Source organism: Jatropha curcas, chromosome 7 (assembly GCF_041381405.1).
Source record: "Jatropha curcas cultivar XTBG-Jc1 chromosome 7, XTBG_Jcur_1.0, whole genome shotgun sequence".
Lineage (NCBI taxonomy): Eukaryota > Viridiplantae > Streptophyta > Magnoliopsida > Malpighiales > Euphorbiaceae > Jatropha > Jatropha curcas.
The window spans coordinates 2,516,387-2,588,475 of record NC_143157.1 but is presented as its reverse complement, the minus strand read 5'-3'; the positions used below and the strand labels follow the sequence as shown (position 1 = coordinate 2,588,475).

The 72,089-nt window shown below is 32.2% G+C and overlaps 5 protein-coding genes and 1 long non-coding RNA gene across 6 annotated transcripts; 3 read left to right on the top strand and 3 right to left on the bottom strand.

Annotated features, from left to right (window-relative positions):
• Window positions 1-7,636: 7,636 nt before the first annotated feature.
• On the bottom strand, window positions 7,637-9,584 carry LOC149494568 (uncharacterized). Its single transcript, XM_089724219.1, has 2 exons — window positions 8,272-9,584; window positions 7,637-7,960 (listed from the first exon to the last, which is right to left on the bottom strand). Exons 1-2 carry the CDS (start codon window positions 9,272-9,274, stop codon window positions 7,923-7,925), a joined length of 1,041 nt encoding a protein of 346 aa, XP_089580345.1. The 5' UTR covers window positions 9,275-9,584; the 3' UTR covers window positions 7,637-7,922.
• A 7,132-nt stretch (window positions 9,585-16,716) lies between these two features.
• LOC149494567 (uncharacterized) lies at window positions 16,717-17,187 on the top strand. The gene has a single exon (XM_089724037.1). The coding sequence runs from the start codon at window positions 16,717-16,719 to the stop codon at window positions 17,185-17,187; it is 471 nt and encodes a 156-aa protein (XP_089580163.1).
• An 8,449-nt stretch (window positions 17,188-25,636) lies between these two features.
• On the bottom strand, window positions 25,637-26,538 carry LOC105650972 (major allergen Pru ar 1). Its single transcript, XM_012237944.4, has 2 exons — window positions 26,261-26,538; window positions 25,637-26,160 (listed from the first exon to the last, which is right to left on the bottom strand). Exons 1-2 carry the CDS (start codon window positions 26,439-26,441, stop codon window positions 25,865-25,867), a joined length of 477 nt encoding a protein of 158 aa, XP_012093334.3. The 5' UTR covers window positions 26,442-26,538; the 3' UTR covers window positions 25,637-25,864.
• Window positions 26,539-27,628: 1,090 nt separating this feature from the next.
• On the bottom strand, window positions 27,629-34,385 carry LOC105650973 (RNA-binding KH domain-containing protein). The gene is made up of 9 exons (XM_012237945.3): window positions 34,231-34,385; window positions 32,475-32,809; window positions 32,018-32,143; window positions 31,875-31,914; window positions 31,227-31,309; window positions 30,669-30,746; window positions 30,501-30,554; window positions 29,781-29,918; window positions 27,629-29,557 (listed from the first exon to the last, which is right to left on the bottom strand). The coding sequence occupies exons 2-9, from the start codon at window positions 32,730-32,732 to the stop codon at window positions 27,926-27,928; spliced, it is 2,409 nt and encodes an 802-aa protein (XP_012093335.1). The 5' UTR covers window positions 32,733-32,809; window positions 34,231-34,385; the 3' UTR covers window positions 27,629-27,925.
• Window positions 34,386-51,110: 16,725 nt separating this feature from the next.
• On the top strand, window positions 51,111-53,288 carry LOC105650974 (non-specific lipid transfer protein GPI-anchored 6). Its single transcript, XM_012237947.4, has 3 exons — window positions 51,111-51,520; window positions 52,461-52,553; window positions 53,069-53,288. Exons 1-3 carry the CDS (start codon window positions 51,199-51,201, stop codon window positions 53,197-53,199), a joined length of 546 nt encoding a protein of 181 aa, XP_012093337.1. The 5' UTR covers window positions 51,111-51,198; the 3' UTR covers window positions 53,200-53,288.
• A 537-nt stretch (window positions 53,289-53,825) lies between these two features.
• Window positions 53,826-57,288, top strand: LOC149494566 (uncharacterized). Its single transcript, XR_016321565.1, has 2 exons — window positions 53,826-54,326; window positions 56,998-57,288. It is a non-coding gene; the product is annotated as an uncharacterized LOC149494566 (long non-coding RNA).
• Window positions 57,289-72,089: the final 14,801 nt, after the last annotated feature.

Below are 72,089 nucleotides of genomic sequence, written 5' to 3'. Positions count from 1 at the left end.
AGTGCTTATTAATTATATTACGGGTGACATGCCATGTCTTACAGTAGGGTAAGGTGTGACATGTTTATTTTGGTATCAGAGCTGACCCTCGTTCCTCTGGCCGGTGGTGGGGCAAACCTCAGCGAGGACGCTGAGTCCCCAAGGGGGGGGTGTATGTGGCAAGGCCAGCACACCTTAGGCAAATCCCACATCGGTTAAGTACGAGGGGGTGGTCCTGTACATAAGAGGGGTGGTTCCAGAACATGGTTGAGGCCTTTTGGGCGGGTTGCAAAGCCTGCCTGAAAACAAAACCGTGAGGGGGTACTCGTACGGGCTGGAGCCCCAAAGCGGACAATATTGACCATGGGCTGGGCTATGACATATATGAGACTATTAGGGTGTCCCATTATAACCCTAACAGAATGTACAATTCTAACCCACGTTTGGATTTAACCACAGCTAACCCAAACATATTTAAGTGGCCCATCAATACTTTAATGATCACTGATGTATAATGAGCTTTAAATTAGACCTTTGGGATTATAAGGCTTAACCCAAATAGTTTATAAAATCAAATAATACACAATCAATAAGCCCAAATAAATCAATTTCTAACATTCCCTCCCTTCAAAATTTATTCCCTTCCTCCTTTATATGGATCTCAGTGAACCTTGTACCGATAAAATTACTTTTATTTATTGAAACTTGCATAATATAAATAATAATTGCTAAAATAATCAAGAATTAATTTTACATAAAATTTCAATGACTCATTATCAAAATATGACCAGGAAGTAGTCTTTTTTTTTTTTTTTTTTTTTTTTTTGAGAATAAGAGAATTATTATTATTAGTGATTAAAATCTAAAACAATCAAATCATAAAGATTAGTTGGAATTGAGTTCCAAACTGTTAGACCAGCCTGTAAATAAGATACACTAGCAACAAAGTGTGTATCCTTTTTTGCTAATCTACTAATAATCCAAGTTAAAGACACAATACTAACTTCCCTTAAAAACTGCTTACAATCATATGCTTACAATTATATGCTATAAGCCCATACTCAGTCCAATCTCTAGTTGCTAAATTGGTAGCTAGAGCAGCTACCTGAGCATCTACCTCAACACAAATAGCTCTCAAATCTTGTTCTTTTATCCGTGATAGTACCTCCCTTATGGCCAGAATCTCCATGAACTTTGGAAAAGAAATACCATAAAGGGGACTAGAGATAGCCACTAGAAACTGACCTTGCCAATCCCTGATCACAACACCAAACCCAGAAGCTGCACCCTCCTCCCATACGAAGCATCCACGTTACACTTGAGGACCCTTTTACGGACGGTTGCCAATTGATAGTCCCAATCCTTGTAATGCCTCTCTTAGCACCACCTTTCTACAGTTGTGCCACTCTCCAATCTTGCAAAAACTCAGCAACTTTACGGACCATTTCAGTTTCATTCATATCAGTCCTATTCCAAATTCTAGAGTTGCGATGATACCAAATGAACCAAAAAAGAACAACTGTTTCCTGCACTTTTGCTACATCACACACAAGGGTTAAATCATTAAACCAGGCAGCAAAACTAAAGTCCAACAGATCATGCAAAGGAATATTCGGCTTCATGAGATATAAAGTTGTTTTAATGCAATAAACCAACACATGCAACAAGCTCTCCTCCACCCCACAAACATCACAACTAGTAAAAATATGAAAGCCCCTACTTTTCAGCCTCTATTTTATTGGAAGAATATGCCTACAGGCTCGCCATAAAAAATCCCAGACTTTAAAAGGAATATCCATCGCCCAGACCTTCTTCCATAGCAATGGGTTACCGACATAGTGCCCTTCCCATGTGATATGCACTCTTGACCTCATACATACCCTGGTTAGAGTAGTGCCACACCAACACATCCTCCATCCGTTGATAACTTAGAGGCAACTGAAGAATTAAATCTGCTTCTTGAGGAAGAAATAGACCACGAACCAGGTCACCGTTCCATGACACATTACCGGAATTTATTAAATAAACCATGCACAGCTCACTAAACCCATCCATAATAGGAGAAGAAACATAGAATGAGTGTTTCGACACTAGCCATGGATCCTTCCAAATATTAATTCGACTTCCATTGCCAACACGCCATCTAACCCCCTTCCTTAGCAATCTTTAGGCTCGAAGATGCTTCTCCATAAAAAAATGGGATTATTCCCTAAAGATGCTCCCATAATCCCCGGATGGGTAGTATTTAGCTTTGTAAACACTCGCAAGAAGAGAGCATGTGTAGGACATAAGTCGCTAACCTTGTTTACTAAGAAGAGCTAAGTTGAAGCTATACAAATGACCGAATCCCATGCCTTTCTGACATTTTGGAACACATAACCTCTCCCAACTAAGCCAATGCAAACCTATCCCATCCATCGTTTTTGATCCCCATAAAAAAACATTCATCATTTTTTGTAGCTTGTCGCACATGGAGATAGGTGGTAGAAAGACACCCATTGAAAACACAGGAATGGCTTGGGCAATCGAATTTAGCAAGACCTCCTTCCCTGCCTTGGAAAAGAACTGCCTCTTCCATCCTTGAGTAACCTTCCATAGACGATCTTGAATGTAAGCAAAGATCTCCCTTTTCTTTCTACCAATTAATGAAGGTAAACTTAGATATCAGTTATGACTCAAAGACTTATGGACCTCGAGAGAAGCACAAATATGATCCTGCAATTCTTGTTTAACATTAGTACTAAACAGAATACTTGATTTTTGAAAATTCACCGTCTGGCCTAATGCATACTCATACAGAGGAAGAATGTTTTTTTTATCACAACTTTCCTGAGGAGAAGCCCTAAAAAATAAAAAATCGTAATCTGCAAATAATAGATGTGAAATATTAGGTGCCGCTCTTGTGACTTTACACGCATGCAACTCCCCCCTCACCTTCACTTTTCGTAATAGAGCCAAAAGACCCTCTACACAAAATAAATAAATATGGCGACAAGGGGTCCCCTTACCCAAGTCCTCTCTCAGTAACGATAAGACCAATTTTTGACCCATTGAAAAACACAGTATACTGCACAGAAGAAATACACATCATAATCCTATCCACCCATTTAGTATGAAATCCAAATTTTCCCATGATCTCCCTCAAATAGCCCCAATGTACCCTATCATACGCTTGCTAATGTTTATCTTTAAAGCCACCATCCTGTCTTTCCATTTATATTTCCATTTCACGGTATGAATTACTTCAAAGGCAATTATAATATTATCAGTTATCAACCGCACATGCACAAACATAGATTACGAATTAGAAATAGTTTTATCTAACACCAGTTTCGACTTATTTGCCAAAACTTTAGATATGATTTTATAAACCACAATATAAAGTAATTAGACTAAAGTCCCTAACAGATTGCGGATTTGCTTTTTTAGGAATTAACACAATATTTGTATTATTAAGATTTAAAGGCAACTCACCAATGAAGCCATTCTTTATATGCTGCTATGATACCCTTGCCAACAATCGGCCAAGCTTTTTGAAAAAACAATGGATTCATTCCATCGGCCTTGGAGCCTTGTCTGAATTCATCTGGAAAAGAGCATCACAAAACTCAACATCCTCAAATGGTACAGTTAAAAACTCATTATCCGCATCCAAAATAACTGGCTCTATCACATTCAACAGCGTATCCGCTTCTACTTGCGTTCCCGGAAATAGCTCATAGAAATAATTTCTAACTAGATTAGCCATTACATCATCGTCGTCCTACCAGTTGCCATCATAATCGCACAAATGCTGAATTCGGTTAGAATGAGCTCTACTTAACATTGAAGCAAGGAAAAACTTACTATTAGAGTCGCCATATTGTAACCAATGCACTTTTGCTCTTTGTTTCCAAAAAGCTTCCTCTTAGACCAATATTGTATCTAATTCCTCACTACACCTGGCAAATTTCTTCACAGCCTCTTCACTCCCATCATGTCGCGACCTATCCATTTCCCTTGTTAGCCTCCTAGTCTCCTTCCTAAAATGCTTAAGTAATTCACCTCCCCATTCTGACAGCTTGCTTCCCAGCTTGTTAATTTTGCTTAATAACTCAGCTTCACCATACACAACCCATGAGTTACCTACAGTTTCCACAAAGTCTGGCTCCTATACCCATGCATTCTCAAATCAAAATCTATGAGAAAATCGTCAATCCTCCTTATCTTGCAAGCACAGTAACAAAGGCGAATGGTCAGATACAGGGGCCACCAAGTTTATCAGAAATTACCCGGAAACCTGTCAATCCAAGCTTGCATTATTAACGCTCTATCAAGCTGTTCTTCAACTTGATTTATCCCTCTTTCCCCTCTTCCCCGCGCCCATGTATATGGATATCCATACATTGGCAAATCTAATAAATCATAATCATCCATAACTTCTTTAAATCCCCGAAATAATGATGTCGGATGATCAACCGCACCTTTTTTATCGCTTATGCATAATAAATTGTTATAATCGCTGATGCAAACTCACGGTAATGACGACATACCAACAAGAGTACACAGCAGGTCCCACAACTCAGGGCTTTGACTACGTTGGGGAAAACCATAAAAGGCCGTCAAATCTCCAAAACACCCCCATCCCCCTACACACTTGTGTCAATATAGTTAGAAGAGTAGCTAACTATATTAACAGTAACCTGAGTTTAAATCAAGATCAGAATAATCAAATTATATTCTAATCTTATATTACTAAAAATGTATGTTTACAAGAATATATATAGGAGATACATAGGAGAATCGTTATAAGTTAATTTTTAACTTGTGATCCTACAATCAAGGACACTAATTATGCTTGACTATTGACTATTGATACAAACTCATTATTGACTATTGACCCTATAATCATGGACACCTAATTATGCTTGACTAGTGACCCTATAATCATGGACACCTAATTATGCTGAAAATATCTCTACACTCCCCCTCAAGTTGGTGCATAGATGTCACATATGCCCAACTTGCTTACACACCTTAAGAACACTTGACTAGAAACTGCTTTAGTAAGTACATCAGCCAATTGATCCTCCGATCGAATCCTTGGTAACTCCAATATCCTTTCATCCAATTTCTCCTTGATGAAGAATCTGTCTACTTCTACATGCTTGGTACGATCATGTTGAACAGGATTATAAGCAATATCACACGCAGCCTTATTGTCACAATATAATTGAATCGGTTGCTTAGGTGGATAGCCCAAATCTATTAAGAGAAATTTTAGCCATAATGCCTCACATATTCCAAGTGCCATTCCTCTTAATTCAGCCTCTGCACTTGAGCGTGCAACAACATTTTGTTTCTTGCTTCTCCATGTAATAAGATTTCCTCCCACAAATGTGAAATAACCTGAAGTAGATCGTCTGTCATCTATAGCTCCAGCCCAATCAGCATCTGTATAAACATTTATGTTCTGAGGATCTGCAGATTTTGTAAACAATATTCCCTTCGCCGGACCCGATTTCAAATATCTCAAGATGCGCATAACTGCCTTCATATGTTGTTCTCCAGGATTATGCATAAATTGACTAACAACACTCAAGGCATAAGCAAGATCTGGTCTTGTATGTGCTAGATACATCAGTCTTCCCACAAGTCTCTGGTATCTTCCTTTATCAACTGGAACTTGATTAGGTTCAATGCCTAACTTCAAACCTTCTTCAACAGGTGTATCAGCTGGTTGACAAGCTGTCATGCCAGTCTCCTTTAACAAATCTAAAGTATATTTTCTTTGAGACAAGAAAATTCCTTTAGTTGATCTGTACACTTCAATCCCAAGAAAATACTTTAGTGGACCAAGATCTTTCATTTCAAATTCCTTGGATAAATAGTCTTGAAGAGCTTTCCTTTCTTCCGAGTCATTTCCTGTCACCACCATGTCATCTACATATACAATAAGAGCAATGATTTTGTCTTGATGTCTCTTCAAGAATAAAGTGTGATCTGTGTTGCTTTGACTATAGCCAAACGACTTCATAGATTTCGTGAACTTTCCAAACCACGCTCGTGGAGATTGTTTTAGCCCATACAATGATTTTTTTAATTTACACACTTTATGATCATTTACTTTCTGTATTATACACCCTGGAGGGAGATCCATATAGACTTCTTCAGATAACTCACCGTGTAAGAATGCATTCTTCACATCAAATTGTTGTAATGGCCAATCCAAGTTTGCAGCTAAAGATAATAAGACTCAAACCGTATTAATCTTTGCAACTGGTGCAAATGTCTCTGTATAATCAATTCCATAGGTTTGACTATATCCTTTAGCTACCAATCTCGCTTTAAAGCGCTCTATCGTGCCATCTGCTTTGTACTTGACTGTATATACCCAACGACATCCAACTGGTTTCTTTCCTGATGGACAATCAACAAGTTCCCATGTATTATTTCTTCGTAAGGATTCAATCTCCTCATTCATAGCTGCTTTCCATCTCGGGTCTGCTAAGGCTTCCTGCACATTGTTAGGAATAGATACAGAGGATAATTGATTTACAAATGATTGATTTGATTCTGACAGACGATGATTAGAGATGTAATGACTCATTGGATATCTAGCTTTACTAGAAATTTCAGGTTCATAGCTGGGTTTAGGAATACCTCTATTATGGCGTGGTGGTAGTCTTGGCTCAAATACTGGTTTAGGATCATCCTCAGTCGACGACGATTGGTTTGATACGTCTGTTGCTTGAGTTGTAGAGAGCTCGGTTTCTTGATTATTGACAGCACCCAAATCTAATTCTATTATATCTCCCATCTCCTGATGTCCATCATTACAAATAATTGATTCATCTATTATATCATTACTAGGTGTTGACAGCCTCACTTCCTCATAATCTAGAGGGGTTGACAATCTCACTTCCTCATAATCTAGAGACAAAACTTCCTTCTGGTCCTCCTCCTGAAGTGTTGGCTCAGAGGAAAAATACATAGAATCCTCATGAAAAACAACATCCATTGTAATAAATATTTGCTGAGTAGGAGGGTGAAAACATCTATACCCCTTTTGAAGAACAGCATATCCCAAGAATACACACCGCAATGCACGAGGAGCTAGTTTATCGCGCTGGTGTTTGTGAAGATGTACATATGCCACACAGCCAAAAACATAAGGAGTTAAATTTGGGACAGTTGGAGCAACAATCGCCTCAGCAAGAGCTTGGGATGGTGTTGTAAAATTAATTGTTCTAGAAGGTACTCGATTGATCAAATATGTTGCACATGTAAGAGCTTCTCCCCAGTAAGACAATGGCATATGAGCCTCTATCAATAAAGCACGAACAACTTCTAACAAATGCCGATTTTTTCTCTCGGCTACACCATTCTGTTGGGGCATATAAGAGCAAGTGGTTTGATGAATAATTCCTCGTGCTTTCAAATATTGTTGGAGTTCATGGCTCAAATACTCTCCTCCATTATCACTGCGCAAAACTTTAACTTTGGCATTATATTGAGTGCAAATCATTTTATGAAACTTTTGAAACAACATATTCACTTCACTTTTGAATTTCATCAAACACACCCAAGTCATTCTGGTACAATCATCTATAAAAGTAACAGACCAACGTGCTCCTCCTAACGTGTTTACCTTGGATGGACCCCAAACATCAGAATGTATAACCATAAAAGGAATTGAACTTTTATTTGTACTAGGTGAAAAAGATACACGATGACTTTTTGCAAGCTCACAAACATCACACCTGAAACTAGAATCATCAATTTTTGAAAACAAGCTAGGAAATAATCTCTTAAGATAGCCAAAAGAAGCATGTCCAAGTCGTCTATGCCATAGCCAAATGTCAGACTTCCTTATTTTACCCTCAAAACTGTCCACCGATAACGCTTGTTGTAGCTGATTTGAACTTTGTGAATCCAAGTTCAAGTAATACAACTTTCCACGTCTAGTACCATAACCAATCGTCTGCCTCGTTTGGATGTCCTTAAAAACACAACAATGGGGCCAGAAAATCACAACACAATGTAAAGAGATGGTAATTTGAGAAACAGATAAAAGGTTATAATCCAAAGATGGAACAACTAAAACAGTGTCTAAATTCAATGAATTATTAAGAGACAAAGATCCTTCCCCAGTAATAGGTGCTGAGGAACCATTAGCTGTTGAAATAAATTTCTGTGAGGAAGGTTTCAAGGATGAAATTTGTCTAGAATCAAATATCATGTGATCTGTAGTCCCAGAATCAATTATCCATGTACTATTCGAAACAGGTGCAGAGGAATTTAAAGCCTTACCTTCATTACCTTTCGTTGTTACCAGGGCTGTCGGTTTCTCAGTAATATCTTCTTCAGTAATTGTTTCTACCATTGCTGCAGTGGAGGTTTTGCTTGCATTTTTCTTTCTCAAGTCACGGTTGTGATCCCACCAACTTGGGTATCCCACAATTTCAAAGCAACGATCTTTTGTGTGTCCTGGTTGATCACAGTGAGAACACTTATAGGAGGATTTATTGGCACGTGCCAAAGCCTTAAACTTCGATTGATCTTGCTGATTTTGAGAATACCGATTCTGATTTGGTCTGCTTCTGCTTATCATGGCTGATGCTTCAGGTTTTTCAAGTTCTCCATTCATTGTTAAATGTCGGACAGATTCACGACGAACCATTGCGTAGCATTCTTCTAATTCTGGAACAGGATCCTTTCTTAAGATTTCTCCACGAATCTGTTCAAATTCATCATCTAAACCAGCAAGAAAGATGTGCACCCTTTGCCATTGAACAGACTTGCGATAAGAGGCAACATCATTCTCACTTTCCATGATCACCTTGTCACGATGATCCAGTTCACTGAAAATTTCAAATAATTCTCCATAATAGATAGAGAGGAGTCTACCACTTTGTTTGGCAGAAAAAACCTTCTGATTTAAGGTAAAGACTTGTAGTTCATCAGCACCATCATAAAAAGCTTTCGACAAAGCTTTCCAAATTTCTTGAGCAGTTGGTAGGCGGATGTATCGCTTCATAATCTCTGGAGACATAGACATCAAAAGCCATCTCTTAACCTTTTGATTGTCTGTGTACCACCTCTCATATCCTTCATCTTTTTCTTTTGGTGGTTGTATATTCCCACGAATGAATGAGAGTTTATCTTTTTCAGCAATGTGCATCTCCATAATTTGAGACCACATATCATAATTAGTTTCATTTAGAATAATCCCTGCATTGAAGGATGAACTTTCAGATTGAATGATAATCGGAGCAGATATGGCTCCAGAGACTTCACCTTCTGGATTGCCCATTACTCTGATACCAAGTTTAAATCAAGATCAGAATAATCAAATTATATTCTAATCTTATATTACTAAAAATGTATGTTTACAAGAATATATATAGGAGATACATAGGAGAATCGTTACAAGTTAATTTTTAACTTGTGATCCTACAATCAAGGACACTAATTATGCTTGACTATTGACTATTGATACAAACTCATTATTGACTATTGACCCTATAATCATGGACACCTAATTATGCTTGACTAGTGACCCTATAATCATGGACACCTAATTATGCTGAAAATATCTCTACAACCTGATGCTTCTAATAAATAGCGAGCCCCTCGCTACGTCCGCTACTATCCATAGTAAACCCACCATCAAAACACAACTTCACCCGCAACTTGTCAATCCTCTGTTTATTGACCAAAGCTTCCATCAACAAAAGAATCTCTAGCCTGTGGCTACGAACCAGCTCCTTAAGAGCTAACACTAGCTAAAGGTTGCCAAGCCCTTGTTAGTTCCAACTTGTGCAATTCATGGCTCTTGGTAGGCTTGTCCCCTAGGTCCCACCGAATGCTTTTCTATCCTAAGTGATTCATGGTCCGAAATCTCCATAATTGTTGAAATTTGACCCATCTCATCAACTTGCATTTTGTTGGAGCTGCTTGTGCCCATTGCTCTCCTTAGCCTCTTTTTACCTTCCAAAAGTGCTAACGGATCTTCCTCTCCCTCATCTGGGCCTAACTCATTTACTGAGCCCATGCTGCTGCTCCATTGCCATTAGCTCAACTAGCATTATTACTCCCTGTTGGATAGGCACTAGCTTTCTCAAATTTGAAATTCGCATTATCCCTACAATCACATACCTTATCCCCACTCGAAAACTGTGCTGCTGATTCAGAATGGTTCCCATAGCCATCACGCAGCTGGTTCCCCTTATGATCCCAGAACCACCTCCGGTCATCAGAACCCACCACTTGCTATCTATTCGCAGCCAAGGACCCCACCCCCTTTCTATAGTCTTGAATAGCTCTTCACAATATTGCTCATTATGACAAAGCTTCCCACACAAATAACATAACATAGGAAGCCTTTCGTAAAAGAATCTCACCATAAATAAATCACCATTTGGTTGTCAAATTCGCTTCCACCTTTTAAGTGGTTTTCCCACATCCACATTGACCCTAATTCGCATATACATTCACCATACACCAGTACTGTTATTGGGATCATAAGCCACATAACTCTCAATGAAGTCCCCTAACTGCTTTGCCACAATTTTCGACATAGTCCCTACAGGCAAATCGTAAACTTGAATCCAAAATTGACAAAAAAAAAAAAAAACAAAGGAATAGCTAGAGGATCCATCCCATCTTCAATTTTTTGTAGCACCACTAAATGATTGCTAAAAGCCTATGGTCCCCCATTCCACACACGATCAACATCAACCTGATGGAAAAATTGGAATAGGAATATTCCAGGTGCAATATCAGTGACACAAATCCCATGACCAGGTCGCCGTGTAATATCCAATAAGATCTTCATTGCGGCAAAGTTAAACTTTTCGATATGTTAATAGATGACCAACCAAGCTAAATTTGTAATCTAGAGGGTCAATCGCCGGTCCCGATGTAGCCAAAGCCATCTTTGCTCCTTCAACATCAGATGGGTTCATGGCAACCATATCATTCTCCATGTTCTGTGTGTTCATTTCGATATCCATACCCTAAAACAAACTTTTGGTCATAAAAAAGGTGCTTGCACTACCACAAGAGAGACACTTGCACTAGGGCAAGGAAAGGCTAACTTAAACTGAGGTAGTATTGTAGAGGATTGCCAAAGTACATGTAGTCATGATGTAATTGGTATTTGACTTTCTAGTGCAATCCATATCGATTAAGGATTTGAAAATTCATATATATATATATATATATATATATAGAGAGAGAGAGAGAGAGAGAGAGAGAGAGAGAGAGAGAGAGAGAGAGGGTGCATGGTTGATTATCTATATATTTCCTGATATTTTAAGATTATATCATACAAATATAAATATTAATTCAATAATGATAACAATTAATATAAAATACAAATGTTATTCACAAATTAATTAAATAAATATAACAAGCAATGATTTAAATAATTATAAAAATAAAAAGTCAAAATATTTTTATTAAAATTAATTAATCAGATATTTTTAATTACAAATGACGGTAATAATGTCATTAATTTTTTTATTCATATGGGATCGTAAAGTTTCACCTTTTTCCAAAAGGGAAAACATATGCCATATCTATAAATCTAAAATTTAGCTTTATACTTAATCTGTTTTAAAATATAAGTCACTTAAAGTTTTTACACATAGATTAAGAAAACAATTGATTCTTCTAAATCATAAAAAATCAAAGCAAGTTGAACAAATTACCTTTTATCTCAAAACTAGGAATAACTGTAGTTATTGTATCTAATGGAAATCAGGATGACATTGGAAAAAAGAAAATCCATTTATTATTCCTTGAAAAAATCCAAACGACTTATATTTGAGATAATATATATATATATATATATATATATATATATATATATATATATATATAAACACTGAAATCTTACATGAAAAATGATTATTTTGCTTGTAACGTTTAAATAACCAAAATCCTCTTTAAGATGGTCACAAACTCTAAAACTGACATAATTTTAAAACTTTAGCAAGCTTTTTTTTTTTTTTTTTTTTTCCTTCACACAGGATCACAAACACAAAAGCCATTTGCTTGTGGTGAGTGCATTAATTACATTTTACCAAAAATAAATCTAGGCTATATTTCTCTGCAATAAATGTAAAATCCAATACACATAGTATTCAAATCAAAGTGAATCCTTCACCATTAATTCTTTCTTATCACTAACTAAACCTAATCTTAATTTTTCCATATAAATCCTACCATTCATGTCATATTCTAATAAGCCAAAAAAACAAGAAAAGTTCTAAACATGTCTTCTTCTTGGAACTCTGTCATGTTCTTCTTCCTCTTCACTGTTTTAGCAATTTGCTTGACTCATGCAAGAGAGTCACCCAGTCCTCCTCGTTTGACCTACCAAATTCACTTCCTCAATGGATGTGAAAGTGGGATTTTAATGGATATTAACGGAACCTGTCAATCTCAAACTGGAGAAAGGATTAATTTTTCTCTTCTCCATTTATGGGATGAGTACAGTTGGAGCTTCAATATCACGGTGGTGCCCCGACCCCAGATCAGCCGCGTCAGGTATACATGTCTTGTAAGAAGAGGATATGGGCAACGCCTGCGATTCATAGCATTTGACCAAAAAACGGATGCCAAAGATAGCAAGTGTAAAAAAACTGGAATGTGTTGGTGGAAAGTTACTGAGGTTGGTCTTTATTTCAATAATCAAAATGCTGACCGTTGGACTAAAATGCATTCTTGGGAAAATAATGTGAATGGAAGTTAATAATTCTTCCAAAGCACAAACATAGTCATATTGTATTGTATAAAAAGTTAAAAATTATAATAAATATTGTTATTTTATAATTATTTTGTTTATCTATTTTTTAATTAAACTTCAAAATTTCTAACTAGATTCTAGTCAAATAATAAAATTTTTAATTATGTTTTATCCTTTTTGTTTTTTGACTATTTGCATAGATTTAGAGGTCATTTGAATTGATGAAATTTAAAAATTTCATGGTTAGCTAAATTATTTCGGTCAAATTGGTGGAAACAAAATGTCATCATTCATGAAATATTCATCATCATGGCCATCTGAAGACTAAACCCAAGAAAAATATAATTTTTTTTGAAACAGGGGTATTTCAGACTATTAATTGGAAAAAAAAAAGGATAAAATGAAAGCAATTTTAAAAAATAATTATCTTAATTTGGTTGATCTATAGGTGAGCCTATATACTCGGTTTAGGCAAATATCATCCTTTTCATTTTTTACCTTTTTCTTACTGTTTCCCTTCTAACTGATTCAGTATTATTTACAAGTTTAACCTTTCTAAAAAATTAATTTTTTTGGTAATTATAATTAGTAAATTTTAATAATTTGATAATTACAACCTAAGTTGGAACGCAACTAGGGTGTTTGTGTGTGTATTGGAGAAGTATTATTTGATATGATGGATACACCATCACACATATGATAAATCTAAAAGGCAGAGTAAGTAGATTGATTTCGAAATTACATATCTTTAAATGATTCACTCCATAGTATAATCTCAGCCATTCATTCAACTAAATAATGGCTTGGATTAAATGTGCATAACTTGTATCCAAATTAACACATCGCTAGAAATATTTTGGTCAAATATATAAATTTACTCCTAAATTTTGTTATTTTAATTTTATGGTATTATCTATTTTTATTTTGATTCATCAAATATTTTAGCTTATGAAATTACACTTATTAAGTACTTCAATTTTCAAAATCATTTCATTGAACATTTTAAAATTTGCAAATTAGATCAATTAAACATCTATTAAATAGTTAAAATTTTATAAAAATTATTGTTCCAACATTTATGCTAATTATATATCAATTTGATATTTTGTAGATGAAAACTTAAAAAAAGCCTAAAATTATTGTTATATGAAAATGTGTATAATGTTACCAAATTTTATAAGTTTAAACGCACGATAAGTCATTTATAAAATTCAATTATCATAGGATTAAAATTACAAAATTTAAGGGTAAGTTTATGTATTCGGCTAAAGGTTTGACATATTTCCTTGTCAATTTGATAATTCAATTTTCGACTGCATTTAGTTGTTTAAATTTCAACATTTCTGCAGAAAATTTCTTTCCTAAAAAATTTTAAGAAAATAATTTGAGGAGCGCCAAAATTTTAATGTTTGATTATAAATATTTTTCCCAAAATTTTAGGAATTAAAAGGTACAAGTTGTCAAAGCATGAGGAAAACCATGATTTGTAAGTAATATGCATTAAGAAAACCATTGTATATGATGTGCATGTAATATGCAAGAGGAAAACCATTTTGCATGACATTCACATGGGTTTAGATTGTTAAGGTACATACAATTTAAAGCCATGATTCTAATTCTATTATATATACTAGAGTAGAGATATATCTAACCACATGTGAAATAATGAATTTTGCGTGAGTGTAATAGTACTGCATACTCATTACATCTTAGAAAGAATTCAAGAATTCGTCATGGGTTGGACACTTTTTTAATATCTAAACAGCCTCAAGGAAAGTTGTTGATGTGGCACTACCAAAAACATAAAAACTTTAACCTAATTTTCTAAAGGTAAAAGCAAATGTCATTGTCCATAAAAAGATTGAACAATAAGGAAAGACCAATTAAGTGATCATTGAGAAAATAATTTCAGTTTTTATTCTCAAAATCAATTAATAGTCCATTTTGTAAAATTTATTTTACTCCCCAATAGAGTTACTAGCTATGAGACCCTAACCCAAGTGACAGTCCAATTCATTAAATGGAATCGAAACGCTCATTTTGAGCGGTTAGGGTTTTTTAGCACAATTTAGCCGGTTTGATTTGAGTGGTTCATAACTCAAATCAACTCTAATTTTGGCTCATGATATATTGTTGAAAAGCTATAGATGTCTACTTTCTAACCCAATTTAAATCACCAAGAAATTCCTTTTTTTAGCTTAAGAAATAACCAAAATAATGGAGAAAGTTCATCTCAAAGTTCTTTTGAACTGCAATGGTTTGTAATGATTTTGTATCTAGTTCGTGGTCTGTTACAAGTTTAGATTTAATGTGCCATAAACTGTTGAAAAGCTCTTTTGTCTAGTTTTCAATGGCATTAAGATTGTGTTGATATTCAATCTGTGGAACGAGTTATGGTCAAAAGGGTGGCAAAGGACACCTTTAACTTCTAGGTTATCCCTTTATTCTTGACCGATTCATTATCGATTTGAAACACATCTTTGGGAGTTGAAATTCCATAATATATGGGTATAAAAAACACGTGTTCATATTTATTCTATAGGGTAATCTCCTTTTTTAATTAATTATTTTATTTATAGGATAATAATCTCATTTTTTTTAATCAATTAATATCCTAAATCCTAACTATTGAATTATCAAATACTCAATTTATACATTTATTTACTTAATTAGGATAATTATCAATATTAATTTTTCAAATATTAATATTAATATTAACATATATATATATATATATATATATATATATATATATATATATATTTATTTATTTATTTATTTTAATGGCTATGAAAAAATATATTGCAGGATATTCAAATTTCACCAAGGCTATTATCGTTGATCTCATTATTCCCCTCATTTTTAAATTTATATATAGCATGAAAAACTAAACTTAGGCTATGTTTGGTTGAACGTAATGTAATGTAATCAAAGATATAATACAGTGAAAAAAATTTAATGTAATTGAATGTAATTAACATTCCGTTACTATGCTTGGTGATGTAATTAAAAAAATTTATGGAATGCAATCATCAGGGTTGGAGCCAGACTCTAAAACTAGAGAGTGCCAAAAGAAAATTTTTAAAAATTAAGGGGACCAAATCAAATAAAAGAATTTTTTATAATGTTTTTAGGTAAAATTTTTTTAGAGTTTGGGGAGTCCGAGCTCCCCCAATTCCCCCTCCCTCTGCACTTGGCAATCATCATTCTTCTTTTATATTTGTTTATAAATATGAAACGTAATTACAACACCAGCATTACAAACAATCACACTACCATCACTCCAACACTACCCCCACAGCCACCACCACCACCAATCCAGCACTATCACCACATCATTATTAATGAAAATGACCAACTTTGGCTGATGAGAGTATTTTTGACAATTCAGTGGGTAAAATTAAAAAGGATAAAACAATATTATTTTTTTAAAGAAAATCCTTTATGGACTGATTTGGTGTCTGAGACCATGCATTCACCAAGTGTAAGCAAATCCTATTCGATATTTAAATAATCAACATTTAAATATATTTTTAATTGGTTTAGTATATGAATGGATTGCATACATAGGAAGTAGGTAAGTACTTCTTATAATAATAAAATGTGTCTTCACCTGAAACTAATGAATAGGGTTTTTTTTTTAAAAAAAAATTATTACTGTTTTATCCTTTTAATTGTTTTAATGCCTGAATAGGCCATACACAGGGAATAGATAAGTTTTTCCCGATAAGCAAAATCCCCCCAAGAGTACCACAAACTCTAAAAATAAGATAATTTTGAAACTCTATCAAGCACATTTTCCAAAAATAGAACTTAGTTAACTGGGCTAAACTTCTATGTAATAAATGTAGAATCCAATATATATAGTATAAAAATCTAAATGAATTTTTCACCATTAATTTTTTCTTAACATTAACGAAAAATAACCTTAACTTTCCCATATAAATTCTGTCATGCTAACAAACAAAAATAACAGAAAAACAAAAAACAAGTTTCTAAACATGTCTTCTTCTCTGAACTCTGTCATCTTCTACTTCCTCTTCACTGCTTTAGCAATTTGCTTGACTCATGCAAGAGAATCACCCAGTCCCCCTCGTTTCAAATACGATGTTCACATCATTAATGGATGCGAAAATCAGAAATTTCCTTTAATCCCCATTAATGGATCTTGTGTAGATGAAAACAAACATCCGATTGGCACTTTTTCACTTCGCCGTTTTACAGATGAGTTCCATTGGAGCGTCAAGATTAATCCTCGAGGTCATTCCACATATGTTTGTCATTTAAGAAGAGCAGATACAAAGGCAGGAATAGTAGCATTTGATCAACATCGAGATGACAAAGATAGGAGGTGTAAGAAAACTGGAATGTGCTGGTGGAAAGTTGATGAGATTGGCATCTATTTTAGTAATCAAAATTATAACTATAGTAAATATTATGATTGGGAAAAATCTAATGTTATTGGAAGTTAATAATTCTTCAAAAGCACAAAGAATGTAATGCTGGATGAAGAGTTAAAATGACAATAAAGTTTGCTGTTTTATAATTATTTTTTTCCTTTTAAACTTCAAAATTTCAAACTAGATTCTAGTGAACTCATAAATTTTTAATCATGTTTATTTTATCCTTTTGACTATTAAATCCAAGATATAAAACTTGCACTACATTTGCAAGTCATTTGATTGATGGAATTAAAACATTCAATGTATTTGCTAGATTCTTTTGGCTAAATTTGTCAAAAAAAAAAAAAAAAAAAGGTCATAAGAATTGATTAATTAATTCTATTGTGGCAACAACTCACCATTTTGTAATAAAGAAAAATCAAACCCAAGAGGTAGGATTTTTTCCATTTTATGATTTCATAATAATAATATAATTTTAAGGATAGACTTGCCGTTACTTGGTGTATAGGTGGTCTCACATACACTAAGTCAATCAAAAAAATATTTTTTTAAAAATGTTACTATTTTTTTGGTGTATGATCACAAATACCTTCGTCTAAATCAAAATATTATTTGTAACTAGTTTAGTATATAGGTGAATTCATATGCCGGGTGTAGGTAAATTTTTTCCATAATTTAAACCATCTAATTGTTTTACAAGTGTTTTTACAACGTGCGTTTTACGTTGCCTTGACATTATTAGCTATGATTTGGTCTTAATTATTGAGATTAATAGGTGAGGTTCGACCTTTAAACTCAATACACAATTGAAAATTTTGAATTCAATAACTAAACTAAAAAACTTTAAGGTGTAAAATTGAGTTTTCCCAAAAAAAATATGTAATACAATAATAACTTTTTTTTAAAAGATATAATAATAACTTAGTGCAATTATATATCTATCTATCTATACTTCTATACTATATAAAAATGTGAGAACACGAGGGATATTCGGATTTTCAATAATATTCTTGGTGAAATTTAAAATATTTTAAAATAATCTTAAATATGACCAATTAGAAAATTATATTTTATTAGTTGATTGAATATAATTTATTAACATTATTTTTTAAATAAATACATATAGATAATTAAACATTCAAAATTTTAAGTTTTATCTATTTTAAATTTATTTTTTAATATATTATCATAATGAGACATTTGAAAATTTTCATATTTTATTTTTCAAATTTATTTTTAAATATTTGATTTTGTTTTTATGATAATTTAAAATATTTTATTTAGAAGAGAGAAAAAAATTATATTTTTAATAATATTATTTATATTCACATTAATCTTATATGAAATTTTGTTTTTTTTTTTTTTTTTTTGTTTTTATTAAGAAATGTTGGTGTCATTATCATCAAAGAAAAGAACATCATGAATAAAAGATACAGGGATGAGACCTCACTCCACTAAATGAGTCCTAGAAGCAGCAGCTCAAGTTAACAAATGAGTGCACTAGTTTGCTGATTTTCGAACAAAAACAAAAGATAAAAGAAGCCAAATCATCTACTAGCTGGAATTTTGCAAACTTGAATAAAAGCACCAAAGTAAGTATTAATAGGAATAAACCGATCCAAAGCATTTAACACCACTAAGCAATTTGTTTCAACAACCACCGACTCCAACCTGCCCTTAACCTTCAACCAACTCAGCACCTCCCTTATACCCCATAACTCAGTCATGTCGGAGCTTGAAAAATATAGACCCGATACCATCCGACCTTCCAAGCACTGACCACCGCTATCCCTTATAATCCAACCAACACCAGCCCGCTTAGTGGTTGAATCCCAAACAATGTCCACATTCACTTTCACAAAACCAGCAGCAGGCCGACACCACTTAGCTTGAAAAAGATCATAAGCAACTCTTGCTCTGCTGCTACTGTGATGAGCAATACGCCATTCCTGCAACCCAGTCACAGAAACCACATTATTATGATACAACCAGATCTCCCATGCCTGAAAAAATGATAAACACAGTTCATCACAAGAGCACCGCTAAATCGCCACCTCCAGCCAATCTGTCGGAGAATCAAACTCACGCCACCAACCAATACTAGAAATACTCCAAACTTCTTTTGCAAAAGGACAAAGCCAAATGGCGTGCAATGAATTTTCAGTTGCTTGTGTTGGTATTCTAATTAATCCCGAGCGGGGCCCGCGGAAAAATGCCGGTGGTAGAAGTAAAATAAAATTACCGACGATAAAGGTTAATAATGCCGATAAAAATTTAAATTACTATTACCACATTTACTTCCAATAATTACGTATTGGATATTGACGATCGAATCCACTAGAAATAATAATCACGATAAAAAAAAATTAAATAATTACCGTAAATGCCAGATGAAAAATAGGGACACCGAGATTTACGTGGTTCACCCTTCAACTGTTATGGGCTACGTCCACAGGACAAACTCCAAATAATTCTTCCACTAAAAATAGTAGGTACAAAAGAGATTACAAAAATAATGGCACTCTAATTGTTTCCCAAAAACACCCCAAAAATTATAACTCTCACTATTTTCTCTCTTTCCCAATTTTAGGAACCTTTTCCTAAAATTCTCTACACTTAATTGTGTATTCCTATTCTTTGTTTTTGTGTTTGTTTAGGGAAAACCTTCTCCTATAAATAGGAGAAGGGGACGCATTATTAACGCGTCCACCCAATGGACGCGTTAATCACGTGTCCATTTTTTCCCTTTTTTTTCTTCTTCCGCAGCCTTCTTTGACTGCCAAAACAAAACGTGTTTGTTGTTTTTTTTTTCCTTCAAACTTGTGTGTGTCCCACATGTCGGAGGGACCCACAACAATTCTCTCCCTCCCGACTACATGGTGGGACTCTCCATTCTTGCCACTTTGACACATAGTTCGAACATTTCCTTCGGAACGACCTTTGTCAATATATCCGCAGCATTTCTGTCTGTGTGGATCTTTCGCAACTGAAACTGCTTCTCTTCAATGGCAGATCTAAGCCAATGATATCTTACATCAATGTGCTTTGTCTGTGCATGATACATAGTATTTTTGCTCAAGTCTAACACACTCTGATATCACAATAAACTATATATTCTAGTTGCTGCACACCCAATTCTTGAAAGAATCACTTTAACCAAAGTATTTCCTTTCCTGCAACGTACTATGCTTCGGTCGTTGATAACAAAACACATTTTTGTAATCTCGACTGCCATGAAATAGCTACCCCTGAGAATGTAAATAGGTATCCTAATGTAGATTTTCTTTCATCAAGATCACCGGCCATATCTGCATCTGTGTAACCAACAAGTGCAGCCTTTTCACCTCCAAAAGTTAAACATAACTTTGAAGTTCCTCTCAGGTATCTGAAGATCCACTTCACTGCTTCTCAATGTGTCTTCTAGGGATTTGATAGAAACCGGCTCACAACACCAACTGCATGAGCGATATCTGGTCTCGTACACAACATTGCGGACATCAAACTTCCGACCGCTGAGGAATATAGAACATTTGACATATCTCATTTTTCTTTCTTTGTTGATGGGTAGGATTTCTTACTCAACTTGAAATGAGTGGCAAGTGGAATGCTAACTGGTTTAGCATTCTTCATATTGAACCTCTCTAGAACTCGTTCAATATATTTTTCCTGCGATAACCATAACCTGCAGGACTTTCTGTCTTGGATAATCTCCATTCCAAGAATTCACCTTGCCAATCCCAAATCCTTCATGTCAAATGCTTTTGACAAATCACTTTTTAACCTGCTAATCATGTGTGCATCTGGTCCAACGATTATTATATCATCAACATATAAGAGAAGGATAATAAATTTACCATCAGGAAATTTTCGGACATATACACAAGGATCTGCATCTGTCCTTTTGTATCCTTGATTCACCATGAAAGAATCAAAATTTTTATACCATTGTCGCGGTGCTTGTTTCAACCCGTACAAGCTCTTCTTCAAGCAACAAACCATGTCCTCTTTTCCCTTGACCTTGAAACCTTCTGGTTGTTCCATATAGATTTCTTCCTCTAGATCCCCATGCAAGAATGCAGTCTTTACATCAAGCTGCTCTAACTCAAGATTCAAACTGGCTACTAGACTAGCACAACTCGAATAGAACTTATTTTCACAACTGGTGAAAAAATCTCATCAAAGTCAATACCTTTCTTTTGAGTAAAGCCTTTAACGACCAATCGAGCTTTGTATCTCACTAGGTTGCCATCATCTTTCTTTAGTTTGTACACCCATTTGTTCTTGAGTGTTCTCTTCCCTTTTGGAAGTTTCACCAGCTCATATGTATCATTCTTTTTCAAAGAATTCATCTCCTCTTGCATGGCCTTTGTCCAGCAATCTTTATCTTTGCAAGATTGCACATCTTGGAAGCTCTCTGGCTTCCCCTCATCAAAAATCAAAATGTAATCAGAACTAGGGTACCTTGTAGATGGTTGGCGTTCTCTGGTTGACCTTCTTAACTGAGGTTCAACTCCTTCTGGTGGAATGGGGTTCTCTGGCTCCCCCTGCTCAACACCCTCTACATCACTGTTATCATCTACAATCGTCTCTTGATCCCCCATGACTGGCTCTTCTTCTTCTTCCTATTCTGATTCTGGCATTCCTCCTCTCGTGGCATCATCTGTAGGAATGCTTCCTGGTCTAATATCAACAACAACATCACTTGTGGATTCTTCACAAGTTGTATCTGCCACGATCTCATTCTCGTGGAATACTACGTCTCAGCTCCGGACAACTTTCTTTTTCACTGAGTCCCATAACCTGTAGCCAAACTCTTCGTCTCCATAACCAACAAAAGTGCAAGGAACTGACTTGTCATCAAACTTTGATCTCTGCTCCTTCGAAACATGCATAAATGCCTTGCAGCCAAATACCCTCAGGTGAGAGTATGAAATATTTCTATCTGTCCAGACCTTCTCCAGGATATCAAAATTCAAAGGTACTGAAGGTAGTCGGTTGATTAGGTAGACAGCAGTATTGACAGCTTCTCCCCAAAATGGCTTAGGTAAGTTGGCCATTTTGTGCATGGATTTGACTCTTTCAATAATGGTGCGATTCATCCGTTCAGCAACGCCGTTGTGTTGAGGCGTACCAGGGACTGTCTTTCCATGCCTAATACCATGCTGACTACAATAATCTCTAAACTCCTTAGAGATGTATTCACCACCATTATCCGTGCGCAAACACTTCAAAGCCAGTCCAGTCTTCCTTTCCACCATCGCATGGAATTGCTGAAAGCGCTTGAATACTTGGTCCTTTGTGCGCAACAAATATATCCATGTTTTTCGTGAGAAATCACCAATGAAGGTTAGAAATATCTACTTCCTCCAAGTGATTCTACCTCCATGGGACCACATACGTTAGAGTGTACCAACTCCAAGTTATTGTCTCTCCGTCTAGAGCTTTTCTGAAATGGGACACGACGTTGCTTCCCAAATAAACAATGATCACAAGGGTTTATTTTACCTTTGGCTAATGGGATGAGGGACTTCTTAGCCAACATATTCAACCCTTTCTCACTAACATGCGCCAGCCGCCTATGCCACAAATTTGGTGAAGCATCATCTGCAACTGTATTCAGTTGACCCGTACATATTGTTGCGTGCGTCTTATACAGCGAGCAACATAATTTTCCTATCGCCACCACCAAAGACCCTTTCATGAGTTTCCAATTACCGTCACCTGTATGATGGTGATAGCCTTCCTTGTCCAGTACACTGATAGATAACAGGTTCAACCGAAGATCGGGAATATGTTTCACATTTTTAATTATCAATGTGCACCCGACACTTGTCTTTATGCAGACATCACCGATTCCCACCATTTGCGAACACTATTATTTCTCATTCTAATAGTACCAAAATCTCCTGCTTTATAAGTGGAAAAGTATTTTCTTTTCGGAACACAGTGGTATGAAGCACCGGAGTCTACTATCCACTCGGTATCTGCATCTCCAACATGACAGCATTCTACATCATAAGTGACTAAAGTCACCTCACCATCTTCTGCTGAGACTGTAGCAGATGTATTTCTGCCATTCTCCTGTCTTCGGTTTGCATTATCCTGTTTGAGTAAACAGCAATTCCTTTTGAGATGACCCTCCTTGCCGCAATGGTAACACTTTCTCATTTCTCTAGACTTGGATCTACCACCTGACTTTTCATGCCTTGGACCTCTACTCTTGCTCCGGCCCCTATTCTCTGTGACAAGGGCTTGTGAACTGGTACTGGCAACATCTCTTCTTCGTAGTTCTTTATTGAGTAGTCTATTCTTTACCATAGACATTGTTACCACACCATTTGGAGCTTAGTTACTCAATGATACCACAAGAGTGTCCCAACTATCCGGTAGAGATCCCAACGGTAGGCATGCTTGCATCTCGTCATCTAAGGACATACCGCTAACTGCTAACTCAGTTACGAGTCCTTCAAAATCGTTCAGGTGTTGTGTAACTGATCGCCCCTCTGACAACTTTAAGTTCATGACTTTACGAATCATGAACACTTTACCTTGAGCGTTTGTAGCCTCGTACATATTCTCTAATTTTTTCCTGAGAACTTGGGGATCTTTTTCATTTCTCACGTGGTTGTACAGGCTAGCATCTATCCATTGGCGTATTGTACCCAATGTCTGCTTTTTTAATTTGTCTCACTGCCTTTCTTTCATTTCTTCTGGCTTTGCACTGTCACCTTCAATTGGATCGTATAGATCTTTGTAATTGAGGTAGTCCTCTATTCTAGATTTTCACATTGAATAATTCGAATCCGTCAATTTGATCATTGCCCGTCGTTAGCCATGTCGAATTCTGAATCTGACAAAATTTTTTACTATTCATGAAATTCACTATTTACTATTCAAGTGAACAGTAACTTTGTAGAAAACTGACAGAATTTACCAACTAAAGGCTCTGATACCAGTTGTTAGGATTCTAACTGATCCCAAGTGGGGCCCGCAGAAAAATACCGATGGTAGAAGTAAAATAAAATTACCGACGATAAAGGTTAATAACGTCAATAAAGATTTAAATTATTATTACCACATTTACTTCCAATAATTACGTATTGGATATTGACAATCGAATCCACCAGAAATAATAATCACGATAAAAAAATTAAATAATTACCGTAAATGCCAGATGGAAAATAGGGACACCGAGATTTACGTGGTTCACCCTTCAACTGTTATGGGCTACGTCCATAAGACAAACTCCGAATAATTCTTTCACTAAAAATAGTAGGTACAAAACAGATTACAAAAATAGTGACACTCCAAGTGTTTCCCAAAAACACCCCTAAAAATTATAATCCTCACTATTTTCTCTTTTCCAATTTTAGGAATCTTTTTATAAAATCCTCTACACTTAATTGTGTATTCCTATTCTTTGTTTTTGTGTTTGTTTAGGGAAAACCTATTCTTTGTTTTTGTGTTTGTTTAGGGAAAACCTTCTCCTATAAATAAGAGAAGGGGACGCATTATTAACGCGTCCACCGAGTGGACGCGTTAATCACGTGTCCATTTTTTCTCCTTTTTTTCTTCTTTCGCAGCCTTCTTTGACTGCCAAAACAAAACGTGTTTGTTATTTTTTTATTTTACCCGAAACTTTAGCCTTCCACGTTGTATTCCACAAAGAGGATGGACCTGCAACACCAATATCCGAGCCTCATATAAAACCTTGTAGCCACTAGAAAAATTGAGTATACACCGTTTGGCTTAAAAGCTCACCTCTAAGAATCAAGGAACCGATGCAAACTAAGGGGGACTTGCCTTATGAGCTGCACCTCTTGAGCATAAAATAATTGCTGCAAAATCTCCTCATCCCATAGTCTTCTGCCTGGTAATATGAGGTCAGCCGCACAAACATTTTCAATCCCTGTACTATATTCACAGAGAACATAAGGACTAGCAACATCATGTTGTACCCAAATTTTAAAAAATCCTTATTTTATAATTAATAATTATTTATATTTATTTAATAAAATAATTAAAAATATAATTTAATTAGTACACAAATACTTTTATATTTTGTATAATTTATGAATGATTTAAACTTATTATAACATTTAAATTATTATAATTTGAATTTTGATATGTTTATTATTATTATGTTGAATATATAATGAATGACATAATAATTAGTAATTATAGATTAGTGTTAGATGATTAATGGTTTAAAAAATAATTATACTATTACTTTTTCGTTATAAAATTATCTATAAGTATATCTTATTAATTTTTTACAAAAAATTATAAAATCTAAAAATTAAAAAAAAATCCGATTGAACTGAGTTGACTCGGTCTAATTGCAACCTATTCATAAGCCAATTCGATGTTTGGCCCAGTTTTAAAAATATAGTTTATAATAGATGAATGAAATTTCATTTATGACCAATTTTCTAAAATTTTGATTTCCCAATTTTAAAATTTTCAAGCATTGACAAAAAAAATAATAATAATAAAATGAGACGTAGCATCTTCAATGTTCAATAGAAAATCGAATTATTCGAATTTATTTATTATGAATTCATTACATCGACATTTCAATCACACGGTACAAGTCTTGCACACAGAAGAATTTTAAACTTTTATTACGAGACAAACCAAAAGCTGTTTATACAGTTTTGGCCCAAATAGAAAAATAAAAAAAGCACGATAGTTTAGTTTTATTAATTGCACCCATCAAAATGCATCATCCTTCGCATAGTTTGAATTAATAGGCATCAGGATTTGCCAAGAGGTATGTTTCAATAACTTTGAACATTGCTAATATTTGTTGTTCCCCAGCCTTGATTACTTCTTCATCAATCTTAGCGTCGCCTTTTGCATAGTATTTGCCTATGCTCTTGACGATGGATCCTCCATTAGGAGCAGACACTAGTTTTATTTCATAAGAGACTTTTTCTATTGTATCGTTCCATAGTGCGCCTTCAAATGTAGTATAGTTATATATGAAATTATCTTTATCTATTGCGTCAATTCTATTTTTCACATACTTAACTTCACTACCTGCTTGTGTAATAAAGAAACATATTAGTAAATAAAAGTTAATCGAAACTGAATAAATAATTAATTATAACAACAATAATTAAAAATGTTTAATCATCACCTTCTACAAAGGTAGTCTTCTTAATAGTTCCAGGGCCTCCATTTCCTTCAATAATCTCAATACTCTTAATGACGGGAATAATTTTAGGGATAATTACAGAATCTTCGAGAACGAAGACCTTAAACATCTTTTCAGGAGAGATTGCAGTAACAACTTCATCTTCACGAATCAAAGCAGCCATGTTAGATTTGGTGTTTGGAAATGATAAACTGGAAATACAGAAGGTTATATATTGGATGTATGCGATGAGATGTTGATGGTGAAGATGGTATTTATAGACTGAGGCATGTAAATGTGCCTCTTGTAAAATCTGAATGGAACATATAAATATATATACAATGCGCATCATGAGGCATTATTGGGATCATACTTTTATTATTGGATGTCTCTTCTAGATGTTCTCCATACATGACTCGCGCATGTTAATATTATATATATTAACCTGATAATTAAGGATTTGCATGTTTGTCAGAAAATTTATTCGAATTCATATAAAATGCAGTTTAATGTATATATATATATATATAAAATAAAATAGAATATTTTAATTAATAAAATGTTATATAATGTACAAATTGACATATTGCACATTCCCAGCTTTGTCATGTTAGGATTATAATGAATAATTTATAAAAATAAAATAAAATAAACCCGATCCTTTATCATCCTACCTCAAAACCCGAATTCACTGACCTCCATAATACAGATAAAGAATACTCCACATGGCAAAAGATGATTGGCCATGAAGAAATTTTTTATATAAAAGGGTGATTTGTTTTAGTTCTTTCTCATAGCTAATAGCGATGGTGGACTGTTTGAATACTTGAATGCTAATGGTAACTATTGAAATGTGTATATAATTTTTTAATGACAAATAGATTATTTTGTATTTTAATATATTATATGAATTAAATAATATATTAACTATTAATAGTTATTTAGTATTTTAAATAATTATAAAGGAAATAATCGGAAAAAAAATAAATTAAACTTGCCGAAGCCTGATCTATAGATCCACCCATGACCAAATTAATTAAAATATAGATTTTTTAAATAGTTACCATTTTTTAAAAATATCCTCAAGAAAAGCTTAATTATTTATTTAATTTTTAATTATTTTTCGTTGCTTTAATCCATAAATTCAATCCAAAGTAAAATATCTAATTTTAAAAAACTAATTTGATAAATAATTATTTTTATAAAGCTAATGTAGTTTAACCATAAATAGATACAAATTAATTGATCTCACCAAGTACTATTTATTACAACCGCAAGTTAAAATGACAATAATCTCAATATGAAGCAGGGAAAGAATTAAGAAATTTTGTACAGGCGAGTTTTTTTATGCTATGAAAAGTGCAAAATGTATGGGTATAAAAAACATCAGTAGATACGTAGCTTCATTCCAGAAAGTGTCCCAACCTACAGTATCATGATTTGGTCATCTCGACCAGCCCAAATCATGACCGACTAGAAAATCGGGAAGGAACTATCCATTTAGCTCCTCTTTAGAAGCAACATAGCTATCAACATATATGCAATGATAATGAATAGTGAACAGAAACAACATTTTCTCATCAAAAGTTATATTTCAGAAAGAAACAGGACAGTTATCTGTGACCAAGTAAAAATTTTGTGCTGTGAGCCAGTTCATTCTAAAGAGAATTATTTTACACCAACAGAAGCCATCAAATCTTCGTACTCAGGATCAGGCTCTTGTTTTCTTCCCTTTATCACATTACCTCCTTGCTGTTGATGCATAATAGGAACGGAAGTGGGCGAGAACGGATCATAAATTTGCTGCTGCCCTGCAGGACCCGATGCAAAATGCAGATTTTTACTGGACTGTTGACTTGGTGCCATGAAATTGGCTCGTGGAGTTATTGGAGCTGGAAAATTTTGCCGAATTTGAAGGGGATTCCCAGGCCTGGGAGGAAAAGGGCCGGCTAAATCGGGTAACTGTTGGGTTGGATTGAAATTTCGAGGTGGCAACATGATTGGACTGGCATTTGAAAATGTTGGGACTCTAGGGGAAACTGAGGTACTAGCAGAGTTTCCAGCGAAGGGATTAGCAGACATGTGAACCGGAGTTTGACCCATCTGATTGCCCAACTGTGACCTTGGAAACAAATGCATACCGGGTGAAGGAATTGAATTGGGCATAGTCAACCTCAATGACGGTGCTTGAGGTGATGGTGGTTGCATCAATGATCTAGCAAGTGGAGGATCTTGAGTCATAGGCCGATTGATTGGCCTGGGAACTGATTGAGCTGTTGGATTCTCTGGATGAGGTTGAAAGGTAAAATCAATGGGGCCCGAGTGCAGTGGTCTTGGAGCTGTTATTGTCGATGGTCTTACAGGACTAGGAGTTGGTTGTAGCATGGATGTCACTGGAGAAGAAATTGCTGTGTTTCCAGATACAGGGTTTATTGATGCATGAGGTACAAGGGTTCCAGCCATGACTGCTGGAGAAGACTGGAAAGGTGCAGTTGAACCAACTTGAGGTGGCAGAACACTAGCAAAATTTGAGGCTCCAGTGGGATGATTCATATGAACATTTATAGTAGGAGCAGATGGCATATTTGAGGGCAGAAAACTCGGATGTGGAACCACAGGTCGAGGCACCTGTAAAGAAACCATTTGCCCCATGTTACCCTGACCCAAAGATGCTGGAGCACCAGCAGGAGCTGTAGACCACCCAGAAGAGCTTCCGATAGGGGTCGATGGCCTGTCGGATTGTGGTCCTAGTGGAACACTTAATGAAGGCACTAATTGTCTAGCGATTGGAGATTGTAGTGGCGGCAGGGGTTGGTTACCAGAAAATGGAAGTGAAGTGAAAACGTTAGATTGAGCAGCTGAAGGCTGAGGAGCTGGCATGGGAAAATTTCTTGGTGGATATGGATGCGACGAAACTTGCAATGGCAGTTGTGGCCTGGAAGAAACAAGAGATGCATTTTGGAGAATTGAATTGAACCCGGATGCTGGAATTGGTCGAGGGCCAAACAATGACGGCATGGTTGTAGGATTCATAGGTGACGAGTATACAGGTAGCAGATTTATATGAATTGGAGCAGAAGAATTCTGGAGCGGAGTGAAGGCTGGAGGAGGATGTCCCAGAGCCTGAGCTGAGATTGCTGCTGGGAACTGTGGACCTTGGTACTGAAACTGACCTTGTTGGGAAATTTGAGTAGGTCCAACCACAGATTGAGGCACTCCCTGGTCACCAGTGAGGACTACAGAAGGACTCGAAGCCTCATGACTGAGAGCATTTGCATTATTCCCAGACACTAGATTCCCCTGCAAAATAGTTAAATGGCAGTTAGTAATCAGGCCAAGGAATGCCGATATGCATAATGCCTAATAATGACAATAAAGTAAATTCAATATGCAAAAGTCCATGAAAATAATCATAGCTGAGGGGTGAAATACAAATGAATAAATAAATATATAGCTATCATTGAACATAAATGAATGTAAACAAATATATAGCTCTCATTGATCTTCAGAATCTGAAACTCACTGATACTGAAGTAACTAGCATTTCAATTAGGGAAACTGCTCCATCGACTTTTTCACATGTGTCAGCAGATATATGGACATTCAGCTCATCATAAGAAGCAACATGGGTCTCATACTCATCAGACAGAGAAAGCTCAACCTGGGAAAAGAATAAGATTCATTTTTGAGCAATTTGTTACATCTAATAGCAATTGTAGGATATCAATGTTTCACATTGACAAGGAATCAATTAGAAGAAGAAGAGGAAAAGAAATGTTCAAGTATCTTTAAGAGAAAGGTTTCACACTAATGTATAGTTAGATAGCAGGTAAAATTTGGAGTGGATAAAGTGGGGTAAGTGAAAGTGAGATGATTAGTATGAGTTCACTTGTTTGGGAAGCCAAAAAAAGAGAGGCGAGGGAAATTTTTGGTCTAAAATTTCACTGACTCCCACCAAATTCCAATCACTGAAATCTGGGGAGAAAGTTGGAGAACACCCATGTTAAAAAATGTGCTAAGATTATAAATCTGACCCCATTAATTGCGCAATTGTTTGTTTTCCAAATTTTGCTTATGGATAAAGGATAAAATTTTAATTTTAATAGTTTCTTTTTAAAATATTTTAATTTTCAATTCATGGTTGACTGATAAAAGCTCTCACCTCTCTTTCTCCCACACCATTTTCAATCCCTCAAATTCCAAATCCCACCCCCACCCCCAAAAAAAGAAAAATAAGACTTACCTTCTCTCCTGTATTAGCTTTGCTACCATATAATTGTATTTTGGCTCCAGTCTCCTGAAACACAATAGTAATGCATAGATCACTAAACTACAATTCATAACAAATAAAAAAATCTCGATCCCATGCTTCCCACGAGCATCAGGGCCACCTGGTATCTTCAAAATTTACCTTTTCTAGTCGCTTCTGCGTCTCACCTCCTGGCCCAAATATTAGACCAACAAAATTGTATCCAGGATGGTCTTTGACCTGTATAGTCAAATATAACTTGTCATGATTCTGGAATGTCTAATCCTAAATAAGCCTAAAAGCTTGGCTGTAAAATAAAACACAAACAGTAATGAATTAAGAATAGTAAAAACCAGACCAGCTACTGGCATTTGGCAATGTTTAAAGCAATTGACAATTTATAATAACTGTTGCCTACTATTGATGGCACAAAATTCTATGAAGCATCACATTAAAAAGTAAAGATCCCAGTAGACCCTTATACATTATAGGAAGATGACAAAAAATTCCTACTATAAACCACAGTTGAAAGATACCCAAAGTCCTTAGCTTAATCTCTGTTCGACGATAGTAATAGAAAAAAATATTTATTCCTATGAATTATAAAAAATTTGCAACACTTCATCTGGACAATTTGAAGAAAACAAATCTCTTTAGTTAATAAAAACAATTACAGAATATGGAAACGATAAGGAACCAAGGCATCCAAACTTGACCTACAGGAATAGGAACAGTAGCCTCTTTCAGCAAAGGTACATAATCAGGTGGAGGCTTGTAGCATGGATTGAGTTTGAGTATTTCACCTGGAAAATCAAGATAATGATGATGATGATGCCAAAAATAGCAGCTAACACTATGGAATAGAGTTGAGAACTATAGCAGTACTTAAACTTTGACCTGATGTTTATTTTGAGTGCTTGAAATTTTTTTTTTTTATATCAAATTATTCAATGAGCTAATGGTTTATAATGAAGATCATTTTTGAACTTCTCGCTTACAACTATGAAAATAAATTTTACGGATAAAATACTAAGTTTGACAGAAGTAAAAAATAAGCAAATATTGTATAGTCAAACAATACTCATTCAGAAAAAAAAAAATCTACATTCATGTCTCTTTCCTTCCTCTTGTCCCTCACTTTCTCTCGCTCCCCCAAAACCTTTTGTGATTAAAACATTCTAGCCAACCATTCCAGTGAGAGAAATCAACCAAAATGCACCTGGTCAGAAATCCTTTGTTCATTTAAGCACTTGATTGCAAAAAGATTAAAGTTTGAGCACTTGAATAGAAATCAAGTCAAAAGTTCATGCACTGCCAGCATTATTATCTCAAAGGAATATATGATCTAAGAAAAATTTTCAAGCGTACCTATAGCCTCCTGCCTTTCAAGTTTCAAAAGTTCTAAGTCCTTCACCAACAAATTCTATTGTAAGTGCTCAGAAACATAAAATATCCAATACGAAGTAGAAAGTACTCTTCATAAAATGAATGCAATTTAACCATAACTTTACCTTTGTGTCAAATGATGAACTGGATGACTTGGATTCCACATGCTGATCAAGTACTTCCGAGTCTTCAGTTTCCCCAGGATCTAGAATTCCTGACCTCAGCTGTTGTGTAATTTGATCCACTCGAGTCTGCCCAAAATTTGCATATAACTTAGTGGCACCTGGAACGGGAAGCTTCCATGTGAGCCCTTCACACGGAAGACACTGACATCTTAGCACCCAATGGGAAAAGGCAATTTTTAATTGCTTCCAGCTGAGCAATATATTCCTTCCACAAACCAGGGCTATAAATGCCTCCAACCCATTTTGTACTTAATCTAAATCCAAATATCCACAATTGAAAATTGGAATTTAAAGATTGAAGGTGATAGGCGTGCAAGTGTACTTTATCTAGAAATTAACTACTGCATGTAAAAAATATTAAGATGATTCATTACTTGCAAGGAAAATCCCAACTCACCTGATAAGCTAATGCTCTTCCCCTTTTAACAGCAGCATCCTGAGTTGGATCAGGGCCCCATTTTGTTTTCCTCAGCACCTGGTTGGTATTGTCTTCATTGGCTATTTCATTGCCTCCTGACTTTTTACCTCCTCTGAAGATGGGAACCAATGAACCAGAGAGTTTGTTTTTTGGTATGACAAATCCAGACTTTGCCGCAAATATAGAGACCTTAGTACCAAGTGTTGATGCACCAGATGAAGTAGTTGTTGCAGACATCTTAATCTTATGGGGTTCAACTGCAGATTATTCAACCTCAACACTGATCTTATTCTTCGGACACTTTTATACTGCACCTAAACATGGTAAAGCACAAACATATGTATTTACCAAAAGGTTTACTTTCAGAAATTAACCATTTCAACAAATTTTTCCTTGTGAACGGGCAGAACTGATAAAAGGCAGAAACCAAACACTAAAAATGAATTCCATAAAATTAAATCCACACTTTGAAGGTCCAAGAACTCTGAAAATTCATTTGGAAGTCTACATCATTAGCTCGATGGAATTTATCATACTTGAGCAAAATGCTATCAGAACTGATACAATTCACGGATTGCTATGAAAGTTTCATTTCCCTTTTTTTTGGACTCAAGTTTCAAACTTTTCTCATTAAATTGTTGTCCCTTCCAAGATGGTGAAATTATTACCCCAGGCATGTCACTTCCTATAAACTGTTAGATTCTGGCCATGTGCCTTCTAACCAATAAACAAATAGATAAATTTACAAATGAAATGAACCCATATTCATTGGACGAAAAGAAAATGTAAGTGGGTAACAAAAGGTTTCTAAATACTTAGGATGTTCACATGGTATAATAGATGAAAAAAATAATAATCAGAACACATGACAAAACGGAAGCTCTCATCACACTGCTAAATAGGAAGTCATTATAAGGTTAAAGGAAGTGTCCTCCATTTGGGGCGTGGGGTTGTGGGTAATTCTAGCTTTCCATAAAAACATGACAGCCTTTGTTACAAGTGACATATAACAATGCCGTACCAGAAATTTTGAGCAAATGCTCTTTGAGAAATAGCACTCTTGAGACAACCCTTGAGAAAACCTAATACAGCATTTAAAACTGTTATATGCCCTCTATGATAAAAACTCTTACAACTTTGTACAACATTTACCTACAAAGTAGAGATGAACAAAATAGCATCGCAAAGGGATGATCTTCCTCCATAGTATTATCAATTTCGAAGAGTACTTCTAAGAATTGTTAACAATTCTAGCCTGCTGGAACAAACACAGGTATATTATCTATAGATATATCATTTCCCTCCTTTGCATTCCAAAACTGGAAACGACAAAGTTCCTGCCTCCAATGAAACGACACCATTTCCTGCTCCTTTGTGATTCCTCTTGCCCCCTTCTTTTCTCCTCCTCCAACTTCATAGACATCCACAACTCTTCACAGATCATCAATCCTCTCCCCTCCCCTCCCTTCCCAACATAAACCCATCAATTCTCCACTGTGTTAAGTTCACCAACTCAATTATCTAAAGAAACATACAAGCTAACAGAACAACTAGCAAATACAACAATCAAAATTAACATTATTATAAATGATCGCATAAAAAATTTCAAATAACAATAAGTGCAAGCATGTCAATGTCTAGCCCTAATTTTAGTAATAAAAAAAGAATAGATTTCATTAACTTGTGTAGAGAGAGAGAGAGAGAGAGAGAGAGAGAGAGAGCTGGAGAAGAGTACCTGGTATTTTACAGGTGAAGCAGGTCAGAACGGAGGATTTGATATTTCTGGTGTCTGAAAGCAGAAAGCAGGCAAGAGATTGCTGCTACTGGAGAACGAAATACACGGGAAGGGGGGGATTAGGCCTTCGAGCAAACCAGAGCGGAATCGGGTTAACAAATCTCGGGCCGAATTAATTAAGTTCGGGTTTGGGCCTTTGCTCAGTCCAATTTAATTTTTTATATCTTAAAACCGACTTATTAGATTTACTTTTTCGGAACTTTGCAATTTGTTATAACTAGCAATATACCGTGACATGTGCGGTTAAAAAAAAAATTTTAAATTTTGAAAGAAAATAATATAATGTATATGGCTTGTTTATAGATTCTCTAAGTAAAATTTTTTATATTATGTTATTAAAATATATAAATAAAGATAGATGAATAATATAAAATGCACTCATGATTTTTTAATAATGAGAATAAAAATTAATAGATAAACATGTATTGAAAGTAGTGGAATTTATAAACATAAATAAAAAAATGAAAGGAGACTTAATTAGTTTGATTCTTTTATTAACATAAAATAACTCCCAACATCATTAAAAATCTACAAATTAAGTAATATATATAAATAATATATAGCAGAGCAGTTTACATTATATCGTAGTCAAGTGTAAATGAGGATAATAATTATTTAGCACAGTTGTAAGAAGATAAAGTATAATAACACAATTATAAGAATATAAATCGTTTTATATTTTTAGATAATGTCTTTATCATGATAATCTCTATTAGTTACATCCCATCAAGATAATGCATTAAATTAAATATTTAATTTCTTATTTTAATGACATAAAATCAAATTTAGAAAAAAGCACTTCATTTTTATTGGTAATAAAAAAAAAGTTCGTACCAGAAACCAGGTTGTACGGACACGGGACACGAGATACGGGAACATACTGATACGATAATTTTTAAAAAGTAGGATATTCATATGCTTAAGATATATTATTCTAAATAAGTAATACATTAACATTTTAAATAAATAAACAATCATTTATAATAAATCATAAACATAAAATAAAAAATATTTAATTTCTTATTTCAATATAATTAGTTAAATTTTTAAAATTATTATCACTATTGAAAAATATATTAACAGTCTGTATGCATTTTTTTATATAGGTCATACTATTCATAGTTTTTACTATCGCATACCTTATGAAAAACTTCGTATGATACTTAAGAAAATATATCTTAGCATCCCAACTTTTCAGCATATCTCATTAACATACAATTTATAATTTTATTATATAATTTTACTATTTTGAATGTTGTTATAAAATACTATTTCATCTTTTAAAATTACCTTGCGCATCGTACGGAATATAAGGGGAAAAAAGCAATTATATTTTTAGATAATATCATATAGGAGGAAAAAACTAAATTAATATTAATAAGCAAAGATTATTTTATTTGGAAATAAGAAAGGAATATAAAGGAAAAGAATTCTGATAACTTTCTTTTCAAATTAGAAGAAAAATAAAAAAAATTATAAAAATAAATTTGTAGAAAAAAATTAATTTTATTTTTCTTTTACATAAAAAAAGTAACAAAAGTTTTTCTGAAAAAAAAATAGTCTCTTTTTATTTTTTCTGATTATTCATTAAACAAAAAAAGATACAAAATAAATAAAAAAATATTTCATCACGCGATACGATAATTTTTAAAAAAGTAAGAGATCCACACGCTTAGGACACACTACACTAAATAAATATAATACATTAATATTTCAAATAAATAAACAATCATTTATAATAAATCATAAACATAAAATAAAAAAAATACTTAAGTTCTTATTTATATATAATTAGTTAAATTCTCAAAATTATTATATGTTAAAAGTTAAACATATTGTATAAGCAAGTTAAATGGGTCGTATATAGGTCAACACATCCACTATAATATTAAGCGGGTTACACGAGTTGTATATGGGTCAACACGACTCACTTAATCTGTTTATGATATTAAGCAGGTTAAACGTGTCGTATTCGTGTCAACCGTTTAATTTTCTTGTTGTATTTATATCGAAGTTATAAAAAATTATTTCATCATTCAATATTGTTCCTCGCATCGCGCGGTTCTAACACTAGTTCATTTTAAATATGACAAACTCCATCATATTTAATATAATTTAATTCAAAAAACAAATAATTATTCAAGTTACTTCCAAATTATGTATTTTAAAATTAATATAAAATAATGGCTTAACCACCAAAAATACCCTGAACTTAATGTGTTGTTATAATGATACCCTAATTTGATCTTTTTAACATCTATACCCTAGTTTAACCTTTTAGTTGTATTTGGAGGTTACAGGAGGAAAACATAAACGTAGAGTCTACGGCATTGGCTCTCAAGCTTCCCTCTTCTACCCACATCCTGGTATGAGTGGCAGCTCATTTAGTTCCTCATCGACCTCGTCGGATGCCATGGAGTTAATTCATTCACTGAAAGAACGACAAGATGCATTGACAGATTGCTTCAGCAACAAACAAATATGATTTCTCAAATTCATAAGCATTTGCAAATCAAGTCAAGCCAGCCACCAGTATCTTCAAACCATTTAGATTTAGACCCTAATGCTCCTACTTCCAACTCCAGTGTTGATCCTGCGACAAATGAAGATGAAAATGATGTTTTAAGGCTTGGATGGTTAGAGGAATATCTCTTGGTGAATTTCTTTTGGTTGAATATCTATGATTAAAATGTTTACATATTTGAACTTAGTTACAAATATATCTAGTATTAAAAAAGTGTACTAAATATGTTTGAATTATGGAGAATATATATATATATATATATATATATATAGTTTCTTTTTCATATTTGCTTTATGATTTATATTTTTAACAGATTTCCTGAGTCCAAAATAAAAAATATATAAATATCTAGTAAAACAGCTACGAATTAGCTATACAATTTTGGAATCAGATGTGTTTAACTCTAGCTACAACATTGCTACAAAATAGCTCTAGATTTTCGCTATGGAATTGCTACAGGTTAGTCATGGAAACTTTTAGCTACGGATTGGCTAAACAATTTTAAATATGGATTTACAATAAATAGCTGTGAATTTATTATAAAATGGCTACCGATTTAGCTACGGCATTGCTACTATTTAGAGACCGAATATGTAGCTACAGATTAGCTACACATTTTTTGACAGTGATTAGATTCTTTATTACTACAGATTTATGGTAGCTATTTCATGGCTAAATAGCTACGTACTATAAATTCGTAGCTATATTTTTAGCTACAAGGGTTTCAGGGACGAAAATATTCCATAGTTATTCTGTAGCAATATGTGATTAGCTACGGATTTATTAAACTTAGCTTTCGAAAATTCCGTAACTATATCCCAATTTTCTTGCAGCGTCCTGTGGTGATGCAAAAGCTAGATCAACAAACTGATTCCTTAAGAATAATATATATATATATATATATATATATATACTTCCAAATAAACTAATTATATAATTGCAAATAATTATCTGGTAATTTTTTTCTCATCCAAATTTACATCTCTAATTTAAGAATATCAATTTACTTTTGATGTTTTTTAGATGGATTTCAATGATGATAAGGTTTTCCTTAGAATTCATTCTAAGGCATATTATTTGATATGCAACTGACTATTTAGCTATAATTTTGATGATGAATATTTTGATTTGAAGCTCTAAGTATATGATTTTGTTCCAAATCCCATGCAGGATTTTGAATGTGCAAGTCGAAAAGAGACATCAAGACTAGTCTGGATAGGAGCAGAGGCAGACCATTTGTTATTGTTGAAGCTTAATATATTGAATGTGGTTTCATCTTAATATTTTGAGATTTTGAATGTGGACTCTTCTTACATTTGATATTAAGGCAAAACAAGGATTTTGAATGTGGAATATTTTGAGATTATTGTTGTTGAAGCTTAATATATTTTACGTTTTTTATTGTTGAAAATATTTTAGCGACTGTTTATTATGGAAACATGTGTAATGACTAGTAATTTCGGTGAACATTTATTTCGGATAATTCGGTTAATCACAAAAGTTCGATTAAGTTCAGTCGGTTAATTAATTCTCTATTTTTTTGAACTTCGGTGCGGTTAATAATCAAAATTACTTTGCTTAAAATGGTTTGGTTAAATAATTATCTAAGTTAAGTTAAGTTAAATAAAAAAAATTCGGTGAAAAAAGTTCGTTAAAAAATTTAGCCAAATTAACCGAATTGGCCGAATGCTCACCCCTAAACCCAAGGCATGATAGGTTCCCTGTAAACTTAAGTGTGCTATAAAGTAAAACGTATAAACTTTAAGGACAAATTTATGTATTTAGCCTTCAATATTTTACACTGTAAAATCAATTTAAACACTTTATCTCAAATCATATAATTCAATTTATATAAATTAGAGCATTAGATAATCAAGCAATACTTAAATCAAATATGATATATATATTTTCAGTTCGGTTTAATTAATGTAGTTAGGTAATAAATTAACCTATTAATATTTAGATTTTCTTTTTTTTTTTTTTTTTTTGTGTAAGATTTTTTGGATTTTCTTTGCTTATCCAATATATCGGTCGCTATTAATTCCAACAATGTTTTATCAACATCAAGCTGTAAATATTTATAAACGCAGCCTATTTCAAGAATGTGTCCTTAAATGAATCTATTTCAAGTAGGCCTAAGGCCAGCTTGGAGGTGTTGTGAGGCAGATGGAGAAATTAATAGTAATTGATTGTTAATATAAATTTAGTTGATTGGTACTAGAAGCAATTAATACCGATTTCATCTTTTTTCTCATCCTGTCTTTTTAGGATGTGTTTTATTTTTGGTATTCAAGAAATATTTAAACTGAAAATTTACGTTTACATTTTAGTACTAATGAATATTGAAAATGAATTTTGAAGAAAAATACCATCAATGAAGATTTTATGGCTGAAATTAGCTTTAAATCAATTAATATAATTAAATTATTTCATTAATTAAATATATATAATAAATCAAATTGCTAAAAAATAATAAAATAATGTATCAATGTAAAACGAATGATTCTATTAGTTTGTTATTATCCGATGGATCCTAAATTAAAGAGAGTGGCTTTTACATTAACAGAAGGTTGGTTGAATCAACTTTGTTACTTTAATTTTGTGATGCCTTCGACTTTTATTTTGATATATTAAACATTTGAATTTAGAAAATTATACCTATTAAATACTTTAATTAGAATCATTTTATTGAATACTTCAACTTACAAAATACGATCAATTAAACAGTTATTACATAGTTAAAAAATGTTAAAATTATTATTTCAAAAGTTATTCTAAATACACATCAAATTTATATAATACAAATAACAGCCAAAAATCCTAAAAACTATTATATTGGTGTGAATGTTACCAAAATTTGTAAGTTCAAATATACAATAAGTCATTCACAAAATTTAGAGTATTACAAGATTAAAGTATTCCCTCTATCCAAAAAGATAGTCCACTTTTTATTTTCACATAAATTAAAAAAGTAGCAGTTATTATAGTTAAATAACAATTTTATTTATATAACTTTTCTATTATGTTCATCTTAAATAACATATAAACAATTATTATATTAGAATGATAAGTAAGAATTAATGAAGATTATCGAAAATAAGATAAAATTTAATAAGGGTATAATAGACAATTTAAGGATTAACTATAATGGAAAAAAGGAAAGTGGACTATATTCTGGAACAAACCAAAAAGGAATGATCGACTATCTTCTAGGGGTGAATGGAGTAATAAAGTTGAGGCCTAAATTCATGTATTCTGCTATAGAAGATTTCGTTTCCCCAAAAATGCATTCACCTGCTACTAGACATGAATTGGAGGCCTAACCTACAAAAATAGCCCCACCTTTGCGACTTATTGCAATATCACTCTAAATTGACCTTCGTTCCTCAGTCACCCTGACTCAGTAACTTAGATATATTGTCACTCTAAATTGACCTTCCAACTCTCCAAGTCATTCCACCAAAAAACGCTTCTAATGATTAGTTTTCCTTTTATCGATATATGATACGATTCATTCATGCGTCTCGCTTTCCACTATCCATAACTAGCTTACCATCATAGAAGCTAGCTAGGAGTTTTGCTCTACCCACCCTCTTAAGATCATTTTGCTGGGTTGGGATGTCATAGTCCCACCAGCTTCCATGTTGTTCGTCCTCAAACCATACATCTATTAAAGGGAATCCGGCTCTAATACCAATTGTCGCGCTAGACTCCAACCACCAGAGAAATTGTCCGCTTTAAGTCAAGCCAATTCCATCCCATACTGGATTGGTAAGACCCGCACAGTTTTGTCCCGCAGATGAAATGGGAACTTCCCAGGAGGTCACCCATCCTAGGATTTCCATTAAGTGAGCACATTTAACCTTGGAGTTCTTTTAACTCTCTATGGCATTCCACCAAAAGGCACCTCTAGTGATAGTTTCTCCCATTTTCAATATATTATCTAATTCATTCTTATGTCTCGCATTCCACTACCCATAGCTAACCTGCCATCCTAGAAGCTAGTCAAAAGCTTTACTCTACCCACCCTATTAGGATCGCTTTGCCGGATCGAGATGTGACAAGACCTGAAAATGGGTAGGCAAATTCATTGTTTAATGTTGAAATCTCATCTCTCATTGGTTGTTTAGATGGGCTCTGTGCTTATTGATATGTATTCCAAATGTAGGGTTGTGGATTGTGCTCAAAGGTTTTTTGACAGGATGAAGAAGAGGAATGTCCAAAGACCAGCATACAAGGGTAGATGGTCGTGGACGATGAATCCATATGTCGACGTTATGTGCAACAAGAGTTTTTCAATTGATTACCGATGGAGAAGGAGAAGGAATTGGGGAATTAGGGTTTTAGGAATGTCCAAAGACCAGCATACAAGGGTAGATGGTCGTGGACGATGAATCCATATGTCGACGTTATGTGCAACAAGAGTTTTTCAATTGATTACCGATGGAGAAGGAGAAGGAATTGGGGAATTAGGGTTTTATATATATATATATATATATATATATATATATATATATATATATATATATATATATATTAATATTAGGTTTATGAAACAATGCATTTTGCTTGATTTTATGGGGTTTGGATTAAATTAACTCAAGCTAGTTAGGTGGATCCACTTTATTACTATTATATTGTAAAATCCTAGCTAATTTTGCATTTAAGGTGACAATATATCTAAGTTACTGAGTTAGGGTGCTTGAAGGACGAAGGTCAGTTTAGGGTGTTATTACAACAAGTCGCAAAGATCGAAGTATTTTTATAGGTTAGGCCTGAATTGGAAATGTAATGAAGACACTTTCAAATGGGATTTAGTACTTCCTCTTTATTTAGAAAATTTTTCTTTCCTCACTTCATTTATCATTTTATAAACATTTTAACAAGTGTTTTTTAAAACTTTTGAGTATTTGATATTTCACTAAATAAGTATTAATTATTTATAAAATTGATAAAGGTAAATTATGTTAACTATTTTTTTTTAAAATTGAGATGGTTTAGTAAATTCACTTATTTTTTTATAATTATCACAAACAATACTTATAAATAGTAAGTGAGAGGATAAGCATTCAGTTTGATGAACCAAAGCACCCTTAACCTAAAAATTGAATGATCAAAATCAAAAATCAAACTGAACTGAGGAAGCATGATGAACAAAAAATTAAATTGGACCGAATAATTGAATTTACGATTTTTACCTTTCTAAAGGAACTGATTTGACTTGGAAAGTGAAGCAAACCGATCAAGAAAGCCTTAGTAAATGCACATGCATTGAAGTTCTCAAAACCGAATGAACTTCCATTTCATTCAACAGATGTTGATTAGTACTTGATTGCTAGCTTATAAGGAGTGCTTGGATGGGAAATGTACTTGCCTAAAATTTCATGACTACCTATGAATTGATATTTTTTGAAATTTATTAAATGGGTATCTAGTCTCTTAGAATCTATTACCTTATCCCTATATTTTGGAGAAAGACTTATACACCCTGCAGGTTTAGTATCCGCACAGCTAAATAGTCAGAAGGCTTTTAAATGTTAAGTATAATTGAAAAGACTAAAGTACCCTCTTTATAGGCTCATATACTAATTCTTTATATTTAGAAATAAAATTCAATTCGCCCCTTTGAATTTGAAAGCAATATTCAATTTGCCTAAAAATTAATTTCTTTTACACTTTACCCCTAAACTTGCACAAAAGAACAAAACACCGAATTTATCATAAAAATTATTTTTTAAATATTTTTAACTAATAAAATTATTTAAAAATTTTAAAATTAAGAAAGAAAAATTATTTAACAACATAACAATAATTATAAAAAAATTATAGTGTCTTATCTTTAATTTTAAAAAAATAAACAGAACATTTGATTTAAACAAAATTATAGCATTAGAAAATATTTGATTATATGAATATTTGGTTTAAAAACTTTTATTATTTTTTTGTTAATTATTTCTTAATTGTATTTGATCTAAATGAAATATTTCTTTATTTTTAATTATATTTTGATTTAATTTAAAATTATTTTGAATACTAAATTTGACTTTTGTTCTTTTGGTGCAAGTTTAGGAGGTTAATTGTACAAAAAATTAACTTTTGGACAAACTGAATATTGTTTGCAAGTTCATGGTGCAAATTGAGTTTTATTCCTTATATCTATCTCCTTCTCTCTCGTCTTTCTCTCACCAAATTCTTAATTCACAATCTTCGATTGATTCTCCTTCGATCCCTCATATTTTTCTACTTTTCGGTTTCTTATACTGAAAGAGTCATTAAAAGAAATTATAGTTTCTTCTTCGTTCCTTTTCAGATCTTTAACAAAATTTGATTTTCTTTAGAGAATCTAAGAACAGCTACAATTCCACGATTTTTTTAATGGAATCTCCTGCATATTATCCCACGGAGGACACAAATTTAAAGGGACAAGGTAATTACAATAGAAAAAAATTTGTTGTTGTGCAAGTTTAATTATTTTGTAGCATGCATTGCAGTAAATCAAATTCAATGCATTGCATAAGAGATTAGGTTTTGAATCCCCATAGAGCATAAAAATATTTGACTCTCTCATTAAAATGCACTTTTCGGATATCGAACTTGTGTTTATAAGGAATTAAGATCGCCCATCATCTCAATCGATACCTTGTTGATTAAGCGATTAAGTTTTTTTTGCAAAAAATCTAATCGCTATTTCGGAAATTTTGGCTTGTTTCAATTAGGTATGGATGGCAACCCTTCTCCATTTGGATAATCAAACTCATTCATTTCTCTTAGATTGTAATAGTCATGGTACAATGTAGGGACTCACGAGCCCAGAATGCATCACAAAACATGTAATAATTTTACAATTATTTTGGACAATAAAATAAAATAAAATACTAAAATGTGGATTAAATTAATTATAAACTGAAAATGGAATAAATTGTCAAGACCATTACAATGTAGATAAAATAATTTGGAAAAATAAATAAATGGTAAAATTAAAGTTTAACGACTTAATTGTTAAGTCAAACATAAGTCAAATTGATGATATATCCAAAACTTTTCTATTCTGTCAAACGTGGCCCATAATATAATGTGACATGTCGTTGATCTCAGAAAAATGAAAATAAAATAAAATAAAAATAAGGAAGAAACATGTGATGTGTGGTTAACTTTACTACATATGGTAATGATATTGTTAATCACGGATGGATCCATTTATTCACGGGTTCAAATCACGCATTACAAAACAAAACTTATCATAGTATCCTTTGTCTCTCTCTATCTCAACCAGAGATTAAAGACAAAAATTCCACTTTTTTATCATTATTATATTACAGTATTACTTCTTTTTGTCATTTAAAGTCAGAGATATTCCATTCTGTTTTTATTTATTCTTTAATTTAATGTAGAATAGGGTAGCTGTCGCACATACTATTTTATTATAATGCTATAAATTTTACAGTATATAGTCAGTTTTATTATGTATTTTTATGAATTTTTATATCTCAGGAAATCTTGTTGTTTTATATTGGTTTAATATTATTTAGAATCATAAAAAAAATGGGATTTTTAATCAAGTAAAATTTATTTAATCTTTCCTTTACTCTATAAGGCAGGCAACTCCATTTGTTAGAACAGCTTTCCATTTGAGTCTTTACACAAATCCTTCTTTTTTATTGTCTAATTTTGAACTTTGTTTGTTTTCGGAAAGTAGAATTTAGTTCAGGATTTTCCATTTTTAATTCCACGATTTCTCTGAATTTGAAAGTTATCACTTAGTAAGTTTTTATATTAAAGCTTAATCCAATTAAGTTCGTAAAGTTTACCAATTTCGCCAAATCTCCTTTTTTTTGTTTTAATGTAAAATATATCTATTTTAACATTCTCATAGTGTATGTCACAAATATATGCAATTCGATTAGATTCATATTCTATGGTTATGATTCTACCATATATGTCTTCTTATTCCGTCAAAAATAGGTTTTAGGATGTAGACGCTTATGATCCCCCCCCCTCCCCCCGCGCGCCCCCCATGCCTTGCTATAATGATTTCTCTGGCATTACGTCATTTACTACATAATGTTGTGTATAGACCAATTATTTCGTATATCAAATTCACTTAACTGTCCACAACTCCATTGTGTGTGCTTGGGATAGAAGTTTTCTATAAATGTATCATCATGTTATTAAGTATTTTGATTTAAGTTCTTTTCTTCCTAAAAGGTAAAATAGAATAACCCGATTGAAGTATTATAATTGTACGTCCATAATGCATTATATGTCAATAATAAGTTTTGTTCTTCTGTCCTTTTTCGAGATTTGATGGCTATTCATAGTTATTGCCTTGACATCAAAGAAGTGCTTGACTCAATGCTTTATTTATGTCCTAGTTGATCCTGATTCAACAGCGCAAGTAATTTTTCTCCAATAATTGCATAATCTTAGATCATGGAATGTGACTTAAACCTATGTTTGAATTGAAATTGAGATACTAATGCAAGTTCTTCCCTTTTGAATAAGATAGATTATATCTGAAAGTGGTAGACAATAAGATCTTCCAAAATTGATTGTTTGTCCATCTGTTAGAGGTATTTTCGAAATGTCTACGACCAAATAAAGTTTGGTGTTTTAATGATCCCTATTTTATTGACTGCAAATTCTATATTAATAAATCGCTTTCATTATTGAATTGTAGATATTAAAGGTTGTGAATCTATTTCTGGGTCTCTACTTTATAGAAATAATATCATCTCTGGTACCATTATTTCTACTTCTGGGCCCGGCTGTAGGTTTGCATTTTTACCCAATATGAGAAGCGGCATCTGTTGATGAATAATTATACAATAGCAGTCTTTATGAACTAATTTTTCTACATTTCTTACTTGGTGTAACTTTTTACATGGATCATTAGTGAAAACTATAAATATGTATAATAATAAATATATAATAATAATACTAATAATGGTAATAATGATAATAAGATATTATAATCATTATATATTAATATAATTATATGATAATATATTAAATAAATATAAATGTAATAAATTATTACAAAAACATAAAAATATAAATAAATATAGAAATAGAAATCAATAAAAATTCAATTTCTTTCAATTTTAATATTCATACTCAACTTTGATTTTGAGTTTCTGTTTTTATTCTCTAATAAAATAAAATTTTCTAATAGAATTTAAAAATTCTAAACAACTAGATAAAACATAAATAAAAATTTTCTTTTTTATTTTGAATTGCCTTTTGTAGTTTTGTAGAAAGAATCCGAAGTGAAGGTGAAATGAAAAGGCAATATATAATAATTTTAAATCGTGATATATTAGATTTAATATAATTATGTATTATATTTGATATATTTATATATTATATTGTTTAATATTTTAATATATTATTATGATAATATATTATTATTTGTTATATTCTAATTAATAATATTCTAATTACAGAATAATATATTCTAATTATTAATAATATTGTTCTAATTTTTGATAAAGTCTAATAAAGTATTATTAGAATAAAATAAGAATAAAGAAATAAAGATTATAAAAAAGATTCTAAAATATAAATAGATATGTGATTAATTAGAAAACAGAAAAGCGATTAATTTCTTTATAGTTAGTTTCTTTCTGCTTGTTCCTCTTTATACTTGTTCATGGAGAAGAACAAGCTCCTTTTAGTTCTTGAATAGCTTCTTTCAAAAGGCTTTCTGTTTTTTAGACGCATGTTTTAGTAGAAGACATTATTTTTCGGAAGGTCCAATATTCGAATAATTTTAGAGGTTTTTCTTTTTTTTTTTTTTTTTTTTGCTTCAACAAAGTCAATCAACAATTTAAAATGCCTTAGACTTTTTTTAGAACAAGTGTGAGTCAAATACCAATGATCCGAAGTATTTCTTTTTGCACTATTTCGGAAACTCAGACTTTATCACATGGATATGTAAAATACAGGATTTTCAATCCTACTCAGAAAGAAAAGAAAATAGATACTCAATTTAAAGTGAATAAACAAAATTTTGCAAACGCTTAGAAATCTAATTTACTAGATCCAACAATAAGATTAGTTTGATAGAATGAGAGAAGTAAGTCTGAGAATCACGACCAAAAAGTTATCACTTGTTTCTCAAACAATTCTTTCAAAAAAATTCATCTGTCTGATTGATGAGTAATAAAAAAAGTTTATGTTTGCACGGTTATTAAAACTATAAGAAATATTAATTTTGATTAGTTGTAGTTATTTTATTAATTATTAATAATAATTACTATTATTTTATTAATTTTCTATTTTTTATTAAATTATTAAATATATTTTCTATTAAATTAATTATATAAATTTTATTAATTATATAATATAAATATTGTTAGGCTTATCGATTGAAGTCGATTAAGCTTTTTCCGAACTAAATTGCTAACTAAGCTATGAGCAGTTCTCAAGTGATTTAGCTTATTTACAGTTCTATCTCTTAAAATTACTTAAATTATTTTATATTAGGTATATTTTCTTATCTTCAATCACAAAAAATTTTCGTTTTAGACTTTTAAAGCTTTTCAAAAACTTTTATCGCATGTATATTTTAATTACTTTACTTATGAATAGTTTCATGGCTATTTGAACTAATATAATGTAAAATTCATTGATTTCACAAAATACCGAAATTTAAATTTCATTAATTTCATATTTCATCAATTAGTTGGATAACATGTAAATGATATTTTTTAAATGAAAATTAAATGATTTAAATTCTGTTATTAATAAAAAAATATGAAACTGAAGCAGTCATGAAATTTATTAATATGAATTTTGACTTATTTTTTGTTATATATATTTTTATCTAATAAACATGTTCTTGTATTATACGAAGATTTTAAATATTATAATTTAATTTTAAATAGTGAAAAAAGACAAATCAATTTGATATAATTTAGTATATATGATTGAGGGAATAACATCCTATTTGCTTCTTGAATTTGAAGGTAATAAACAATTTGTTCAAAAATCAGTTTTTTATAATTAACAAAACAATTGAGAAAAAGATCTAATTTTTGACAAAAAGAAAAAAAAATAATATTTTTGATATTTTTAACTGAAAAGTATTTATTTTAAAAAAAATTAGAAAAAACATGAAATGTCAAAAAAATGTAGTGGTTTTGCATAACCTCCTTTTTCTTCTCCACTTTCTCATTCACCAAACATCAAAATATCAACCACATACTGAATTCATACCGTTTGATTGTTTTGATGATGAAATCAGAAGAGAGATAAATTTTTTTAAAAGTTCAACTCATGAAGATACGAAGTTCAAGTTAAGAGCCAAAAGCTATTTTCCAAGAGAAACACATAACTTTGAGCTTACAAAAAGCTATAAACTTTAAGCAAATGCATACTCAATTGATATGAAAAGTGGAAGATGACTCTAGCCACTGATGACCACCTAATCGAGAGATCTTTGGTAATTGAGAACTTATCGGTTTATTTAGTATGGAAGGAAACAATTAAAGATTCGGCAAAATTGAAAATAGTTATCCATATCTATTTCAAATAATAATTTCATTATACATATATATCTCACACCTATTTATAACTGTTCACATCTTTATTCAATGGATCGGAGCGGTATAAATACTCTACCTGTCTCGTATCCGCTCTTAATAAATAAAATTTCAAGTCATCTTTTATAAAATATATCCAACAATAACGTGACATGTGAAAATCTCAATTTTCAAAGACAGCAATAAGAAAAAGTAAATAAAAACTCAAGTACGAAAGTGATATGTGAAAATCATTTTCGTACCAAAATAGTAATAAGAAAAAAGTAAATAAAAACTAAAATTCAAATCCAAATTTACCTTTTAGCATAACTTTATTTACAATTATAACCTTAATAAATTTATTTTGTCTATCACCTGTCAGTGTCCTGACTAAGCAAAATTAAAAAAGTAGAAAAAATAAAAAATGTGTTTTGCCAAAGATGGTTAATTAACTATTTAAAGGTAGAAAGAATGGTAAGTTATCCAACCCCCGCCAACATGTATTAATTGTGGATGAGATTCGCTGTATGCCTAACAGAATTGCTTGCTTGTCCCACTTCAAGACAATCAATTTCCTGACATGTGAACTCTTCACTTTCAGTCTTCAACGACTGATATTATTAATTTCTTTTTTCTCCACCCCAGTGTTCAAGGATAAACATTTTTTTTTATTTCCGCTAATTTATTTTAATAATTAAGCATTATATACAATAATATTTTAAATTAATTTTATAAAATTAGAAGTGAGCATTCTGTTGACCAAACCAAATCAAATTGAATTATCTTGATTTTGATTTATAAGAATATGTTTTTATGATACGTAAATCTGAAATTAAATGGTATAATAATCGATCCAAATCGAATTAAATTGGTTTGATTCCATTTGAATTTTGTTGTTTCAAACCTAATAAACTATTTTAGACTTAAAAATAAATTTGGTTAGTGATATATGGTAACCAAACTAAGACCCGAAAATCAAACGCTTTTATATAGCTAAATAATTTTCAGTTAGAAATCGAGAATTGTTCGCGGGTACACAAAACTAACTTATTTATCACTTTATTACCAAAATTAATGATTAAAATACTCAGCTTTTTTCTTTTAGAAAATATTACTATACAAGGTATATTTTTTACAATGTTGTTTTGAAGTAAACTTACAATGATAGACAGAATAAAGATTATAAATCTATTAAGGACAGTCATAAGAAGATAGAGACATATGAATATTAAAAGCAAAGCTTTAAGTTGAGAATCATTTGCATTAGAACACTCAAATTTCAGTATATACTAAAATTAATTTTAATAACTTTAATTTCTATAATTCTTTTACATGACTCAAACTGAGGCTTCCTTTATTTTTAGAAAAAAATTGATTTATGAAATATATATATCTTTAAAAGAAAACATTTTCCTTGAAAAGTATTTTTTCAAAAAATTTATTTTTTATTATTTAGTTATAAGATTGAAAATTAATTTAAAAGGTTAAAATTTTAATTTGTAATAGCATAAAAATATTTATAAAATTATAAAATTTTATATTTTAAAAAATTTTATATTTTAAAAAATTGTTATATTTACAAGTCCCGATGTGGGTCCTAATTTATAAAGAAAAAAAATATAAATTAAGTAATCATATTTTATTAAATTACCATTTTTCAAATCCAAGTCAGTCTAAGAACATATCTACTCTAACTCGGGCGTGGGGTTTTGGGGGCACCCGTAAACCAGTCTTTTCAAAGGAGGAATCAAGATAGGTATGACCTGAATCGGCCCGATTCTGGCCGGTTTTGAGTTCCTTTTTTTTTTCATCAGAGTGAAATGGTTGGAAACTGGCCTTTTTTGCTGAAACCATTTGATTCATGGAACCGATGATTAAAAATTTTTTAAATGTTGAACCTGAACCGGCTCTTGAACCGTTGGTTCTGATTCCGATCACTCTTTCTGGTGCCGTTGGTTCTGATTCCGATCACTCTTTTCTGGTGATATATGTTTTTTTTTTTTTTTTAAATTCGGCTCTAATGTTATATCTTTCTTTTGAAAATATTAATATGAGTTTAAAAAATATTGATAAATTTTATTTTAAATAAAATTTAAAATGCTCATACTCATATAAGAATAAAATTAATTAATTTTAAAAAAATAAAATAAATTATCACTTTATTTTGTTTAAATGTTATTAATTAAATAAACTATAAGAAAATTTTGAAAAATGCTTCGAAAGAATGTAATTTTAAACTTAATAAACAATTTAAAAAGGTAAAAAAGTTAAAAACAATATAAGTTTAGACTAAATATTTCTCTCTTTTTTTACCATTTTACTTTTTAAATTTTTAACTTTTAAAATAAAGTATATTTAAAAAAAAAATCTTAAGTAAAGTATATTATATAATAAAATATTATTGACACTTTTAGATATGTATAAAATAAACTCAGTGATTATCATTTTGAAAATAAAAATAGAAAATTTTAGATTAGAACTGGACTAAAACCGCTAGTTAACCACTGGTTGAGAGCTGATTCAAGTTCAGATTTTAACATCCATATAAATCTTAATTGGTCTTTGAGCCGTCGGTTTCGATTCAAAATTTTAAATTAATAATTTCGATCCGATTCTGATTCATTTATAATACGGTTTAATTTCAATTTAATTTCAATTCAAAATGAACCGATAGCGATGCGTAGTACGGTTGCTTGCTTTACTCGTTTCTAAGTCAGTCTCCAACCCCACGGCCACGCTTATTAATCTAAAAATTAAAATATCAAATAAAGTCGAGACAAAAAAAGCATAAAAGTCTAGTGGGCATCTTTTTGTTTCGCCTTTCCTCTCTTTCTCTCTCTCTCTCTCTCTCTCACAACCGCAATGGAGTCGAAGCATCTGGCTATGGGAATTTTCCTTCTGCTAATTGGTATTGCAAGATCAGACATTGCGCAAGAGAGAGCAGAATGCGCAAACCAACTAGTGGGTCTTGCCCCGTGTCTTCCTTACGTTGGTGGAACTGCAAAAGCTCCAACCTTAGATTGCTGCACTGGGCTTAAGCAAGTGTTAGAGAAGAGCAAGAAATGCCTCTGTATTCTTATTAAAGATCGCGACGATCCCAGTCTTGGCCTGAAGATCAATGCTACTCTTGCAGCTACTCTTCCCAGCGCCTGCCACGCTCCGGCCAATATCACACAGTGTATCGGTATGTCTTTGGATTTTTTTTTTCTATGCAGTGTTCTGTGTACTTGATAGAAATCTCCATCTGGGTATCTGATAGTGCCTTGAGGAGACTAATTTTGGCCTTCTTACGGACGGAGATACTCTGAGTACAGAAAAAAAATGTTTTTAATGGGAAAATAGACTAAATTTTTTTATAATTTATTTCGGTTAAACTATAAGGTAATTTATTTCTTAAAATATTAATTATCTTATAAAATGATAAAAATACTTCTTTTATCTCTTTTTATTTTAGGTATACTTTTAAAAATATAAAAACTTACTATTTATATTTTTTTTAACTGCATAAATTATACTGTAATTTTTTTAATATAAAATTTTAATATTGCTGCTTTATTGATTTAATAGAAAAATATATAAAAATTGAATAGAAATACATAGCAGCTAAAGGAAAGCATAGAAATAAATTAGTATATTTTTAAGAAGATAAAGACAAATTAATTATATTTTGCAAAATTGGACTATATTATTAATTTTTTCTTTTTTAATTTTTAGAAAAGAAATTAATTTTTAATGTTTTAAGAAAAGAGAAATTAATTATTAGGTAATAAAATTTTAATTGGCTTTTTTCAGTTTAATAATTTCTTATTATGATGTACGTGTTCTTTTAGCATTTAGATTGATCATTCATGTTTAATAATAAATAATAAATAAAATTTTATAAAATATAAGTCAAGTAATTGGATTTAACTTAATTAAAAAAATACTAATCTTTATAAGGAAAAATAAGATCCCTCTCCCTTGACTCTTGGTCAAGGCAGAAAATTGGGATTTGGACAATTTTTCTTTCTTGTTATGAAAAATATTTTTCCGAAAATTCTATTTAAGGTTAAACTTGGATTTCTATTTTTTTTTTCTTTGAATTATTAAAATTTATTCTGCCATTTGGATGTTTTATGACTCAGATTTATTACACTTGGCTCCTAGCTCGCCAGAAGCTAAGGTATTTGCTGGATTTGCTAACATCACTAGCAGTAGCTCTGCACCTGTTGCCAGTGGTAAGTATTAACATCATTTAGTCATTTCTCATCCATTTATTTGTCTACTTATTATTTCGTCACAAAAAGAAACTTACTTTAAGTCCAAAAAATGGACCAAATCAAATCGGTTCAGTTTGGTTCAATTACGTGAGCGAGTTAATTTGGTTTTTGTTTAAACTTTAAGAGTCAAATTCATTTGCTGCATTAAGTTTTTATCTAGGACTCAGCAGTCAACAGAAGCCAGTCGAATTGAAGAAACCGAACCGAATTCCGAATTGATTTTCAAAATTTTTTATTCAGTTTTTCTCGTGTGAAATAAAAAGGCCTAAAATTTAAAAATAAATCCAAAAAACAAAAAATGGACCAAATCAAATCGGTTGAGTTTGGTTTAATTACGCGAGCCACTTAACTTGGTTTTGTTTAAACTTTAAGAATAAAAAAAGTTCAATTTAACAGATTCGGTTCGGTTTGAACCGGAACTGAGTTTTTGCACAGGGGTAAATCTAGGTTTAACTTGTGTTTTTCTTTAAAAGGGAACTCTACAAAAAGTGGATCAAGCGCAGAGGATAAAAGCAGAGGTGAAATTGCAAAGAGAAGCACATATGTTGGAGTTGAGATAATTTGTGGATTTTTGTTATGGGCTATTTTATATTTTGGAATGTGATGATGTAATAAAAATGGGATTATCTTTAATTTCCTAGTGAAAGTTTGTATTTTAAATATAATATATTAATATTACTGATATTTTTATTATATGTAGTGTCGTTTTTGAAGACTTTGGTGTTGGTTCAGTCATTAATTTTTGTTGGTGTTTGATGTGAAGCCAACTGGATTGCTAATTAGATGTCTTATATTGACTACTTAAATGGAATCGTACTGAGTAGATTTCCATCACATTCAATTACTTAATTGCCCATTTGTATTTTGTCCTCTCTCTATCACAAATCCATTTAAGGCTATTTCGTTTTTGGAAAATATTGTAGTTGAAAAATAACTTTTGAATTTTCTAGTTTTTTTTTTAATTAAATTGGTAAAAATATTTATAATCAAATAAATGTAAATTTGAACTTAATTGAATGGACGCAGTCCAAACAGTTAAGGACTAAAAAATAATTTTACTAATTATAAGGTGTAAAATTAAAATATTCTTTTTCAAAAATTTTTCACTCTAAAAGTTTTAAATATTTTAATTTGGAGCCATAGTCCCTTAAAATCCTCACGGTCTGTCCCTGAATTCAAGACCTCTCAGCTCCATATTAGTGAGAAAAATAATCACATTATTGAAACGACCCGAAAATTTAATTTCGTAGAATTTTCATTTAAAAACTAAATTTTTTATTTTCAACCAATGAGATTATACCAGCTAGTATTTTATTATTGCTAAACTGGACCCATTAACCAATTTGATTTTTCGAAAACCAAGCGAAAAACTCGAAAACCAAGCAAATTGAGCCGAATCATTGAATTAGACCAAACCAGTTCGAATCGAACCGGAATGGTCTAGAAGCCCCAAGATTTTTTTTTCTTTCTTTTCTTTTTTTCTTTTTTTTCTTTTCTTTTTCCCTTCTTCTTCCTTGCGCCAGCACCAAGCGCGCGACCTCCTCTCCCCCTTTCCTCTCTTCGTTTCCGGCCACCACGCGAGGAAAGCAAGGCGGCGCTCTACTCCATTCACGCCACCAATCGCGTCTCTCGCTTTTCTTCGCGCCGAACGGCCTTGCAGTGGCGTAGCTCGAAGCTGCCTCCTTCGGCAACTCCCTCTCCTCCGGCCTTCCGGCGACCGCTATCAACAAGGTGAGCCGATCATGACTCCCTAACCTCCTTTCTTGGATTTTCTTGTGTCAATAGATAATTAACTGTGGGGTTTAGGGAAATTCCTTGAAGAAATTTTGTTAAGGTGTCAAAAATTAAAATTTGGGATTTCATTAGATAATGGCATGATTTGTGTAAAGTGAAGAGGAATTTGTAATTTTCATGGAAATATTAAGCAAATTTGTGTCGAAATTGCTTGATCCCGGACTGCCGCCTCCCTCGCCACCCTGTATGGCGGCGATGCCGGCGGCCAGCGGTTGTTCCGGTCACCGGAGCATGGGTATGGCAGAATGTTGACCTTTTTATGTAGATTACGAATATACAGTTAGTTTTGCAACCCGAATTCAATTGACCTTCAAATAATTATTCGACACAAATTTAGAAATTCGGTGTTATAGCTGAAAAAAAAAAAAAAAAAAAAAAAAACCTGTAGAAGTTTAGATTTAGTGACCTTAGCAAATTTATGTGGATTAATTATCAAAGTAGGTACAATAAAATAATAAGATTTAAATTATTTAGATAGGATTATATATAAGTAGATTTAATTAAATAACAAGAAATAAGATTATCGGAATAGTCTATATCTAAATAGAATATTTTTACTCTTCTGTAAATAATTAAATTTGATTAGTCTGTGGTATTTGCGGTAGCCGGATATGTTTAATTTATTTGTTTAGAACTTTAGAAAATTTTAAGTGCTAATTAGATATTTACTCTTTGAATAGGAGTCAAGGATTTAATAGTTTTTAAATAATTGGCTGTAATGGGGTGTATGAACTAATTTAGTGTTTAAGCCCAATGAATTACAGTTAAATAGCTTTTTATCGTTGGGATTGATTTAGAAGATAAATATTTATATTGTTGAAGGTTCTTAGAAGCTGGTATACCTGATGAAATTAAAAGGTAGATAATTATACTTGTTGGGGTTGGTATATATGTTTAAGCTGTGTATTGGATTACTTGAGAGATGAGATTACTAAATTGCAACTTAATGGAAACATTGGTTTGTAATGCCTAATCTAGAATTTTAGTAATGATGAAAGAATGGTGGATATATTTTGGGTATTAAATAGAGAATTTTGAATTCCTTGAGTTAGCAGCAATTAATTAGTTGGTTCTTTGAATCATAATGTTTGGGATGGGTATTTGAAGTTGTAAATGAAGTTCTTGTAGGGTAGTAAGTTAGCTAGTGTGTAAAATATGAAAATTTAATCATGAAGTCTAGACTTTTAGATTTGGCAAGCAATTATTTCAATTTATTTATTTTTGGAAAATTGTAGCCTAGTATAGTACATTGAAGTTATAAATTTGATTTCGATAGGAATAGTTAGTTAATGTTTAATCCATGATTTAGACTTAGAAAACTTTTATTTCTGCAAGTTGGCATCAACCATTTGAGTTTTTGTGTTGTATTAGAAGGATGTATATATATATATATATATATATATATATATATATATATATATATATATATATATATATATATATATATAAACAAGTAATGTATAATGGATAGACAATTTAAATGGTTTGTTAGCTATGACATTGCTATTGAAGGAGGATGGGAATTAAGTTGATTGATTGCCCGACGGATGGGCTGTGTGTATTGATTGATAAATATATAATAATACTGTGTTATCTAAACAGGTGGATAGTCCAATTTTTAGGGGAGGTGCTGCCGAAATTTCGATAGAACTTAGACTAGTTGTAATTAATAATATAATTAATAAGTTTATTTAGATAAATTCTATTATTTGTTACATAATAAATAAAGTACTCTAATTGTTTATTTATTGTCATTATTATTCATTTAAGCATTCCATTATTCATTTATTTATTTTCATTATTTTGTTCATTATTATTATTATTATTATTATTATTTATTTTATTATTGTTGTTTATTGTTAACACTATTTACTTATTTATTTGCATTTGAAATTGGATGTCTAGTTGTGCATTGCATTACGATGTTTAATTGATTAATATGCTTGCATTTAATTGCAATACTTGATTAATTGTGTGTGATATTGCTGTGCTTTGTTTGTGTGGAGTTGGGATGAAGTGGGTCACCATGGGTTTGTGAGGACGGTTGGACCGTCGGCCGGGTAAATGGGAGATCGGCGCCCCCGTGTGTACCTACCATTGTGGTTTGTATGATATGGAAAACCACAGGTTGGCTTCTTTATTGGGCGCACCTGATAATCTAGATTTGATCGCAGCCCGCAGGGTGGCCTCCTGTTGTGAGCGCCTGATGATCTAGATTTGATGGAGACGACCGGGTTGCCTCCTGTTGGTATGGAAAAGAAAAGAGAGAATGGAAAAACAACGAGAGGGCTGGTCAAGTGAGGATTAGACCGGTCGGCCAGTATGGGGGATCGGCTCCCTGGTGCACACGTTATGAGAGGATGAGCCATGTGGGAGGACGGCTCATCGGGGGTTTCGGTGACGCCACAGACCAATTTCCACGTGATGTGATTACATGAAGATGTTAATGATTGTGGGTGTTAATGATATGCCATTTGTGTGACTGACTGCGTGAGCATATAACTAGTCGGATGACTAGATTGATATATTTATTCATTTGTGTGAATGCGTGTGCGGTGCAATAGGTATTATTTCTTAAAAGGCTCACATATCTTGTTTGATGTTTCAGGAAGTAAGTTCTTCTTTAATCCGATTTAGGTTATGTTCCTTCGGCGGAGGGCAACAGAGAAATTTTTCCTAGTTCCACAATTATTTGCTATGTAATTATGTATACCAAAGAGTTAGTGACTCCGCAGTTGTAGGATTTACATATATTTAGTCGTGTATTAACATAGACAAAATAATTCTGTAAGCTCATGTTAGAAATGTGATGTATTGTAAATTGGGCCCGAACTATGGAATGCTGTAGAAGATAAACTTGGGCCGAGAAATAATAAAATATTGAGGTTATTTTTCATTATCATATGGGCTGAATGTTGAAATTTATACTGAGATAATAGATTCTAGTGTTTCAGGCTTACTACGGGCCTCGGGGGCCTTAAGCTTACCTGGGCCCTAGTGCCGGTCTGGCCCATGGAATTGGGTCGTGACAACAACTAATTCATAAATTTTCTAATATTTAGAGCGTTTAAAAAGTTAATCAAGAAAAAAAAAAATTCTTTTTTTGGGTAAAAATGAAAATTAAGAGTATTTTTTAAAATATGACTTATCATACTATAAATACACATTTATCAATTTCGATACTTATCACTAAAAATTTTAATAATTTTTAATTAACTTTAATACTAGAATTAAATAATTAAATTAAATTATTTAAAAAACAATTCTTTCTAAAAATAAGTTAATGTTTGGAAAACAAATAATGAGTGTCTAATATTTTTCTTTAGATTGCAAAAGTAGAGGCAAAATAATTGATGGTGATGAAGACATTTTATAACGTCAAATCCAATATTAAAACTTCGTCCATCTATTCTTTATAATGTTGTGCTTTTGGTTCCCTGTTGGAATGGAAACTTGTTAATTCTAAATTCTAGATTGTTCTCTTTAAACTTATCTTTCTTCATTATAAATGATCTCTAGAAAAATTTTTACAGATATTTTTATCCACTTTCTTGAAATGACTTGCTCATTAAACTTCTCACATAAGTGAAAAGATCAATTAAACCACCACCTAATTGACAGTTTTTTCCATCCTTTTGATACTATTTTATTATCAAATTAAATAATTTAAAAGAATTTAACTTTGTAAGGTCTTTCTCAAAAAAAAAAAAAAAATTTGTTAGGTGTTTCTTCTTTATTGGTAGAAATATTTTTTTTATTTTGTATAAATAAACGTCCTACGATAAAAAGAAGCACATCAAAAAATAGTCTATTGATAAATATATGTACACCTGGCAATAGATTCAGTTCGAATCCTCTTTTCAATGCTCAAAAAAATAAAAGATAAAAAGAGTTATGGAATTCGAATCTAACAATATGGCTACGTTGAATATATAAATTTCAATGTTATAAACTCCCTTTTAAATAAATAAATACAATCTCTAATTAAATTTCTTCTATAAGGACCGGAGTTTTTCTAAATTATATGCGTAGTTATTGCAACATATTATTAGCAGCTAAAACTCTACTTAATGAAACGAAGCATTCTGAACAAAACGAAGCCGTAGCACACAAAGACTCAGATTAATGAAACGGTGCACTTTATATTATTTATTCCAGAAGGAAGTCAGTCAAATGAGTTTGTTATAACTGATCCTAGCTGGCATCTAGCTTTTATTAAGCAGTCATGGACAACGAGCTTCATCAAGCTCATATACTTGTATATAAACACAGAGCAGATACTCAATAAGATTGATTCCAGATTTTTTCATTTTTCTGCTTCTAGATATTTTCTGTTATGGTATCAGAGCAAGCATCGTTGTTCACTCTGAGTTCTTCTTCTTCTTCATCTTAATATTGTTTTCTTCTAATTGATTTCTATAAGCTTTCTCTTACATCCTTCATTGTTCCTTCTTGATTCAACACTGGCAAGTGATCATTTACAGAACACTTCATCCATACTCTCTTCATCCAAACGAGAGTCCAGCTCTAACTTTGGTTTTTCCTGTTCTCAATGGTTCCAACTATCATTCTTGGGCTCGAGTTCATAATTCAGTTCATATAATTCAGTCCAGCTCTAATATTTACCCTTAATATTTTTAATAATTCAGTTCATATAATTAACAGCTTAATAATTAATTAATTAATAATAAGACGATGCATTCTGACTTGATTTGAAAGTAGAACTAGATTTACTCTTTTAACTAAATTAGAAATCTCACGTCTAAATCTATTGGTTTCTATTTAAATTTAAATCCTATTGATAAATAAATAAAATAAAAAAATTATAAAGTAAAAAGAGTGTTTTAATATATATATATTTTTTTCCTTTCCTCACCAGTCAATTCGTCAATTGACTTGGGACCTCTTCCATACACAAATTTAAAGCTTTGTAGATAACTAGACATTTATTATCCAATATTAAATATATGGACAATTAATAAATAAATATTTTAATTCAATTAGGTTTACAAGTTTAATATTTTTAGTTCAAATAGTGTTAGATTCTGCGCAATGCGCGGAGCAATATTAAAAGATGAAATAATATTTTATAATATCATTTAAAAATACTAAATTATATAATAAAATGATAAATTTTATCTTGTTGATATATGCTGAAAAGTTATAATGCTAAAATATGCTAAAATATGCCTTTTTAAATATCCTGCGAAACTTTTCATAAAGTATGCAATAGTAAAAGCCATGCATGGTATGACATACATAAAAAAAATGTATACACACTATTAATCTATTTTTCAGTAGTGACTGTAAATTTATTTGAAATATTAATATATTATTTATTTAGTGTAGTGTGTCCTAAGCGTGTGGATGTCTTACTTTTTCAAAAGTTATCGTATCCTGTACGTTCCCGTATTTTGTGTACCATGTCCGTGCAACCTAACTCTTGGTATATGAGTGAAATAAGCCCGAAATTTATTTTCAAAAATTATTTATTTAATAATTTAACCGTAAATTTCAACCAATAAAATCTAACAGAAAAAAATTTTCTATGCTGCGAGTCGAACCTGAAAATGAAATTTAAACCGTCAAACTCGGTCGAAAAACATGTCAATTAGTTGAAAATCGAACCAAAACCTATGATTTGGACCAAACTGAACTCAAATCAAACCCAAATCACTCTAGAAGTCGCTAGAATATGGCAAAATTATTTTTGGGTCCCATTTTTCTCTCCTCTCTCTCGTTCTTCTCTCACTGTCGCATGACAGCCCCCTTACTTTCCCTCCGTTTTTCGACCACCGGCCATGGAATCCGGCAACCAAGCACTCAAACTTCAAGTGCTCAATGAGAGGAACTCATCCATGGTCTCTGTTCATGTAGCAAACCCTTGAAGCAAGAGAAATTGGCGCTCGAAATTTTTGCACCCTACCGATTCATTTTTTCGGCGATCCACGCCGTTTCTAGCAGTTCCATCGTGAAGGACATGCGCCAATTGACTCCCCTTCCCTGTGCGAACATTTCCCCTCCATCGAATTGGATGATGGAGCCTGTATGGTGGAAGCACCATTGAAGGCGGTGGTGGGGCGACTGTCGCATTTAATTTCAGCCAGTTGGCTCGCGAAACGTGCAAATGGAGGATGGATTTGAACTCCTTGTGAATTTTCGAGTCTGTGAATGTAAGAACCGCTCAAATCCAGTAGAGGCCGATTTGCCGGCGGGGTGTGGCAAAGCCCCAAGAGGCAGAATCATCTTCTCCTCGCGCTGATTGTGGAATCGTAGTCCGATTTTTGATTGATACGTTCTAAGACCTAGTTCCTCATTTTTGATATAAACTCCAAATTTTAAACTATAAGTTGATTGCGATTAAATAATTAATCAAATACAATTTTTGTTAGGGAACCTCGATAGATAAATACACTTAATTCAAAAAAATTTAGAATATAAGTCATTTAGAATAATTGTTATGAATAAATTATTTAATTTTCGACACGTTGCATAGCTAGGTAATTAATTTTCAACCAATCTCAGTATATTTTACGAATTCCTTGTTGATTAATGAATATGTTAGACTGTGGGCTATAAGTTTAATTTAGAATTTAGGATTTCTAAGAAATGGCAGCTGCTACGGGACTGATTCTTATAAATTTGGACTAATAAAGACCAAGTATGACTGCGTGTTACTTTTCTTTAAGATGATATGAACTAAGTCTATATTGGAGTTAGGAACAGGTTTTTCATAATTTGTTGTTAATATTAGAAGTTCTAATAGTTAAGATGGAATAAAGTGAGAATATTTTTGTAATGGCAACATGTATTTTGTTAATCTCTTGAACTATGGCTTTTAATATTGAGTTTTAAGGTTTTTGAAAGTGAGTTTGTCGAGTAAGAGTAATAAATGATAATCTTTAATTGTTGGTATTGTCGTGTAAAGGAGGATGGGCATTTGATTTGACTGATTACCCGATGGATGGGCTGTGTGGATTGAATGTATATATAGAGAGTATTTGACATTATCTTAGCAGGTAGAAAGTCCTATTTTTTAGGGGAGGTTCTGCCGAAGTTTCGATAAAATCTACGCTAGTTATATTTAATGATTAAATTAATAGGCTTATTTAGAATAATTCTTTAACTCAATGTATTTAAAATAGAGTACTTTATTCGATTCAATTCTCTCCTCTCCTTTGAATGCCATTTCATTTAGATTGCTCTAGTTTGTTCACTGCTTCGACAGGTTAGGACTCGAAATTAGAGTGTTTTTCCCATTTAGCAATGTAGGTAATAATAAATAGTATTTACCATTTGCATCCTACATAAATTCATTTCTATATAGTGCTTTGTATTTAATTATTTAATTATTATTATTTATTTATTTTATTATTATTTATTTATATATTTATTTGAATTCGTATTTAAATGTCTATTTGTGCTCTTGCATGACAATGTTTAATTATTTATTATGCTTGCATTTAATTGCATTATTTGATTATTTGTGTTGTGACATTTATTTGCCTTATTTGCGTGGAATTGGGATGAAGTGAGTCACTATAGGTTTGTAAGGGCGGTCTTCGATACCGTTGGCCATGTATAGGGAGATCGACACCCCCGTGTGTATCTGATGATATGAAATATATGGAAAACCACATGGTGGCCTCCTGTTGGTGTGGAAAGAAAAGAGAGTATAAAAAAAAATGAGAGGGCTGGTCAAGGGAGGATTAGACCGGTTGGCCATGTATGGAGGATCGACTCCTTGGTGAACACGTCATGAGAGGATGGACCATGTGTGAGGACGGCTCATCGGGGGTTTCGGTGATGCTACTGACCAATTTCCACTTGTTTGATTACCTGAAAGTGTAATTAATTGTGGATGCTGATGTTGCGCCATATGCTTGACCGGCTGTATATTCATTTTAGTACATTTGAAAGCATTTCGTGTGAATGCCTGTGTTATGCAATAATTGCTATTCATTATTAAAATCACATTTCTTTGTTTAACTTTTCCAGGAAGTAGATTCTTCTTTGTCCTGGCTAAAGCTCTGTTTCCTTCACCGCAGAGCTAGAAAAGAAATTTCCTAATTTCAATAATTATTTTATTATATAGCAAGTTATCTTTTATTATGTAGCAAGTTACTGTAGCAAGTTATCTTTTTTTTTCACCACGCCATCAATATCAATTTCATTAGTTTATGCTTCTAGGTAAATCTTCCATTTCACAAGAAAATTGAACCAGTCAAACTTTAAAAATTTACATAAATAAGTCACTAATTATATAAAATACAAAAAAAAAAAAAATAAAATTATAAGAAATTTATTTTTATATTTAGTTAATTATTTCCTTAATTATTTAAATTTTTTTAGGAAATTAAAAAGTACATATAAAATGTTATAAAAAGTATTAGATTATCAGACAATTTATAATATTATCTCATATAATAAAAAAAAGTATATATAAAAAATTAATTTACGAGTAAATACAAGTACAAATATGTGCATTAGTTAAGTATTAGTAAGAAAATAATACTTTTAAGTATTTTAATTTTATTGACTAAGTTTAATATGATTATATTTTGACATATGCCTTTTTTTTATTCCTATGTATTATTAGTGATTTAATTAATTTTAATATATCATAGGAAAATATTATAAACAACCTTATTCGATTTATGATATTTTGCTCAATTATTATTTGTCACGATTAGAAACTATGGGCTGGACCGGCACTAGGACCTAGGTAACTATAAGGCCCCGAAACCCGTAATAAACCTGAACCACTAAAATTCAACCATATCAATATGAATTTTAAACATTCAACTCATATTGTCATGCATAATAAATCTCATAATTATATTATACTTTGGCCAAAATCTATCATCTTATACATTTTATAGTTCGGGCGCAATTATAATACAAAACATTCTTAATGTGAGCTAACAGATTCTTGCATTTACATAAATAAAAAACTAAACATCCTCGTATGATTGTGAGTTACAATTCTATAACTGCGGAGTTCACTAACAAATTATTATAAACAAGTTCTCGTACATACATATAACTATATAATAAAATAATTACCGGAATTAGAAAATTTCTTTTCTAGCTCTGCGGTGAAGGAAACAGAGTTTTAACAGAACAAAGAAGTATCTACTTCCTGGAAAAGTTAAACAAGAGAGATGTGAGTTTAATAATAAACGGTAATTATTGAATAACACAAGCATTCACACGAAATGCTTCCTAAAGTACTAAAATAAACACAAGACCAATCAAGCATATGGCAGAGCATCAGCAACCACAAGTAATTACACCTTTAAATAATCAAACAAGTGGAAATTGGTTAGTGGCGTCACCGAAACCCCCTATGAGCTGTCCTCACACATGGCGCATCCTCTCATGACATGTGCATTAGGGAGCAGATCCCCATACATGGCCGACCGGTCTAATCCTCACTTGACCAGCATTCTCATTTTTTATATACTTTATTTTCTTTCCAAACCAACAGGAGGCCACCCTGTGATTTTCTATATAATCCATATCATCAGATGCACACGGGGGCACCGATCTCCCCATACATGGCCGACGATATCGAAGACCGCCTTCACAAACCTCTGGTGACCCACTTCATCCCAATTCCACGCAAACAAGGCAAATATATGCACAACACAAATGATCAAACAATGCAATTAAATGCAAACATATAAAATACTTATTAAACACTATTATGCAAGAGCGCAAATTGACATTCATATACCAACTCAAGTGAATATAAGAGTATTAAATAATAATATAATATAATAGGTGGTACTTGAAAATAAATAACGACAAAGCTCTGTATAGTAATGAATTTATGTATGATGCCAATGGTAAATACTATCTATTATTATTTACTACACTAGATGGGAAAAGACTCAAGTTTCGATTCTAATTTGTCGAATCAGTGAACCAACTAGACTGTTTCTAATGAAATGAAATTGGAAGGAGAGGAAAGAATTAAATAAGCATTTCCCTAAATAATAATAAAGAATTATCCTAAATAAATCCTATAACATATTCACAAATAAAACTAATCTAGTTTTTGTTGAAATTTCGGCAGAACCTCCCCTAAAAATTGGATTAAATCACCTGCATAAAACTACAATTCAATAATAAATTCTCAAAGCCCATCCATCGGGCAATCAATCAAGTCAAATTCTCCATTCTCCTTTAATAGCCTATCACCATACAACCATAATTCACAAAGTAAAGCAACCCTCAATTTACAACTTAAAGTAATCTTCTAACTTATTACAACAATATTATCAATCACTCTATATCAATAATTAGCTCTTTAATTAGAACCAAATAAATAAAATCACCTTTTTATACACACACACACACATATATATATATATATATATAAACAAATCTTTATTTCATTAACCTTACTCGAGGTATGAATATAATTTAATAAAATTCTAGACCAGCCGCTAAGAGACAATCCTTCAATTGGACTACAATAAAGTAATGTTATCCTGTAATAACCAACACTAACTAACAAAAGCATTAAAATATATCCAATTCTTTGTTAGTTTACGTAAAATGTTAACAAATATCCGCAATAGTTATTTCCCACCAAAATAATAAGTTCTCATTGACCTAAACTTAAATATATGCACAAGTTTAACTCATTTTTCATCACGATGTAAAATTTCAGCATTATAGCTCATTCAAAATGAATATAAATTAATACTTCCTTAATAAGATCCTAAGAACTCAGCATTTAGTTAACTGGCTTCTATCAACCTAAAGAATCCTTAATCTTCATAAGAGTTTATAATAAAAGCAATAATCAACCATTTTTACATAGACATTCAGTTTATATACTAATTTAAAGAACAAAAATTGAAATTCCTACTTATTTTCACATAAACAGTACCTAAATAGTTAAATATCTATCGCGGTTCCCTAATAAGAATCATATTCGATTAACTATTTAGCCGAAATCAAGTTAATCAACTAATAGTTTTAAATTTGGAATTTATACCAAAAATGGGAAACTAGGTCTTAGAGCTTACCAATCAAAAATCGGACTACAATTCCACAATCAGCGTGAGGAGAAGATGATTCTGCCTCTTGGGGTCTTGCCGGAGTGTTGCTGGCCGGTTACCGGACTGCTGCCGCCGGCCACCATGCACGGTGGTCGAAAAAATCCAAATAGCTCGAAATTTTAGAAAGACAGCACCACCTGACTCGAATTTCGCTAAAGATTCCATTTCTGGCGTCAATTGAGTGAGATCGGACGTCTAACTTGTCAGATTGGGCTTAACAGTGGCTGTATCTCCACCTCTAATGGTGGTTTCACCCTCAATGCTCTATCGCCAGAATCGATGGAGGGAAAATAGTCGTGTGTAGGAGAGGAGTGGACCGTCTCCTTCCTTTAATGCTGGAACTGCCGAAAACAGCGTGGATCGCTGAAAAACCTCATCCCGCCACATCGCTCGAGTTCTATTCACGTTCTCTCTCGTTTTAGGTTTCTACCTTGCAAATCAAGACCATAGGCGAGTTCCTCTCGTTGTGATGATGAAGTTAGAGTGCTTTGTTGCCGGATTCCATGGCCGATGGCCGAAAAAACGGAGGGAAAGGAAGAGAGGTGAGCGGCGTGCGTGAGAGGAAGAAGAAGAAGAGGAAGAAGAGAAAAGAAAAAAAGAATATGGGGTTTCTAGACCATTCTAGTGATTCGAATTGGTTTGGTTCAACTCAATGGTCTAGCTCTGTTCTTGCTTGATTTATGGGCTTTCACTTGGTTTTAAAAAATTTAAACTAGTTTACAGGTCTGGTTTAGCAATAATAAAATATTTTTTGCTAAATTTCATTAGTTAAAATTTTCAATTAAATTTTTAAATGAAAAAAAATTTTCGGGTCGTTTCAGTCTGCCTCCCTTATAAATATTCGTCCTTGAATTAAGAAAAAATGAGAACGTAGGGAATGTACCATAAGCAAGGAGCATATAAAGATATCAGAAAGATCATCATTTTGATTGACATCGAAGAATAAATGAAGGAGAGGTTTCATGATAACTTAAACCCTGAAACTAGCAAACAAGATTCCATCATACTTAGATCAGAATTTGTTAGACTATTTATTACCACTTATCTAAAGCTTACAAGAAATTTAAGCTTATTACCTTAATCTCTAATTGCTATCATCATTCAGCTATTGAAATCTTTAGAAAATCTTTCTTTGATAAAATCTTACAATAAAATCTTGTTTAGTAATAAAATGCATAATATATATATATCTCAAGATTACTTAATTCCATTTGAAAATTTTTAATTTTATTAGGCATTCCTCCATGAAAACCATGTTCCATTAGAGTTGAGAGTAAACAATGCTAATGTCAAAAGGCTTTTTTCATAAATCTAACCAAAACACGTATTTTATGAAGACCAAACATATAGTTTACGCAAAGTAAAAATGATTGAAACTTGATTTATTTGTAATAAGAATTAACTCATTTAATTCACATATGCCATTACTAAAACTCTTCTCAATCAAAAATTTGAAAACTATTACTTTAGTTCAAAATTTCAGGATAAATCTTCTTTGTAACTTTCGTTGTTTGTAGTATCACTGGGCGATTTGAGCTCACTCTCTTAGTCCCTATCTACACAAATCCTATTTTCCCTATGATATTCTTACCATATACTAGTTCAACTATTAGATGGCTCCTGAACTGAAGGATCTCACTGCACTCCATAGCTATCCTACTTCCACAGAGATTTTAATGCTTCCTACTTAACCATCAATCTCTCTTTAATACTTGATTTCTCAAGTTACCTCAAAACTTGTCATCAAAATTGACCTTCATAATAACATCTTTTGCTAATTCACCTTTGAGCTCTCTTAACTCTTTTCTTTTTAATAACCTTCCATTCCACCTATGTTGCTTATTAGTCCATTCTAAGAATATTAGAGTACTCTTATTAATAATTTCGTCTGCTTGATTTCTTTTGTACTACTAGTCATCGTTAATCATGATTTATTTAATCACCAATATTCCAACCTAACATTTATTGCTTACCCGAAACATTCACTTCTTACCTAATACCCATCAATATGAAGGTCTTCAATAAAATTTCTTAAGCCCCAATTTAATGTTACTTTACCATCCAAATATCACATCAAGTCAATCTCAATAACTCCTCAGTGTCTAGTTTATATATATTATTAACTTCTCACTTTCCTGTCCATATCTTGGATTAGAATTTTCAAACTACAGTTTTAACATTTTAATTAGAATCTTAATTAACCAAGCATTTAGTTCCATATGTGGAACTGTTAACTTAAGATTAGCATCTACCTATTACTACCTTATGTCAATTTCATATTCAACTTACCTATCTCATCTGTCTTTAGTCAATCAATCTTTTCCTTATTCAAGTCTAGCAAGGTATTTATAAATTTCTCTAATTTTATCTGCCACTTGCCCTTAATATATGTTACAACTTGCTACATATTATTCCTTATACCCTTATCCAAATCCATTCCTAATGTTTTCATTTAAGCAGTCAAGAGTCTTGTACTCTAAATCTTGTTGTAACCTAACTTCCATACCAAAGTTGTCCTCTCAAACCTTTCCAACGTTCAAGTTCTTAACTAGACTACTAACTGTCTACTTACTTATTATCATTGTTATCATCGTTATCACCATTTATCTTATTCTTCTTCTTCAAATCTTCTTTTAAGTTTTAACCACCCTTGTGATCATTTCATTTTATTATCTCATCCAATTGGCCCCGTGATATAAATAGACAACTTTCGAAAACAATTTTCTATATAAATAGTTAAAATTTTAAATTAGTTATCATAATATTAATTAAATTCAAAATCAAGCTGAGATTTTAAATTCAAATAAAAAGTAAATAAAATGATAATAAGTTTATATTTTGAATAACTCTAAAGGAATTCAGTAGCAGAGCTAAATACTTGAACACAGATTCCTAATTACCTTAAAGTTATTCACTATTCCAACCTATAGTCTTAGACATGCAACAGAAAGACTTAAGGTTATTTCATACAATTTATCCATTCCTGCAACTTCAATACAATCACAATCAAATTGTATAATTATTTCACTTTGGCGATAGCTTACATATGAATGACTGAAAATTTCTTATTATTAATGCTATAGGTATCTATATTCATGAATCTGCCATACAAATGAAAATCCTATTTATACTCTACACAATCTGTGGATCCCGTATATGTATGGCACAATCCAAGAGGGGGGGTGAATTTGGTTTTCTAAAAATAAAAAATTTAGCTTTAAAACAAAACTCAGAATTCTATTTGCGGCGAAAAAGTAATGAACTTGTGAAAATAAGTTATTGATTAGAACTGCCTCACAATGTTCTATTTAGAGAAAATAGAAAAACTTTGCAAAGTGCAGCTATCAATTAGAACTGCTTCATAATTTCTTATATAATATCAAAACTACTTTATGATAGAAAGTTATTGTGATTAGAACTTCCTCATAAAGTTTAGAAAAACATGAAAGATTGTGTGAGAGACAGTAATCGAAATCTGAACTGCTTCACAAAGCTTTAATCAAGTTTAGAAAACTGATTAGAAGCCCAAGTAGTGAAATATACTGTAAATAGAAGAACAATTTAGAACTTGGTATATTCACTCAGCAGAAGTCCAGAGTTCTAATGTTCAGAAAGGATAAAGCTTATTTCAGTTTTAGAACATCAAAACCATTAACAACTTTAGCATTTCTAAAATATAAACAGAAGTATGAGTAAAATAGTATCTAGCAGAACTTCAGAAAATAAAAAGATCAACACAGTGATTTATAATGGTTTGGCACTAACTCGCCTACATCCACTCCCCAAGACTCATCTTGAGATCCTCAACTATGTTATCTCTTTTCAAGGGTAAGAGACAAACCAACAGTACAAGGCAAAATATCAACACCTAGATCTGCCCTTTGTCCCACTAGATTTCCAAAGGTTCTAGTTAACCTCAACCCTTTCTGTTTTTGGCAGAGTACAGAAACTCAGTTCAAGACATTAGAATCTCTCTCACGGAGAAGGTCGCTTGATAACCTATTTCATAGTAGCTTTTCACCTAAGCTATTTCACAAAAGTTTATCAATTAGAAACCTATCTACAAAAGATTAAAAAATATAAATAGACAGACAGAAATGCAAATATAAGCACAGGAAAAATAGTTTTTAAGATTAGAAAATCGTTTTACAAATCAGAATAGTTTTTCAAAAGAAGTTGTTATAAAGTTTCTTTTCTCTTTTGAAGATAAAACGTAAAGTATTAAGATGAAAAGAAATAAGGGGGTAGAGAGTAAGTTTTGAGAGATAAAAGATATGATCAATAGAAAAATACTTTTAAAACGAAAACTCTTTTCTCCACGTCTTTCAAAGAACGAAAAGCCTTTTTATAGAGAGGGCTGTGACTCTTGTTTTTAGAAAGTGAATATCTCCTTTTCAAATCAGAATATTGACTTTTCTTATTTAGAAGATATGGAAATCTTTGTTACCAAAACTTTTAAGTCAACATTCTATTTTTTTGGTAAGCAAATGAGAGTCAATCTTTCTTTCCTTTAAAAACAAAGATTTTCGAAAGTAGATATTTGAAAAATCTTTTTCGAAAGATTTATTTACCAAAACGAATTAAAATACAATCTTCCTTTGTTTAGGTAAGAAAATAAAATCAATATTTTTGGATCTTCAAAAAGTTTTGTTTCCGAAAATGAAGTGCATAAGATCTTCATTCGATTTATTTATATTACCAAAATTGCTAGAGACAAAGTCTCTTTAATTTAGGTAATTTGAATGTTTCGAACTTTAAGAAAATTCGAAAAATTAAAGTAAACTTTTCCAAAAAAAAAAAAAAAAATTATGAAACAAGAAATGAAAGAAAAAGTTTTTGATTTTTAAAGAGATAGTTTCGAAAAACCTTTTTGATAATGTGAGAGTAAATTGATTTTTGTGCTTATAATTGGATGTTCTCTCTATCATACAATGAATCCTAAAAATCTAACCACTAGGGTCTTCAAATGTCTTCACAATCTTTGAATTTGTAGGACTTGCCTTGTTCATTTATTACTTTCCATATGTAATCTGCATAAAATATTATTAGCACAAATAATATAATTTAAATTTATTTGTTTTGTTTTAATCATCAAAATCTCGAGATTAAGATTTGACCCTTGAGCCAACACAATCCTACTCACTGATAGGAATACAGTTCACATGAATAGTAGTGCATTGGGTGATCAAGCCAATCCACTATCATCCAGGTATTACTCTATTCCCAAGTCTCAGGGTTGATACCTACTTTAGCACCTATAGGTACTGTGATAGGTTTATGCTGTTATCCACTACTTTCACTCAAATCCTTAATTACTTCTTTCTATAGTCTATTGATTTACACAATAGGTATGGGTTTTTCCTTCACAAGGTTTAGTGCATCCACCATCCTTGGAAAGAAAATCACCAGGTTTCTTTCCTTATGTTGGTTACGGCCAATCCCAACAAAAGAAATCCATGTTCCATACCTATCCTAAAATGATTACAATAACCTTCATCCTATCCAAAATGATCATCCGGAGTCATTCCACCCTCTTATATTCTAAATTCAAGAAATAACACAAACTCTGTCTGATTAAGATTTATTATAACCATGACTACGTAGGAAACGCTGAAGTAATAGGCAAAGAAAACTGAGAATGACAAGACGGAACCCTTATACTTCGCAGTTGTGTCCTAAAATTCTAACCTAAGCTCTGATACCAACTTTGTCGCGACCTGAAAGAATGGTTGGACCGACACTAGGGCCCAAGTAAGCATAAGGCCCTGATGCCCGTAGTAAGCTTGAACCACTAAAATTCAACCATATCAATACGAATTTCAAACACTCTACCCATATTGTCATGCATAATAAATCTCATAATTATATTATACTTTAGCCCAAATCTAGCATCTTATACATTTTATAGCTCGAGCACAATTATAAGACAGAACATTTTTAATGTGGGCTAACAGATTCATGCATTTACATAAATAAATAACTAAACATCCTCATACGTTTATGGGTTACAATTCTACAACTGTGGGGTTCACTAACAAATAATTATAAACAAGTTCTCGGACACATAACTATATAATAAAATAATTACTGAAATTAGGAAATTTCTTTTCTAACTCTGCGGTGAAGGAAACAAAGCTTTAACCGGGACAAAGAAGTATCTACCTCCTGGAATAGTTAAACAAAAGAGATGCGAGTTTAATAATGAACAGTAATTATTGCATAACACAAGCATTCACATGAAATGCTTCCTAAAGTACTTAAATGAACACAAAACCAGTCAAGCATATGGCAGAACATCAGCAACCACAAGTAATTACACCTTCAAATAATCAAACAATTGGAAATTGGTCAGTGGCGTCACCGAAACCCCCGATGAGCTATCCTCATATATGGCCGATCCTCTCATGACATGTGCACCAGGGAGCCGATTCCCCATACATGACCGACCGGTCTAATCCTCACTTGACCAACCCTCTCATTTTTATTATACTCTGTTTTCTTTCCATACGAACAATGACATAGAACCCTATGGAAATTAATTCCAAGAACTCTATGATAAGATGGAATAGCTTCGAAGATCAAACTAACTCCCCCTCTATGCACCCCACGCTTATGGAAGTAAGAA

What these genes read in the sequence shown, in the direction of transcription:
- LOC149494568 (XM_089724219.1), bottom strand. Translation starts at nt 9,274, where the DNA reads ATGGGCAATCCAGAAGGTGAAGTCTCTGGAGCCATATCTGCTCCGATT. An exon ending in AACAACGAAAGGTAATGAAG is followed by an intron (nt 7,961 to 8,271) that starts GTAAGGCTTTAA and finishes TGTGTTTTTAAG; the next exon opens with GACATCCAAACGAGGCAGAC.
- LOC149494567 (XM_089724037.1), top strand. Translation starts at nt 16,717, where the DNA reads ATGTCTTCTTCTCTGAACTCTGTCATCTTCTACTTCCTCTTCACTGCT.
- LOC105650972 (XM_012237944.4), bottom strand. Translation starts at nt 26,441, where the DNA reads ATGGCTGCTTTGATTCGTGAAGATGAAGTTGTTACTGCAATCTCTCCT. An exon ending in GAAGACTACCTTTGTAGAAG is followed by an intron (nt 26,161 to 26,260) that starts GTGATGATTAAA and finishes TTACACAAGCAG; the next exon opens with GTAGTGAAGTTAAGTATGTG.
- LOC105650973 (XM_012237945.3), bottom strand. Translation starts at nt 32,732, where the DNA reads ATGTCTGCAACAACTACTTCATCTGGTGCATCAACACTTGGTACTAAG. An exon ending in AGGCTACTGTTCCTATTCCT is followed by an intron (nt 30,747 to 31,226) that starts GTAGGTCAAGTT and finishes TTGACTATACAG; the next exon opens with GTCAAAGACCATCCTGGATA. An exon ending in TGCTAGTTACTTCAGTATCA is followed by an intron (nt 29,558 to 29,780) that starts GTGAGTTTCAGA and finishes ACTATTTTGCAG; the next exon opens with GGGAATCTAGTGTCTGGGAA.
- LOC105650974 (XM_012237947.4), top strand. Translation starts at nt 51,199, where the DNA reads ATGGAGTCGAAGCATCTGGCTATGGGAATTTTCCTTCTGCTAATTGGT. An exon ending in CAATATCACACAGTGTATCG is followed by an intron (nt 51,521 to 52,460) that starts GTATGTCTTTGG and finishes TTTATGACTCAG; the next exon opens with ATTTATTACACTTGGCTCCT. An exon ending in CTCTGCACCTGTTGCCAGTG is followed by an intron (nt 52,554 to 53,068) that starts GTAAGTATTAAC and finishes TTTCTTTAAAAG; the next exon opens with GGAACTCTACAAAAAGTGGA.